Source organism: Pseudophryne corroboree, chromosome 9, assembly GCF_028390025.1.
Source record: "Pseudophryne corroboree isolate aPseCor3 chromosome 9, aPseCor3.hap2, whole genome shotgun sequence".
Taxonomy (NCBI): domain Eukaryota; kingdom Metazoa; phylum Chordata; class Amphibia; order Anura; family Myobatrachidae; genus Pseudophryne; species Pseudophryne corroboree.
Window position 1 is genome coordinate 9,469,855 of NC_086452.1, and position 63,755 is coordinate 9,533,609.

General features: G+C 50.3%; 1 protein-coding gene across 1 annotated transcript; it reads left to right on the forward strand.

Annotated features, from left to right (window-relative positions):
• The first annotated feature begins 11,506 nt into the window (after positions 1–11,506).
• BCL10 (BCL10 immune signaling adaptor) lies at positions 11,507–53,674 on the forward strand. The gene is made up of 3 exons (XM_063938940.1): positions 11,507–11,828; positions 46,464–46,752; positions 49,196–53,674. Exons 1-3 carry the CDS (start codon positions 11,778–11,780, stop codon positions 49,579–49,581), a joined length of 726 nt encoding a protein of 241 aa, XP_063795010.1. The 5' UTR covers positions 11,507–11,777; the 3' UTR covers positions 49,582–53,674.
• Positions 53,675–63,755: the final 10,081 nt, after the last annotated feature.

Genomic DNA, 63,755 nt, shown 5'->3' on the forward strand with positions numbered 1-63,755 from the left:
CATATTAATATATACAGCAGCTATATTAGGGAAAAACACTTATATAAGGTTATCCCTGTATATATATAGCGCTCTGGTGTGTGCTGGCAAACTCTCCCTCTGTCTCCCCAAAGGGCTAGTGGGGTCCTGTCCTCTATCAGAGCATTCCCTGTGTGTGTGTGCTGTGTGTCGGTACGCTGTGTCGACATGTATGAGGAGGAAAATGGTGTGGAGGCGGAGCAATTGCCTGTGTTAGTGATGTCACCCCCTAGGGAGTCGACACCTGACTGGATGGTCTTATGGAAAGAATTACGTGATAGTGTCGGCACTTTACAAAAGACTGTTGACGACATGAGACAGCCGGCAAATCAGTTAATACCTGTACAGGCGTCTCAAACACCGTCAGGGGCTATAAAACGCCCGTTACCTCAGGTCGATACGGACACTGACTCCAGTGTCGACGGTGAGGAAACAAACGTATTTTCCAGTAGGGCCACACGTTACATTATCACGGCAATGAAGGAGGTTTTGAACATTTCTGATACTACAAGTACCACAAAAAAGGGTATTATGTGGGGTGTGAAAAAACTACCCGTAGTTTTTCCTGAATCAGATGAATTAAATGAGGTGTGTGATGAAGCGTGGGTTTCCCCCGATAAAAAACTGATAATTCCTAAAAAATTATTGGCATTATACCCTTTCCCGCCAGAGGTTAGGGCGCGTTGGGAAACACCCCCTAGAGTGGATAAGGCGCTCACACGCTTATCAAAACAAGTGGCGTTACCGTCTCCTGATACGGCCACCCTCAAGGAACCAGCTGATAGGAAGCTGTAAAATATCCTAAAAAGTATATACACACATACTGGTATTATACTGCGACCAGCAATCGCCTCAGACTGGATGTGCAGTGCTGGGGTGGCTTGGTCGGATTCCCTGACTGAAAATATTGATACCCTGGAAAGGGACAATATATTATTGACTATAGAGCATTTAAAGGATGCATTTCTATATATGCGAGATGCACAGAGGGATATTTGCACTCTGGCATCAAGAGTAAGTGCGATGTCCATTTCTGCCAGAAGAGGGTTATGGACGCGACAGTGGTCAGGTGATGCGGATTCCAAACGGCATATGGAAGTATTGCCGTATAAAGAGGAGGAGTTATTTGGGGTCGGTCTATCGGACCTGGTGGCCACGGCAACGGCTGGGAAATCCACCTTTTTACCCCAAGTCACCTCACAGCAGAAAAAGATACCGTCTTTTCAGGCTCAGTCCTTTCGTCCCCATAAGGGCAAGCGGGCAAAAGGCCACTCATATCTGCCCCGGGGCAGAGGAAGGGGAAAAAGACTGCAACAGACAGCCTTTTCCCACGAACAGAAGCCCTCCCCCGCTTCTGCCAAGTCTTCAGCATGACGCTGGGGCCTTACAAGCGGACTCAGGCAAGACGGTGGGGGCCCGTCTCAAGAATTTCAGCGCGCAGTGGGCTCACTCGCAAGTGGACCCCTGGATCCTGCAGGTAGTATCTCAGGGGTACAAATTGGAATTCGAGACGTCACCCCCTCGCCGGTTCCTGAAGTCTGCTTTATCAACGTCTCCCCCCGACAGGGAGGCGGTATTGGAAGCCATTCACAAGCTGTATTCCCAGCAAGTGATAATCAAGGTACCCTTCCTACAACAGGGAAAGGGGTATTATTCCACGCTGTTTGTGGTACCGAAGCCGGACGGCTCGGTGAGACCCATTTTAAATCTGAAATCCTTGAACACTTACATAAAAAGGTTCAAGTTCAAGATGGAGTCACTCAGAGCAGTGATAGCGAACCTGGAAGAAGGGGACTATATGGTGTCTCTGGACATCAAGGATGCTTACCTCCATGTCCCAATTTGCCCTTCTCACCAAGGGTACCTCAGGTTTGTGGTACAGAACTGTCACTATCAGTTTCAGACGCTGCCATTTGGATTGTCCACGGCACCCCGGGTCTTTACCAAGGTAATGGCCGAAATGATGATTCTTCTTCGAAGAAAAGGCGTCTTAATTATCCCTTACTTGGACGATCTCCTGATAAGGGCAAGGTCCAGAGAACAGTTAGAGGTCGGAGTAGCACTATCTCAAGTAGTACTACGACAGCACGGATGGATTCTAAATATTCCAAAATCGCAGCTGATTCCGACGACACGTCTGCTGTTCCTAGGAATGATTCTGGACACAGTACAGAAAAAGGTGTTTCTCCCGGAAGAGAAAGCCAGGGAGTTATCCGACCTAGTCAGGAACCTCCTAAGACCAGACCAAGTGTCAGTACATCAATGCACAAGGGTCCTGGGAAAGATGGTGGCTTCTTACGAAGCGATTCCATTCGGCAGATTCCACGCAAGAACTTTTCAGTGGGATCTGCTGGACAAATGGTCCGGATCGCATCTTCAAATGCATCAGCGGATAACCCTGTCTCCAAGGACAAGGGTGTCTCTCCTGTGGTGGTTACAGAGTGCTCATCTCCTAGAGGGCCGCAGATTCGGCATTCAGGATTGGGTCCTGGTGACCACGGATGCCAGCCTGAGGGGCTGGGAAGCAGTCACACAGGGAAGAAATTTCCAGGGCTTGTGGTCAAGCATGGAAACGTCACTTCACATAAATATCCTGGAACTCAAGGCCATTTACAATGCCCTAAGTCAGGCAAGACCTCTGCTTCAGGATCAGCCGGTGTTGATCCAGTCGGACAACATCACGGCAGTCCCCACGTAAACAGACAGGGCGGCACAAGAAGCAGGAGGGCAATGACGGAAGTGGCAAGGATTCTTCGCTGGGCGGAAAATCATGTGATAGCACTGTCAGCAGTGTTCATTCCGGGAGTGGACAACTGGGAAGCAGACTTCCTCAGCAGACACGATCTTCACCCGGGGGAGTGGGGACTTCACCCAGAAGTCTTCCACATGATTGTGAACCGTTGGGAAAAACCAAAGGTGGACATGATGGCGTCCCGCCTCAACAAAAAACTGGACAGATATTGCGCCAGGTCAAGGGACCCTCAGGCAATAGCTGTGGACGCTCTGGTAACACCGTGGGTGTACCAGTCAGTGTATGTGTTCCCTCCTCTTCCTCTCATGCCAAAAGTACTGAGAATCATAAGAAGGAGAGGAGTAAAGACTATACTCGTGGCTCCGGATTGGCCAAGAAGGACTTGGTACCCGGAAATTCAAGAGATGCTCACGGAAGACCCGTGGCCTCTACCTCTAAGAAAGGACCTGCTCCAGCAGGGACCATGTCTGTTCCAAGACTTACCGCGGCTGCGTTTGACGGCATGTCGGTTGAACGCCGAATCCTGAAGGAAAAAGGCATTCCGGATGAAGTCATCCCTACCCTGATCAAAGCCAGGAAGGATGTGACCGTACAAAATTAACACCGTATTTGGCGAAAATATGTTGCGTGGTGCGAGGCCAGGAAGGCCCCTACAGAGGAATTTCAACTGGGTCGATTCCTGCATTTCCTGCAAACAGGACTGTCTATGGGCCTAAAATTAGGGTCTATTAAGGTTCAAATTTCGGCCCTGTCAATATTCTTCCAAAAAGAACTAGCTTCTGTTCCTGAAGTTCAGACGTTTGTCAAGGGAGTACTGCATATACAGCCTCCTTTTGTGCCTCCAGTGGCACCTTGGGATCTCAATGTAGTTTTGGGGTTCCTAAAATCACATTGGTTTGAACCACTCACCACTGTGGACTTAAAATATCTCACATGGAAAGTGGTAATGCTATTGGCCCTGGCTTCAGCCAGGCGTGTTTCAGAATTGGCGGCTTTATCCTATAAAAGCCCTTACCTAATTTTTGATACGGACAGGGCAGAATTGAGGACTCGTCCTCAATTTCTCCCTAAGGTGGTTTCAGCGTTTCACTTGAGCCAGCCTATTGTGGTGCCTGCGGCTACTAGGGACTTGGAGGATTCCAAGTTACTGGACGTAGTCAGGGCCCTGAAAATATATGTTTCCAGGACGGCTGGAGTCAGAAAATCTGACTCGCTGTTTATCCTGTATGCACCCAACAAGTTGGGTGCTCCTGCTTCTAAGCAGACTATTGCTCGTTGGATTTGTGGTACAATTCAGCTTGCACATTCTGTGGCAGGCCTGCCACAGCCAAAATCTGTAAAAGCCCATTCCACAAGGAAAGTGGGCTTATCTTGGGCGGCTGCCCGAGGGGTCTCGGCTTTACAACTTTGCCGAGCAGCTACTTGGTCAGGGGCAAACACGTTTGCTAAATTCTACAAATTTGATACCCTGGCTGAGGAGGACCTGGAGTTCTCTCATTCGGTGCTGCAGAGTCATCCGCACTCTCCCGCCCGTTTGGGAGCTTTGGTATAATCCCCATGGTCCTTTCGGAGTCCCCAGCATCCACTAGGACGTTAGAGAAAATAAGAATTTACTTACCGATAATTCTATTTCTCATAGTCCGTAGTGGATGCTGGGCGCCCATCCCAAGTGCGGATTGTCTGCATTACTTGTACATAGTTATTGTTACAGAAATCGGGTTATTGCTGTAGTGAGCCATCTTTTCAGAGGCTCCTCTGTTATCATGCTGTTAACTGGGCTCAGATCACAAGTTGTACGGTGTGATTGGTGTGGCTGGTATGAGTCTTACCCGGGATTCAAAATCCTTCCTTATTGTGTACGCTCGTCCGGGCACAGTATCCTAACTGAGGCTTGGAGGAGGGTCATAGGGGGAGGAGCCAGTGCACACCAGGTAGTCCTAAAGCTTTTTACTTTTGGGCCCAGTCTCCTGCGGAGCCGCTATTCCCCATGGTCCTTTCGGAGTCCCCAGCATCCACTACGGACTATGAGAAATAGAATTATCGGTAAGTAAATTCTTATTTTTAACAAAGTTTTTATTACAGCGCAGGGGTCCCGAGACCGCAGGACGGGGGTGGGGTGGGGTGGGGTGGGGTGGGGATAGGCACTAATTGCTCAGATCTGCAGACGTATGACGCAGGTGGTATAAAGCTCTGCAGCAGCCTGTCAGATCTGCAGACGTATGACGCAGGTGGAATAAAGCTCTGCAGTAGTCAGTTAGATCTGCAAACGTATGACGCTGGTATAAAGCTCTGCAGCAGCCAGTCAGATCTGCAAACGTATGACGCTGGTATAAAGCTCTGCGGCACCCAGTCAGATCTGCAGACGTACGACGCAGGTGGTATAAAGCTCTGCAGCAGCCTGTCAGCTCTGCAGATGTATGACGCTGGTGATATAAAGCTCTGCAGCAGCCAATCAGATCTGCAGACTTATGACGCTGGTGGTATAAGGCTCTGCAGCAGTCAGATCTGCAGACGTACGACGCAGGCGGTATAAGGCTCTGCAGCAGCCAGTCAGATCTGCAGACGTACGACACAGGTGGTATAAAGCTCTGCAGCAGCCTGTCAGCTCTGCAGATGTATGACGCTGGTGATATACAGCTCTGCAGCAGCCAATCAGATCTGCAGATGTATGACGCTGGTGGTATAAAGCTCTGCAGCAGCCAGTCAGATCTACAGACATATGACGCAGGTGGTATAAAGCTCTGCAGCAGCCAGTCAGATCTGCAGACATATGGCGCAGGTGGTATAAGGCTCTGCAGCAGCCAGTCAGATCTGCAGACGTATGGTGCAGGTGGTATAAAGCTCTGCATCAGCCTGTCAGATCTGCAGATGTATGACGCTGGTGGTATAAGGCTCTGCAGCAGTCAGTCAGATCTGCAGACATACGACGCAGGTGGTTTAAGGCTCTGCAGCAGTCAGCCAGATCTGCAGACGTACGACGCAGGCGGTATAAGGCTCTGCAGCAGCCAGTCAGATCTGCAGACGTACGACACAGGTGGTATAAAGCTCTGCAGCAGCCTGTCAGCTCTGCAGATGTATGACGCTGGTGATATAAAGCTCTGCAGCAGCCAGTCAGATCTACTGACATATGACGCAGGTGGTATAAAGCTCTGCAGCAGTCAGATCTGTAGACGTATGATGCTGGTATAAAGCTCTGCGGCACCCAGTCAGATCTGCAGACGTATGGCGCAGGTGGTATAAGGCTCTGCAGCAGCCAGTCAGATCTGCAGACGTATGGTGCAGGTGGTATAAAGCTCTGCACCAGCCTGTCAGATCTGCAGATGTATGACGCTGGTGGTATAAGGCTCTGCAGCAGCCTGTCAGCTCTGCAGATGTATGCCGCTGGTGGTATAAAGCTCTGCAGCAGTCAGTCAGATCTGCAGACGTACGACGCAGGCGGTATAAGGCTCTGCAGCAGCCAGTCAGATCTGCAGACGTACGACGCAAGCGGTATAAGGCTCTGCAGCAGCCAGTCAGATCTGCAGACGTATGACGCTGGTGGTATAAGGCTCTGCAGCAGTCAGTCAGATCTGCAGACGTACGACGCAGGCGGTATAAGGCTCTGCAGCAGCCAGTCAGATCTGCAGACGTACGACACAGGTGGTATAAAGCTCTGCAGCGGTCAGTTACATCTGTAGATGTATGACGCTGGTATGAAGCTCTGCAGCAGCCAATCAGATCTCCAGATGTATGACGCAGGCGGTATAAGGCTCTGCAGCAGCCAGTCAGATCTGCAGACGTATGGCGCAGGTGGTATAAGGCTCTGCAGCAGCCTGTCAGATCTACAGACATACGACGCAGGCGGTATAAGGCTCTGCAGCAGCCAGTCAGATCTGCAGACGTACGACGCAGGTGGCATAAGGCTCTGCAGCAGCCAGTCAGATCTGCAGACATATGACGCAGGTGGTATAAAGCTCTGCAGCAGTCAGATCTGCAAACGTATGACGCTGGTATAAAGCTCTGCAGCAGCCAGTCAGATCTGCAGACGTATGGCGCAGGTGGTATAAGGCTCTGCAGCAGCCAGTCAGATCTACAGACATACGACGCAGGCGGTATAAGGCTCTGCAGCAGCCAGTCAGATCTGCAGACGTATGGCGCAGGTGGTATAAGGCTCTGCAGCAGCCAGTCAGATCTGCAGATGTATGACGCTGGTGGTATAAGGCTCTGCAGCAGCCAGTCAGATCTGCAGATGTATGACGCTGGTGGTATAAGGCTCTGCAGCAGCCAGTCAGATCTGTAGACGTATGACGCAGGTGGTATAAGGCTCTGCAGCAGCCAGTCAGATCTGCAGACGTATGGCGCAGGTGGTATAAGGCTCTGCAGCAGCCAGTCAGATCTGCAGATGTATGACGCTGGTGGTATAAGGCTCTGCAGCAGCCAGTCAGATCTGCAGACGTATGGCGCAGGTGGTATAAGGCTCTGCAGCAGCCAGTCAGATCTGCAGACATATGGCGCAGGTGGTATAAGGCTCTGCAGCAGCCAGTCAGATCTGCAGACGTATGACGCTGGTGGTATAAAGCTCTACAGCAGCCTGTCAGATCTGCAGATGTATGACGCTGGTGGTTTAAGGCTCTGCAGCAGTCAGTCAGATCTGCAGACGTATGACGCAGGCGGTATAAGGCTCTGCAGCAGCCAGTCAGATCTGCAGCCGTACGACGCAGGCGGTATAAGGCTCTGCAGCAGCCAGTCAGATCTGCAGACATACGACGCAGGCGGTATAAGGCTCTGCAGCAGCCAGTCAGATCTTCAGACGTATGGCGCAGGTGGTATAAGGCTCTGCAGCAGCCAGTCAGATCTGCAGACGTATGGCGCAGGTGGTATAAGGCTCTGCAGCAGCCAGTCAGATCTGCAGACATATGGCGCAGGTGGTATAAGGCTCTGCAGCAGCCAGTCAGATCTGCAGACGTATGGCGCAGGTGGTATAAAGCTCTGCAGCAGCCTGTCAGATCTGCAGATGTATGACGCTGGTGGTATAAGGCTCTGCAGCAGTCAGATCTGCAGACGTACGACGCAGGCGGTATAAGGCTCTGCAGCAGCCAGTCAGATCTGCAGCCGTACGACGCAGGCGGTATAAGGCTCTGCAGCAGCCAGTCAGATCTGCAGACGTATGACACAGGTAGTATAAAGCTCTGCAGCAGCCTGTCAGATCTGCAAACGTATGACGCTGGTATAAAGCTCTGCAGCAGCCAGTCAGATCTGCAGACATATGACGCAGGTGGTATAAGGCTCTGCAGCAGCCAGTCAGATCTACAGACATACGACACAGGCGGTATAAGGCTCTGCAGCAGCCAGTCAGATCTGCAGACGTACGACGCAGGTGGCATAAGGCTCTGCAGCAGCCAGTCAGATCTGCAGACATATGACGCAGGTGGTATAAAGCTCTGTAGCAGTCAGATCTGTTGACGTATGACGCTGGTATAAAGCTCTGCGGCACCCAGTCAGATCTGCAGACGTATGGCGCAGGTGGTATAAGGCTCTGCAGCAGCCAGTCAGATCTGCAGACGTATGGTGCAGGTGGTATAAAGCTCTGCACCAGCCTGTCAGCTCTGCAGATGTATGCCGCTGGTGGTATAAAGCTCTGCAGCAGTCAGTCAGATCTGCAGACGTACGACGCAGGCGGTATAAGGCTCTGCAGCAGCCAGTCAGATCTGCAGACGTACGACGCAGGCGGTATAAGGCTCTGCAGCAGCCAGTCAGATCTGCAGACGTATGACGCTGGTGGTATAAGGCTCTGCAGCAGTCAATCAGATCTCCAGATGTATGACGCAGGCGGTATAAGGCTCTGCAGCAGCCTGTCAGCTCTGCAGATGTATGACGCTGGTGATATAAAGCTCTGCAGCAGCCAATCAGATCTGCAGACGTATGACGCTGGTGGTATAAGGCTCTGCAGCAGCCAGTCAGATCTGCAGACGTATGACGCTGGTGGTATAAGGCTCTGCAGCAGTCAATCAGATCTCCAGATGTATGACGCAGGCGGTATAAGGCTCTGCAGCAGCCTGTCAGCTCTGCAGATGTATGACGCTGGTGATATAAAGCTCTGCAGCAGCCAATCAGATCTGCAGACATATGACGCAGGTGGTATAAGGCTCTGCAGCAGCCAGTCAGATCTGCAGATGTACGACACAGGTGGTATAAAGCTCTGCAGCAGCCTGTCAGCTCTTCAGATATATGCCGCTGGTGGTATAAAGCTCTGCAGCAGTCAGTCAGATCTGCAGACATACGACGCAGGCGGTATAAGGCTCTGCAGCAGCCAGTCAGATCTGCAGACGTATGACGCTGGTGGTATAAGGCTCTGCAGCAGTCAGTCAGATCTGCAGACATACGATGCAGGCGGTATAAGGCTCTGCAGCAGCCAGTCAGATCTGCAGACGTACGACGCAAGCGGTATAAAGCTCTGCAGCAGCCAGTCAGATCTGCAGACATATGACCCAGGTGGTATAAAGCTCTGCAGCAGTCAGATCTGCAAACGTATGACGCTGGTATAAAGCTCTGCAGCAGCCAGTCAGATCTGCAAACGTATGACGCTGGTATAAAGCTCTGCGGCACCCAGTCAGATCTGCAGACGTATGGCGCAGGTGGTATAAGGCTCTGCAGCAGCCAGTCAGATCTGCAGACGTATGGCGCAGGTGGTATAAAGCTCTGCAGCAGCCTGTCAGATCTGCAGACGTATGACGCTGGTGGTATAAGGCTCTGCAGCAGTCAGTCAGATCTGCAGACGTACGACACAGGCGGTATAAGGCTCTGCAGCAGCCAGTCAGATCTGCAGACGTACGACACAGGTGGTATAAAGCTCTGCAGCAGCCTGTCAGCTCTGCAGATGTATGACGCTGGTGATATAAAGCTCTGCAGCAGCCAATCAGATCTGCAGATGTATGACGCTGGTGGTATAAAGCTCTGCAGCAGTCAGTCAGATCTGTAGACGTATGATGCTGGTATAAAGCTCTGCGGCACCCAGTCAGATCTGCAGACGTATGGCGCAGGTGGTATAAGGCTCTGCAGCAGCCAGTCAGATCTGCAGATGTATGACGCTGGTGGTATAAGGCTCTGCAGCAGCCAGTCAGATCTGCAGACGTATGACACAGGTGGTATAAGGCTCTGCAGCAGTCAGTCAGATCTGCAGACGTATGACGCTGGTGGTATAAAGCTCTGCACCAGCCAGTTAGATCTGCAGACGTATGACGCAGGTGGTATAAAGCTCTGCAGCAGCCACTCAGCTCTGCAGACGTATGATCCTGGTAGTATAAGGCTCTGCAGCAGTCAGTCAGATCTGCAGACGTATGACGCTGGTGGTATAAGGCTCTGCAGCAGCCAGTCAGATCTGTAGACGTATGACGCAGGTGGTATAAGGCTCTGCAGCAGCCAGTCAGATCTGCAGATGTATGACGCGGGTGGTATAAAGCTCTGCAGCAGCCAGTCAGCTCTGCACACGTATGACGCTGGTGGTATAAGGCTCTGCAGCAGCCAGTCAGATCTGCAGATGTATGACGCAGGTGGTATAAAGCTCTGCAGCAGCCAGTCAGCTCTGCACACGTATGACGCTGGTGGTATAAGACTCTGCAGCAGTCAGTCAGATCTGCAGATGTATGATGCTGGTATAAAGCTCTGCAGCAACCAGTCAGATCTGCAGACGTATGACGCTGGTGGTATAAAGCTCTGCAGCAGCCAGCCAGATCTGCAGACGTATGATGCTGATGGTATAAGGCTCTGCAGCAGCCTGTCAGCTCTGCAGACGTATGACGTAGGAGGTATAAGGCTCTGCAGCAGCCAGTCAGCTCTGCAGACGTATGACGCAGGAGGTATAAGGCTGTGCAGCAGCCAGTCAGCTCTGCAGACGTATGACGCAGGCGGTATAAGGCTCTGCAGCAGCCAGTCAGATCTGCAGACGTATGACGCAGGTGGTATAAGGCTCTGCAGCAGCCTGTCAGATCTGCAGACGTATGACGCAGGTGGTATAAGGCTCTGCAGCAGCCAGTCAGATCTGCAGACGTATGACGCAGGTGGTATAAGGCTCTGCAGCAGCCAGTCAGCTCTGCAGACGTATGACGCAGGTGGTATAAGGCTCTGCATCAGCCAGTCAGCTCTGCAGACGTATGACGCAGGCGGTATAAGGCTCTGCAGCAGCCAGTCAGATCTGCAGACGTATGACGCAGGCGGTATAAGGCTCTGCAGCAGCCAGTCAGATCTGCAGACATATGACGCAGGTGGTATAAGGCTCTGCAGCAGCCAGTCAGATCTGCAGACGTATGACGCAGGTGGTATAAGGCTCTGCAGCAGCCTGTCAGATCTGCAGACGTATGACGCTGGTGGTATAAGGCTCTGCAGCAGCCAGTCAGATCTGCAGACGTATGACACAGGTAGTATAAAGCTCTGCAGCAGCCAGTCAGATCTGCAGACGTATGACGTAGGTGGTATAAGGCTCTGCAGCAGCCAGTCAGATCTGCAGACGTATGACGTAGGTGGTATAAGGCTCTGCAGCAGCCAGTCAGATCTGCAGACGTATGACACAGGTAGTATAAAGCTCTGCAGCAGCCAGTCAGATCTGCAGACGTATGACGTAGGTGGTATAAGGCTCTGCAGCAGCCAGTCAGATCTGCAGACGTATGACGTAGGTGGTATAAGGCTCTGCAGCAGCCAGTCAGATCTGCAGACGTATGACGCAGGTGGTATAAGGCTCTGCAGCAGCCAGTCAGCTCTGTGCATGGCAGGAATGCAGGAAATGTGCCTGGACAAGTCAGGAGGGAAGCTATGAGGAAGCAATGTGGCAGTGTAACAGTGACAGCGCTGACAGGAAGCGCAGAGTGTGAGTGTGTCGCTGTGTGACAGGAAGCTCTGTGTGAGTGTGTGTCATTTGCAGAGGAAGCCCAGAGAGTTTGTTAATGAAACGTCAGGCCAGCAGTGACAATCTGTCCTTCCGGCACCCTCTGCCCACCTCAGCACTGTGACACCCTGAGGGGGAGGCCCGGGCGCGATGACTCCCCTCAAACTGAATGAAGAGGAAATGGCAGATGTTAAGAGAGATGTAAGTAGCAGAACATTGCACTGCAGGCGGGTGGTGATTGGGCTTTGCTGGATGAAGCGTTGTGATGTTACTGATATACCAGGCGATGATGTCACTGCGCCACAGACAGGGCAATAAACGCACGTCACAACCTATGTGAGCGCCATCTATGCAGAGCCTCCCCCAGGTGCTTTAATAGCGGGGCCAGCGCTACCATTGGGGGAACTGTATGGCGGAGATCTGGAAGTGCGCAACACTGAGGGGCTTATGCACATCCCTCTGCGGAGCGGACTGTCCATGTGCAGGTATGAAGAGCACAGAAGTGCGGGCGATGCAGGGTGATACATAAACCAGGGCTGTCTTTCTGTATGGGCTCAATGGACAGTTACCCAAGGGCCCCAGGAGTATAAGGGTCCTAGGCTGATAGCTGAGGGTCCCCTTTTTCCAGGGGTACCAGATTATTGAAAATCGCCCCTGGGGAACCGGAGATATCGGACTTCAAAGCAGTGGTCCCCATCCGAGCCTGTTACTTGCTCCTCCCTGCCATATATCTCGGGTTCTGTCTGACCTCTCCCATCTCCTCCTCTGCCGGGTCCTGTACGGGGTGTCAGTCTCGGGCCTGTGACGCTGTCAGCGATAGGCTGGGATTGCGGTGCTGCCCTGATATCACTGACACGAGACTCACATACGCCTCCTGTCTGCTACTCTCCTCCATTGGTGGTGGTGGGGGGGGGGGATTAATTACAGGTAGGTTCAGTAAGGTATAAATGATATGGTGGGTGATGGAGGGTTAATGACTGTTGTAAGGGGGGAATAAATTCCCAGGTGATAAATTACTGTGTCGTGTGTAAGGGGGAAATAAATCCCCAGGTGGGAGTGTAAGAGGATAATAAATTACTGTGTCGTGTGTAAGGGGGGGAATAAATGGGGATGTAGATGATTTGCCAGCAGTCAGGACACCGACGTCGGGAATGCTGGCTAGTAGGGGATACTCTCATTCGTGACCCTATGGCGAGCGCAGTGAGCCCGCAAAGAGCTCCGATGCCGGCATTACAGCCCCAACCCAATAAATGGCCGCGTGGGGGTGTATGAGGGGGAAATTATTTACAGTGAGGGTGGAATGAATTACAGGGGGGCAGGTATAGGAAAGGGAATGAATTACAGGGGGGGTAGGTATAGGAAGGGGAATGAATTACAGGGGGGCAGGCATAGGAAGGGGAGTAAATTACAGGGGGCAGGTATAGGAAGGGGAATGAATTACAGGGGGCAGGTATAGGAAGGGGAATGAATTACAGGGGGCAGGTATAGGAAGGGGAAGGAATTACAGGGGAGCAGGTATAGGAAGGGGAAGGAATTACAGGGGGGCAGGTATAGGAAGGGGAAGGAATTACAGGGGGGCAGGTATAGGAAGGGGAAGGAATTACAGGGGGCAGGTATAGGAAGGGAAATGAATTACAGGGGGGCAGGTATAGGAAGGGGAATTAATTACAGGGGGCAGGCATAGGAAGAGGAATGAATGACGGGGGCAGGCATAGGAAGGGGAATGAATTACAAGGGGGCAGGTATAGGAAGGGGAATGAATTACAGGGGGCAGGCATAGGAAGGGGAATGAATGACAGGGGGGCAGGCATAGGAAGGGGAATGAATGACGGGGGCAGGTATAGGAAGGGGAATGAATTACAGGGGGGCAGGCATAGGAAGGGGAATGAATTACAGGGGGGCAGGCATAGGAAGAGGAATGAATTACAGGGGGCAGGGCAGGCATAGGAAGGGGAATGAATTACAGGGGGCAGGTATAGGAAGGGGAATGAATGACAGGGGGCAGGCATAGGAAGGGGAATGAATGACAGGGGGGCAGGCATAGGAAGGGGAATGAATTACAAGGGGGCAGGCATAGGAAGGGGAATGAATGACAGGGGGGCAGGTATAGGAAGGGGAATGAATGACAGGGGGGCAGGTATAGGAAGGGGAATGAATGACAGGGGGGCAGGCATAGGAAGGGGAATGAATGACGGGGGCAGGCATAGGAAGTGGAATGAATGACGGGGGCAGGCATAGGAAGGGGAATGAATTACAGGGGGGCAGGGCAGGCATAGGAAGGGGAATGAATTACAGGGGGGCAGGCATAGGAAGGGGAATGAATGACAGGGGGGCAGGCATAGGAAGGGGAATGAATTACAGGGGGGCAGGCATAGGAAGGGGAATGAATTACAGGGGGGCAGGCATAGGAAGAGGAATGAATTACAGGGGGGCAGGCATAGGAAGGGGAATGAATTACAGGGGGCAGGTATAGGAAGGGGAATGAATGACAGGGGGCAGGGCAGGCATAGGAAGGGTAGTAAATTACAAAGTCAAATCGACCAGATGACCTCGCTCCAGCAGGTATTCCCAGATTTTGACACAGATAGAATAGAGCATGGGTCTTCAACCTGCGGCCCTCCAGCTGCTGTGGAACTACACATCCCAGCATGCCCTTTCTCAGTTTCAGCATACCTTAATAGCAAGTCTGTGGCAGGGCATGCTGGGATGTATAGTTTCACAGCAGCTGGCGAGCTACAGGTTGAAGACCCATGGGATAGAGGATGGTTACTCGTCCATTAGTAACCAGAGGGGCTTATTCCACCACTCCTAGGGATGTCCTCTCATGGTCAGCAACCGCCTGTTACTGACTCCTCCCACTGCGTAGTGGACGGGTAACTCGCTGCCACCACAGGCCCCTGCACTGGCACCTAGAACCACTTATTCTACACAGACTTCTATAAGCGACACCTGTACGGTGGTGGAGGGTTTCACCTGGAGACTTTGGGCCAGGGAACAGCACAGCGTCTCCAGCTGATCTGGTGGTCACAGGATACAAGCAGATGCAGACGTCTTGGAACAAGTATATTGCTTAATGGATACAAAAACAGTTACTCCATAGCATACACATATTCTTCAGAAGTCCACGCCTCTCCAGGTGGTCAGAGGCTACACACATTCAGGGCTTACAGGACCTCCTTTTATCCAGGTGTAACACACAATACCACCGGAGGTAAGCCTACACCTGGGCCCCTTAGCCAATCAAGCGGTTGTGCTGGGCATTGTCCGTAACACACGGTGGGGAGAGGTCTCTCCTCTGTACCTGAGGCCACCTGGAGTGATAGTCACCGCCCGGGTGCCAGCACGTCTGGAGACTGTACTCCCAGGTTTCTGCCGGGGGACGTTATCACCTTCTCTGGCTAAATTTGGCTTCCAGAGGCAGGGAACCAAGATCCCCAGCTAGCAGACTCCTGGCCACCACGCTTCTAAAGATCCTATTCACCAAACGGAGTCTCAAACAGAATCAAGGGGTAAGGGGCAATTAGGAAGGGGAATTAATTACAGGGTGGGGGTATACGAAGGTGAATGAGTTACAGGGTGGGGGGTATAGAACTGGGGATGAATAACAGGGTGGGGGAAAAGGAAGGGGAATGAATTACAGGGTGTGGGTATAGGAAGGGGAATGAATTACAGGGTGGGGTATAGGAAGGGGAATGAATTACAGGGTGGGGGTAAAGTAAGGGAATGAATTACAGGGTGGGGGTATAGGAAGGGGAATGAATTACAGGGTGGGGGGTATAGAAATGGGGATGAATAACAGGGTGGGGGTAAAGGAAGGGGAATGAATTACAGAGTGGGGGTAAAGTAAGGGGATGAATTACAGGGTGGGGGTATAGGAAGGGGAATGAATTACATGGTGGGGGTATAGGAAGGGGAATGAATCACAGGGTGGGGATATAGAAAGGGGAATGAATCACAGGGTGGTTGTATAGGAAGGGGAATGAATTACAGGGTGGGGGCATAGGAAGGGGAATGAATTACAGGGTGGGGGTATGGGAAGGGGAATGAATTATAGGGTGTGGGTAAAGGAAGGGGAATGAATTACAGGGTGGGGGTAAAGGATGGTGAATTAATTACATGGTGGGGGTATAGGAAGGGGAATGAATTGCAGGGTGGGGTATAGAAAGGGGAATGAATTACAGGGTGGTTGTATAGGAAGGGGAATGAATTACAGGGTGCGGTATAGGAAGGAATGGCTTACATGGTGGGGGTATAGGAAAAGGAATTAATTTCAGGGTGGGGGTATAGGAAGGGGAATGAAATACAGGGTGGGGGTATAGGAAGGGGAATGAAATACAGGGTGGGGGTATAGGATGGGGAATGAATCACAGGGTGGGGGTATAGGAAGGGGAATGAATCACAGGGTGGGGGTATAGGAAGGGGAATGAATTGCAAGGTGGGGGTATACGAAGGGGAATGAGTTACAGGGTGGGGGTATAGAAAGGGGAATGAATTACAGAGTAGGGGCAAAGGAAGGGGAATAAATTACAGGGTGGGTGTAAAGGAAGGGGAATGAATTACAGGGTGGGGGTAAAGTAAGGGGAATTAATTAAAGGGTGGGGTATAGGAAGGGGAATGAATCACAGGGTGGGGGTATAGGAAGGGGAAAGAATTACAGGGTGGGGGTATAGGAAGGGGAATTAATTGCAGGGTGGGGGTATACGAAGGGGAATGAGTTACAGGGTGGGGGTATGGAAAGGGGAATGAATAACAGAGTAGGGGCAAAGGAAGGGGAATGAATTGGGTGGGGGTATAGGAAGGAGAATTAATTGCAGGGTGGGGGTATAGGAATGGGGATAAAGTACAGGGTGGGGGTAAAGGAAGGGGAATTAATTACAGGTTGAGGGAAAAGTAAGGGGAATGAATTAAAGGGTGGGGTATAGGAAGGGGAATGAATCACAGGGTGGGGGTATAGGAAGGGGAATGAATCACAGGGTGGGGGTATAGAAAGGGGAGTGAATCCCAGGTTGGTTGTATAGGAAGGGGAATGAATTACAGGGTGGGGGTATAGAAAGGGGAATGAATCACAGGGTGGTTGTATAGGAAGGGGAATTAATTACAGGGTGGGGGTACAGGAAGGTGAATTAATTACAGGGTGGGGGTATAGAAAGGGGAATGAATTACAGGGTGGGGGTATAGGAAGGGGAATAAATTACAGGGTGGGGGTATAGGAAGGGGAATGAATTGCAGGGTGGGGGTATAGGAAGGGTAATGAATCACAGGGTGGGGGTATAGAAAGGGGAGTGAATCCCAGGTTGGTTGTATCGGAAGGGGAATGAATTACATGGTGGGGGTATAGGAAGGGGAATGAATCATAGGGTGGGGGTATAGAAAGGGGAATGAATCACAGAGTGGTTGTATAGGAAGGGGAATGAATTGCAGGGTGGGGTATAGGAATGGGGATGAATTACAGGGTGGGGGTAAAGAAAGGGGAATGAATTACAGGGTGGGGTAAAGTAAGGGGAATTAATTTAAGGGTGGGGTATAGGAAGGGAATGAATCACAGGGTGGGAGTATAGGAAGGGGAATGAATTGCAGGGTGGGGGTTTAGGAATGGGGATGAATTACAGGGTGGGGGTAAGGAAAGGGGAATGAATTACAGCGTGGGGGTATATGAAGGGGAATGAATTGCATGGTGGGGGTATGGGAAGGGGAATGCATTTCATGGTGGGGTATAGGAAGGGGGATGAATTGCAGGGTGGGGTATAGGAAGGGGGATTAATTGCAGGGTGGGGGTATAGGAAGGGGGATGAATTGCAGGGTGGGGGTATAGGAAGGTGACTGAATCACAGGGTGGGGGTATAGAAAGGGGAATTAATCACAGGGTGGTTGTATAGGAAGGGGAATGAATTGCAGGGTGGGGGTATAGGAATGGGGATGAATTACAGGGTGGGGGTAAAGAAAGGGGAATGAATTACAGGGTGTGGGGTAAAGTAAGGGGAATTAATTAAAGGGTGGGGTATAGGAAGGGAATGAATCACAGGGTAGGGGTATAGAAATGGGGATGAATTACAGGGTGGGGGTAAAGAAAGGGGAATGAATTACAGGGTGGGGGTAAAGTAAGGGGAATGAATTAAAGGGTGGGGGTATAGGAAGGATAATGAATTGCAGGGTGGGGTTATAGGAATGGGGATGAATTACAGGGTGGGGGTAAAGGAAGGGGAATGAATTACAGGGTGGGGGTATAGGAAGGGGAATGAGTCACAGGGTGGGGGTATAGAAGGGGGAATGAATCACAGGGTGGTTGTATAGGAAGGGGAATGAATTACAGGGTGGGGTATAGGAAGGGAATGAATCACAGGGTGAGAGTATAGGAAGGGGAATGGATTACAGGGTTGGGGTATAGAAAGGGGAGTGAATCACAGGTTGGTTGTATAGGAAGGGGAATGAATCACAGGGTGGGGGGTATAGGAAGGGGAATGAGTTACAGCGTGGGGGTATATGAAGGGGAATTAATTGCATGGTGGGGGTATGGTAAAGGGAATGCATTACATGGTGGGGTATAGGAAGGGGGATGAATTGCAGGGTGGGGTATAGGAAGGGGGATTAATTGCAGGGTGGGGGTATAGGAAGGGGGATGAATTGCAGGGTGGGGGTATAGGAAGGGGAATGAATCACAGGGTGGGGGTATGGAAAGTGGAATGAATGACAGGGTGGTTGTATAGGAAGGGGAATGAATTACAGGGTGGGGGTATAGGAAGGGGAATGAATTGCAGGGTGGGGGTATAGGAAGGGGAATGCATTACAGGGTGGGGGTATAGGAAGGGGAATGAATTACAGGGTGGGGATATAGGAAGGATAATGAATTGCAGGGTGGGGTTATAGGAATGGGGATGAATTACAGGGTGGGGGTAAAGGAAGGGGAATGAATTACAGGGTGGGGGTATAGGAAGGGGAATGAGTCACAGGGTGAGGGTATAGAAGAGGGAATGAATCACAGGGTGGTTGTATAGGAAGGGGAATGAATTACAGGGTGGGGGTAAAGGGAGGGGAATGATTCACAGGGTGGGTATGGAAAGTGGAATTAATTACAGGGTGAGGTATAGGAAGGGGGATAAATTGCAGGGTGGTGTATAGGAAGGGGGATGAATTACAGGGTGGGGGTATAAGAAGGGGAATGAATCACAGGGTGGTGGTATAGGAAGGGGAATGAATTACAGGGTGGGGGCATAGGAAGGGGAATAAATTACAGGGTGGGGGTGTAGGAAGGGGAATGAATAGAAGGGTGGGGGTATAGGAAGGGGAATGAATTACAGGGTGGGGGGTATAGGAAGGGGAATGAATCACAGGGCGGGGGTATAAGAAGGGGAATGAATTACAGGGGGCAGGTATAGGAAGGGGAATGAATTACAGGGTGGGGGTATAAGAAGGGGAATGAATTACAGGGATGGGGTATAGGAAGGGGAATGAATCACGGTGGGGGTATACGAAGGTGAATTAATTGCAGGGAGGGGGTATAGGAAGGTGAATGAATTACAGGGTGGGGGTATAAGAAGGAATGAATCACAAGCTGGGGGTATAGGAAGGGGAATGAATTACAGGGTGGGGGCATAGGAAGGGGAATAAATTAAAGGGTGGGGGCATAGGAAGGGGAATGAATTACAGGTGAGGGAATAGGAATGGTAATGAATAACAGGGTGGTGGTATAGGATTGGGAATGAATTACAGGGTGGGGGTATAGGAAGGGGAATGAATTACAGGTGAGGGTATAGGAAGGGTAATGAATAACAGGGTGGGGGTAAAGGAAGGTAAATGAATTACAGGGTGGGGGTATAAGAAGGGGAATGATCACAGGGTGGGGGTATAGGATTGGGAATGAATTACAGGGTGGGGGTATAGGAAGGGGAATGAATAACAGGGTGGGGGTGTTAGAAGGGGAATGAATAGAAGGGTGGGGGTATAAGAAGGGGAATGAATCACAGGGCGGGGGTATAAGAAGGGGAATGAATTACGGGGCAGGTATAGGAAGGGGAATGAATTACAGGGTGGGGGTATAAGAAGGGGAATGAATTACAGGGAGGGGGTATAGGAAGGGGAATGAATCACAGGGTGGGGGTATACGAAGGTGAATGAATTGCAGGGAGGGGGTATAGGAAGGTGAATGAATTACAGGGTGGGGGTATAAGAAGGAATGAATCACAAGCTGGGGGTATAGGAAGGGGAATGAATTACAGGGTGGGGGCATAGGAAGGGGAATAAATTAAAGGGTGGGGGCATAGGAAGGGGATTGAATTACAGGTGAGGGTATAGGAATGGTAATGAATAACAGGGTGGTAGTATAGGATTGGGAATGAATTACAGGGTGGGGGTATAGGAAGGGGAATGAATTACAGGTGAGGGTATAGGAAGGGTAATGAATCACAGGGTGAGAGTATAGGAAGGGGAATGGATTACAGGGTTGGGGTATAGAAAGGGGAGTGAATCACAGGTTGGTTGTATAGGAAGTGGAATGAATTACAGGGTGGGGGGTATAGGAAGGGGAATGAATTACAGGGTGGGGGTATAGGAAGGGGAATGAATTACAGCGTGGGGGTATATGAAGGGGAATTAATTGCATGGTGGGGGTATGGGAAAGGGAATGCATTACATGGTGGGGTATAGGAAGGGGAATGCATTACAGGGTGGGGGTATAGGAAGGGGAATGAATTACAGGGTGGGGGTATAGGAAGGATAATGAATTGCAGGGTGGGGTTATAGGAATGGGGATGAATTACAGGGTGGGGGTAAAGGAAGGGGAATGAATTACAGGGTGGGGTATAGGAAGGGGGATTAATTGCAGGGTGGGGGTATAGGAAGGGGGATGAATTGCAGGGTGGGGGTATAGGAAGGGGAATGAATCACAGGGTGGGGGTATGGAAAGTGGAATGAATTACAGGGTGGTTGTATAGGAAGGGGAATGAATTACAGGGTGGGGGTATAGGAAGGGGAATGAATTGCAGGGTGGGGGTATAGGAAGGGGAATGCATTACAGGGTGGGGGTATAGGAAGGGGAATGAATTACAGGGTGGGGGTATAGGAAGGATAATGAATTGCAGGGTGGGGTTATAGGAATGGGGATGAATTACAGGGTGGGGGTAAAGGAAGGGGAATGAATTACAGGGTGGGGGTATAGGAAGGGGAATGAGTCACAGGGTGGGGGTATAGAAGGGGGAATGAATCACGGTGGTTGTATAGGAAGGGGAATGAATTACAGGGTGGGGGTAAAGGAAGGGGAATGAATTACAGGGTGGGAGTATAGGAAGGGGAATGAGTTACAGGGTGAGGGTATAGAAGAGGGAATGAATCACAGGGTGGTTGTATAGGAAGGGGAATGAATTACAGGGTGGGGGTAAAGGGAGGGGAATGATTCACAGGGTGGGGTATGGAAAGTGGAATTAATTACAGGGTGAGGTATAGGAAGGGGGATAAATTGCAGGGTGGTGTATAGGAAGGGGGATGAATTACAGGGTGGGGGTATAAGAAGGGGAATGAATCACAGGGTGGTGGTATAGGAAGGGGAATGAATTACAGGGTGGGGGCATAGGACGGGGAATAAATTACAGGGTGGGGGTGTAGGAAGGGGAATGAATAGAAGGGTGGGGGTATAGGAAGGGGAATGAATTACAGGGTGGGGGGTATAGGAAGGGGAATGAATCACAGGGCGGGGGTATAAGAAGGGGAATGAATTATAGGGGGCAGGTATAGGAAGGGGAATGAATTACAGGGTGGGGGTATAAGAAGGGGAATGAATTACAGGGAGGGGGTATAGGAAGGGGAATGAATCACAGGGTGGGGGTATACGAAGGTGAATGAATTGCAGGGAGGGGGTATAGGAAGGTGAATGAATTACAGGGTGGGGGTATAAGTAGGAATGAATCACAAGCTGGGGGTATAGGAAGGGGAATGAATTACAGGGTGGGGGCATAGGAAGGGGAATAAATTAAAGGGTGGGGGCATAGGAAGGGGAATGAATTACAGGTGAGGGTATAGGAATGGTAATGAATAACAGGGTGGTGGTATAGGATTGGGAATGAATTACAGGGTGGGGGTATAGGAAGGGGAATGAATTACAGGTGAGGGTATAGGAAGGGTAATGAATAACAGGGTGGGGGTAAAGGAAGGTAAATGAATTACAGGGTGGGGGTATAAGAAGGGGAATGATCACAGGGTGGGGGTATAGGATTGGGAATGAATTACAGGGTGGGGGTATAGGAAGGGGAATGAATAACAGGGTGGGGGTGTTAGAAGGGGAATGAATAGAAGGGTGGGGGTATAAGAAGGGAATGAATCACAGGGCGGGGGTATAAGAAGGGGAATGAATTACAGGGGGCAGGTATAGGAAGGGGAATGAATTACAGGGTGGGGGTATAAGAAGGGGAATGAATTACAGGGAGGGGGTATAGGAAGGGGAATGAATCACAGGGTGGGGGTATACGAAGGTGAATGAATTGCAGGGAGGGGGTATAGGAAGGGGAATGAATTACAGGGTGGGGGCATAGGAAGGGGAATAAATTAAAGGGTGGGGGCATAGGAAGGGGAATGAATTACAGGTGAGGGTATAGGAATGGTAATGAATAACAGGGTGGTGGTATAGGATTGGGAATGAATTACAGGGTGGGGGTATAGGAAGGGGAATGAATTACAGGTGAGGGTATAGGAAGGCTAATGAATAACAGGGTGGGGGTAAAGGAAGGTAAATGAATTACAGGGTGGGGGTATAAGAAGGGGAATGATCACAGGGTGGGGGTATAGGATTGGGAATGAATTACAGGGTGGGGGTATAGGAATGGTAATGAAGTACAGGGTGGGGGTAAAGAAAGGTGAAATTGCAGGGAGGGGGTATAGGAAGGTGAATGAATTACAGGGTGGGGGTATAAGAAGGAATGAATCACAAGCTGGGGGTATAGGAAGGGGAATGAATTACAGGGTGGGGGCATAGGAAGGGGAATAAATTAAAGGGTGGGGGCATAGGAAGGGGAATGAATTACAGGTGAGGGTATAGGAATGGTAATGAATAACAGGGTGGTGGTATAGGCTTAGGAATGAATTACAGGGTGGGGGTATAGGAAGGGGAATGAATTACAGGTGAGGGTATAGGAATGGTAATGAATAACAGGGTGGGGGTATAGGAAGGGGAATGAATTACAGGGTGGGGGTATAAGAAGGGGAATGAATTACAGGTGAGGGTATAGGAAGGGTAATGAATAACAGGGTGGGGGTAAAGGAAGGTAAATGAATAACAGGGTGGGGGTAAAGGAAGGTAAATGAATTACAGGGTGGGGGTATAAGAAGGGGAATGATCACAGGGTGGGGGTATAGGATTGGGAATGAATTACAGGTGGGGGTATAGGAAGGGGAATGAATAACAGGGTGGGGGTGTTAGAAGGGGAATGAATAGAAGGGTGGGGGTATAGGAAGGTGAATGAATTACAGGGTGGGGGTAAAGGAAGGGGAATGAATCACAGGCTGGGGGTATAAGAAGGGGAATGTTCACAGGGTGGGGGTATAGGAATGGTAATGAAGTACAGGGTGGGGGTAAAGGAAGGGGAATGAATCACAGGCTGGGGGTATAGGATGGGGAATGGATGGGGGTTGTGATGACATGAGGGACATCCAGACCATATTTGTGACTGTGCCTCATTGCTCCCAGATATTCTTAGCCCTTGGTCCTCCAGGTCACCAGTTACAAGTTTCCCAATGGAGGTATTTTGTGTAATGTTTGTCTTAAACCCATGACTCTAGCACATATTTTACCTATGCTCCAAGTTGGTACTTGTATTGGGTATCCACAAGCACATAGCATCCCTCTGAAGGATCACAGACCATTATGGACCGTAGTCTGCCTCCAGCAAGCGCAGGATGCTCCAGAGCGTGCCAGTCACCGGTACAAGCCACTGCCGCTGGCCGGGGAATTATGGAGAACGTGCTGGCCTTCCAGAGGGGTGGTCTTCAGTATGCGGACTGACGGGATCCCGGCGCACAGTATACCGGCGCCGGTATCCCGACAGCTGGCATACCGACACTTATTCTCCCTCGTGGGGGTCCACGACCCCCCTGGAGGGAGAATAAAATAGCGTGGTAGCGCGCCACCGTGCCCGTAGCGTGGCGAGCACAGCGAGCCCGCAAGGGGCTCATTTGCGCTCGCCACACTGTCGGTAAGCCGGCGGTCTGGGCTCCCGGCGCTGGCATGCTGGTCGCCGGGAGCCCGACCGCCGGCATACCGTAGTGAACCCTTCCAGAGAATGGTACTCTGTGTCTACAAAGTAATAATCCAGAGAACACATTCCCAGACCCTCCAACATGACCCGCCCCACTAGGTACAAAATGCTCTGTTCCTGGACTTCCCTCTTAATTTATGATTTCCATCACCTGTGTTGAACTAGTTACATGATAAGAAAGCTGTTTCTTCACAGGTGATGGAAATCATACATTAAGAGGGAAGTCCAGAAACAGAGCATTTTGTACCTAGTGGGGCGGGTCATGTTGGAGGGTATGCATTCCTGGCTGACCACATGAACTACAGGAAGGACTATAGTGCGAGCCTGGGCAGCCCAGACATCATGGAGCCACTGCCGCAGGGTCCGGAATGCAGTGATTGATGATTGGTCCAGCCACAGGATATAATGTTTTCCAATGAGATCTCTAGAGAAAGATGTGGATTCAGCTCAGAAGTTCAAGATGTGCACGTCGGGAAGCAAGGAAGGGTAAGCCCACCTTGGAGTCTGGCAGATGAGACATCTTAGGAACCATTGCTGAAGACCATGTCTCTCTCTGCTGTTGGAAGATGTAGCACCAGGGCTGGTGTGGGCTAAATGCTCCCACTGGACTTTCCCAATATCAGGCACCCGCACCATAGAAGTTCAGTAACCACCAGCAAGTCTGCCCCTTTACTGTTTAGGGTTTTGTTGATCTGTCTCTGTCAAGAGCAAAGTAACAATGAAGTGGAACCATTACCTCATCAGCAGCACTTTGAGGAAAGCCTCAGCAGCCAGGACATCCCGGGGTTGGCCAACCTGGAACTGTTATGGCTTGTTTCCCCTTGTATGTTTTGTACGAGCTACTATTTGCAATGCATGTTCCTGTGCCCGAGGAACCCTTACCTCAGAGTGCTACAACCTCAGCTGTGTGCTTGTCCGCCATTTGGCCTGGGTGAATTTGCTTACTGGTAGTCTGATATTTAGTGGCAGTGGTGGCATCATCCAGTCCCGGAGGATCCAGGTGAGTCGGGAAGAGCTGCAGTAAGCACGATGCAGGGTTGGTGCAGAACTTTTGGGCAATAACCTCCACGGGTTATATATTCCACCCATGAAAGGTACCTGGTGAGGGGGCCATCTTGGGCACACTGCGTAGGATTACCCTGGGTGGAGTAGGTTCTGGCCAGATGAGATGACACAAAATGGGAGGTTGCAGCGTTCTAACGCTCAGAGTAGGGTCCCAACATAACCGTCAGGTCCATGTATTTTTCATCCCGTCCACGAGCGTACCAGGTGAGGCAGCCATGTTGGGCGCGGTACGAAGGTTACGCTGGGGGGGGATACAAGGACCCAAGCATATATGGGATCACCTGACACGTGTGTGGCAGTATGAATACATCCACGTGAGGGGCATCTACCCATAGAGAATGTACTTCAGTGGAGGTATAGCATACAGGTGCACATTGAGCCAAGTACCACCAGCAGGTACCGGGCAGGGCAACCCTGGCACTATGGCAGTATAAAGGCCCGCCTAGGTATGTGTGATGGGGGTGGGGGGGCAGACTAATCTGTAGGGATGGCAATAAGAGGCTGTGCAGCAAGCATGACCTTCTGGCGTTACCTCGGTTACCTAGCGCCATTGTCAGATGGCATCAGATCACTTACCTCAGTGGAGCAGCGCTGCCAAGACGCGATCATCTGATCTTACGCCGGCGGACTAGAGCTGATTGCGCTGCACATGCGCAGCCCGATCAGATCCTCAAATTAAAGCGATCCTATAAGCGTAGTCATCGCCAGGATAGGAAACATACCATGGTAACATGTACATTACTGTGGTGATAATGTGACGTCACACTGTATAATACGTCATGTGCTGTACGCCTCCGGTTCTCATGTGTCTCTGTTATGTCCCTTTACTTCCTACCACTCTCACACCTGCACTCCATGCATTCAGGATAACCCTACCACTCTCACACCTGCACTCCATGCATTCAGGATAACCCTACCACTCTCACACCTGCACTCCATGCATTCAGGATAACCCTACCACTCTCACACCTGCACTCCATGCATTCAGGATAACCCTACCACTCTCACACCTGCACTCCATGCATTCAGGATAACCCTACCACTCTCACACCTGCACTCCATGCATTCAGGATAACCCTACCACTCTCACACCTGCACTCCATGCGTTCAGGATAACCCTACCACTCTCACACCTGCACTCCATGCGTTCAGGATAACCCTACCACTCTCACACCTGCACTCCATGCATTCAGGATAACCCTACCACTCTCACACCTGCACTCCATGCATTCAGGATAATCCTACCACTCTCACACCTGCACTCCATGCATTCGGGATAATCTTACCACTCTCATACCTGCACTCCATGCATTCAGGATAACCCTACCACTCTCACACCTGCGCTCCATGCATTCAGGATAACCCTACCACTCTCACACCTGCACTCCATGCATTCAGGATAACCCTACCACTCTCACACCTGCACTCCATGCGTTCAGGATAACCCTACCACTCTCACACCTGCACTCCATGCATTCAGGATAACCCTACCACTCTCACACCTGCACTCCATGCATTCAGGATAACCCTACCACTCTCACACCTGCACTCCATGCATTCAGGATAACCCTACCACTCTCACACCTGCACTCCATGCATTCAGGATAATCCTACCACTCTCACACCTGCACTCCATGCATTCGGGATAATCTTACCACTCTCATACCTGCACTCCATGCATTCAGGATAACCCTACCACTCTCACACCTGCGCTCCATGCATTCAGGATAACCCTACCACTCTCACACCTGCACTCCATTCATTCGGGATAATCTTACCATTCTCATACCTGCACTCCATGCATTCAGGATAACCCTACCACTCTCACACCTGCGCTCCATGCATTCAGGATAACCCTACCACTCTCACACCTGCACTCCATTCATTCGGGATAATCTTACCATTCTCATACCTGCACTCCATGCATTCAGGATAATCCTACCACTTTCACACCTGCACTCCGTGCATTCAGGATAACCCTACCACTCTCACACCTGCACTCCATGCATTCAGGATAATCCTACCACTCTCACACCTACACTCCATGCATTCAGGATAACCCTACCACTCTCACCCCTGCACTCCATGCATTCAGGATAACCCTAGCACTCTCACACCTGCACTCCTCACATTACAGATAACCCTACCACTTTCACACCTGCACTCCATGCATTCAGGATAACCCTACCACTCTCACACCTGCACTCCATGCATTCAGGATAATCCTACCACTCTCACACCTGCACTGCATGCATTCGGGATAACCCTACCACTCTCACACCTGCACTCCTCACATTACAGATAACCCTACTACTCTCACACCTGCACTACATGCATTCGGGATAGCCCTACCACTCTCACGCCTGCACTCCATGCATTCGGGATAACCCTACCACTCTCACACCTGCGCTCCTCACATTACAGATAACCCTACCACTCTCACGCCTGCACTCCATGCATTCAGGATAACCCTACCACTCTCACACCTGCACTACATGCATTCAGGATAACCCTACCACTCTCACACCTGCACTCCATGCATTCAGGATAACCCTACCACTCTTACACCTGCACTCCTCTCATTACGGATAACCCTACCACTCTCACACCTGCACTCCATGCATTCAGGATAACCCTACCACTCTCACACCTGCACTCCTCTCATTACGGATAACCCTACCACTCTCACACCTGCACTCCATGCATTCAGGATAACCCTACCACTCTCACACCTGCACTCCATGCATTCAGGATAACCCTACCACTCTCATACCTGCACTCCATGCATTCAGGATAACCCTACCACTCTTACACCTGCACTCCTCTCATTACGGATAACCCTACCACTCTCACACCTGCACTCCATGCATTCAGGATAACCCTACCACTCTCACACCTGCACTCCTCTCATTACGGATAACCCTACCACTCTCACACCTGCACTCCATGCATTCAGGATAACCCTACCACTCTCACACCTGCACTCCATGCATTCAGGATAACCCTACCACTCTCATACCTGCACTCCATGCATTCAGGATAACCCTACCACTCTTACACCTGCACTCCTCTCATTACGGATAACCCTACCACTCTCACACCTGCACTTCATGCATTCAGGATAACCCTACCACTCTCACACCTGCACTCTATGCATTCAGGATAACCCTACCACTCTCACACCTGCACTCCATGCATTCAGGATAACCCTACCACTCTTACACCTGCACTCCTCTCATTACGGATAACCCTATCACTCTCATGCCTGCACTCCATACATTCAGGATAACCCTACCACTCTCATACCTGCACTCCATGCATTCAGGATAACCCTACCACTCATACACCTGCACTCCTCTCATTACGGATAACCCTACCACTCTCACACCTGCACTCCATGCATTCAGAATAATCCTACCACTCTCACACCTGCACTCCATGCATTCAGGATAACCATACCGCTCTCACACCTGCACTCCATGCATTCAGGATAATCCTACCACTTTCACACCTGCACTCCATGCATTCAGGATAATCCTACCACTCTCACACCTGCACTCCATGCATTCAGGATAACCCTACCACTCTCACACCTGAACTTCGAGTGATGATCTTTCTGTCGGTACTGTAGTCTCAGAATATCCCTGAGGCACCATATAGAGGGATCAGTATGATTTACAGGTTGCTGGGATGCTGGCTGTCAATGTACCAGCAGCGACATCCTGGCAGCGGAGGGAGCACAAAGAGTCCCCTTGCGGGCAAGCTGCGCTCGCCACAGGATCTATTCCCACTCTATGGGTGACACAGAATAGTCCTGTAGCGCCGGGATCCTGACAGCCGGAAAATTAAATGTATACTGTGCGAGTTACTATATATTTGGGAAGAATGTAGCCATAATATACGGGATCCGGTCTCTAGGTCGACTGTGTCTAGGTCGACAATGTTTAGGTTGACCACTATTGGTCGACAGTACGTAGGTCGACCGTTTTTCAAGGTTGTCAGGGTGTCTAGGTCGACATGTTCTAGGTCGACAGGTCAAAAGGTCGACATGAGTTTTTCACTATTTTTTTCTTTGTTAGAACTTTTTCATACTTTACGATCCACGCGGACAGTTGCGATAGCCGGGCAGGGCCAGATCCGTCAGTGATTTTGAAAAGCATTGTCATGCCAGGCCATCTCATCACATAAGCAAGCAGATTATTCACAGTTCAGACAGGGTTATCACGACAATAACATTTAATTTCTTGTTCTCTCTCCAGCGTAAGAGTCATATGGGTTACATCAGGTTACATTTCTTTTAATTCGCTTCAATGGCAATAACAGTATAAACAATTGATTATATTACATACCAGCGCAGTCTCTGGGAATCAGTAGTGCGGCGACCGCAAACTGAGATTAATTTCGGTGTGCTCTCCCCCATTCATTAGGGGCTCTATCTAAACCGGATCTCTCATGGACACGTTACTGGGGGCCTTCCGCCAAACGTGGTTTCCTACCACTCACCCAGATCGTCCTCTCCCGCAGACTCACACCTCCTGTCCTGCTTCTTGTGTACCCCTGAAGTTGAGGATCCCCTTTATTTATCTGACGTCCTAGTGGATGCTGGGGACTCCGTAAGGACCATGGGGAATAGCGGCTCCGCAGGAGACTGGGCACAAAAGTAAAGCTTTAGAACTACCTGGTGTGCACTGGCTCCTCCCCCTATGACCCTCCTCCAAGCCTCAGTTAGATTTTTGTGCCCGAACGAGAAGGGTGCACACTAGGTGGCTCTCCTGAGCTGCTTAGTGAAAAGTTTAGTTTTAGGTTTTTTATGTTCAGTGAGACCTGCTGGCAACAGGCTCACTGCATCGAGGGACTAAGGGGAGAAGAAGCGAACTCACCTGCGTGCAGAGTGGATTGGGCTTCTTAGGCTACTGGACATTAGCTCCAGAGGGACCGATCACAGGCCCAGCCATGGATAGGTCCCAGAGCCGCGCCGCCGGCCCCCTTACAGAGCCAGAAGACAGAAGAGGTCCGGAAAATCGGCGGCAGAAGACGTCCTGTCTTCAACAAGGTAGCGCACAGCACTGCAGCTGTGCGCCATTGCTCTCAGCACACTTCACACTCCGGTCACTGAGGGTGCAGGGCGCTGGGGGGGGGGGGGGTGCCCTGAGACGCAATAAAAACACCTTGGATGGCAAAAAATGCATCACATATAGCTCCTGGGCTATATGGATGAATTTAACCCCTGCCAGAATACACAGAAAAACGGGAGATAAGGCCGCCGAGAAGGGGGCGGAGCCTATCTCCTCAGCACACTGGCGCCATTTTCCCTCACAGCTCCGTTGGAGGGAAGCTCCCTGGCTCTCCCCTGCAGTCACTACACTACAGAAAGGGTTAAAAAAGAGAGGGGGGCACTAATTACGCGCAGTATTAAAAATACAGCAGCTATAAGGGGAAAAACACTTATATAAGGTTATCCCTGTATATATATAGCGCTCTGGTGTGTGCTGGCAAACTCTCCCTCTGTCTCCCCAAAGGGCTAGTGGGGTCCTGTAATTTGTAGGTTAGGACTGCTGTATCAGAGAAGCCGTGAAGTGGCCAGCAGCTAAACATGTGTTTTCAAACATTTGTGACGAATTCTCTGAATTTTATTACCAGATAGGTTCAGGGATTGTTACAGGTAATTCTCAGTGTGCGGAAGGGAATTTGGGGGTTGGGGATTTGCACCCCCCTTCCTCTTTGTCTGTTGTTTGTCTGTGACCCCTCCCCCTTCCAGCACCTGATATATAATTACCTCCAGGTATGATTGAGCAGCTTCCTAATTGTTTGTCTGCTTGTTTGCATGAGGCATTGAATGGGAGCAGCATTTGGAAGGCATGCTGTTCCTTGTAGTGCCAATGGGAGATCCTGGGGGTGGCTCCCGGGTAAGTTAGCTCTCTGTATGGAAGTGTTTTAGTAAAAGCCTTTATCATGAGGCGTACTGTGACAAATTACATGGCCCTATGTGGGCACTGCTATTATGTAGGTTAGGACTGCTGTATCAGAGAAGCCGTGAAGTGGCCAGCAGCTAAACATGTGTTTTCAAACATTTGTGACGAATTCTCTGAATTTTATTACCAGATAGGTTCAGGGATTGTTACAGGTAATTCTCAGTGTGCGGAAGGGAATTTGGGGGTTGGGGATTTGCACCCCCCTTCCTCTTTGTCTGTTGTTTGTCTGTGACCCCTCCCCCTTCCAGCACCTGATATATAATTACCTCCAGGTATGATTGAGCAGCTTCCTAATTGTTTGTCTGCTTGTTTGCATGAGGCATTGAATGGGAGCAGCATTTGGAAGGCATGCTGTTCCTTGTAGTGCCAATGGGAGATCCTGGGGGTGGCTCCCGGGTAAGTTAGCTCTCTGTATGGAAGTGTTTTAGTAAAAGCCTTTATCATGAGGCGTACTGTGACAAATTACATGGCCCTATGTGGGCACTGCTATTATGTAGGTTAGGACTGCTGTATCAGAGAAGCCGTGAAGTGGCCAGCAGCTAAACATGTGTTTTCAAACATTTGTGACGAATTCTCTGAATTTTATTACCAGATAGGTTCAGGGATTGTTACAGGTAATTCTCAGTGTGCGGAAGGGAATTTGGGGGTTGGGGATTTGCACCCCCCTTCCTCTTTGTCTGTTGTTTGTCTGTGACCCCTCCCCCTTCCAGCACCTGATATATAATTACCTCCAGGTATGATTGAGCAGCTTCCTAATTGTTTGTCTGCTTGTTTGCATGAGGCATTGAATGGGAGCAGCATTTGGAAGGCATGCTGTTCCTTGTAGTGCCAATGGGAGATCCTGGGGGTGGCTCCCGGGTAAGTTAGCTCTCTGTATGGAAGTGTTTTAGTAAAAGCCTTTATCATGAGGCGTACTGTGACAAATTACATGGCCCTATGTGGGCACTGCTATTATGTAGGTTAGGACTGCTGTATCAGAGAAGCCGTGAAGTGGCCAGCAGCTAAACATGTGTTTTCAAACATTTGTGACGAATTCTCTGAATTTTATTACCAGATAGGTTCAGGGATTGTTACAGGTAATTCTCAGTGTGCGGAAGGGAATTTGGGGGTTGGGGATTTGCACCCCCCTTCCTCTTTGTCTGTTGTTTGTCTGTGACCCCTCCCCCTTCCAGCACCTGATATATAATTACCTCCAGGTATGATTGAGCAGCTTCCTAATTGTTTGTCTGCTTGTTGTCAGGCCCGGGTGTTTTTGTGAATCCGTTAACCCGGAACCAACCACAGGTGTAGGTGCTGGGCTATGAAGAAAGCAGGGAGGACGAAGAAAGTTCCGATTCATATATTTATTCAAAATAATAATTCAGTAAAGGGTTAACTGACAAGTTGGTAATCATCATATTATACTGAAGTATTGCAGGAATAATATGCAAGAGAAAACCCAAAAATAAATAAAAGAAATGTTCATGGAAACATATGCAAAACAAGCTGATGAATAAATGTTGGATTGTCCAAATATAAACAAGCTTTGATGCAGAACTGCAGAATGTGATTAACTGGATAATGCAGACATGAAGAGATAACTGTAAGGATTTGCAATGGAGTTTTGAGAGTTAACTGAGAGACTGTGAAGAATTATCCTTGTTATGACAACATAGCAAATATAAACAAACTTTGATGCTGAACTGTAGAATGTTATTAACTGGATAATGCAGACATGAAGAGATAACTGTAAGGATTTGCAATGGAGTTTTGAGAGTTAACTGAGAGACTGTGAAGAATTATCCTTGTTATGACAACATAGCAAATATAAACAAACTTTGATGCTGAACTGTAGAATGTTATTAACTGGATAATGCAGACATGAAGAGATAACTGTAAGGATTAGCAATGAAGCTTTGAGAGTTAACTGAGAGACTGTGATGAATTATCCTTGTAATGACAACATAGCAAAAAGTACTGAATTGGGTTACTTGCGGGTTCCGGAGATCACTGTGAAACTGTAGTAGAAGACAAGGTGATGAATGGGTTAAATGCAGAGTTGAACAAACGAACAGCTGAGAGAAATGAGATCCTGCAGACTTTGTAGGATAGGCAGACTGACAAGGTAACCTCATGCAGGACACTGGGAATCCAAGTATTTCCAATAGGTGTGCAATTGACTGATAGCACAATGGAGAGCCGGTAGATCTTTGGCAGTGAAGGCTGCAAACGGACCTCTGGGAACGGAGGCGATATCTGGACCACGGGAATCACACAGGAATGCACGGAGAGAGTTCAGAGCTAGAGCACAGCTTTGATACAACAAAGCACTGGCCCAGAGTAACATAATCCCAGCCTACTTAAAGGCAGCACAAGCACGGGATTGGCTTACACCTGCCCACAGGTGTTTTCACAAGTGCTCTGTATTAGCTATTTGGTCTCCAACATGGCCACCTCCTATACAGCAGACACACCGCAGTGCCTTAGGCCATTTGGTCCCCGCACTCACAGTTCCCAGACTCTGCATCACCTGTGCCATTGATCACGCCGTGTCCCCACACGGGCGCACAGCACCGCAAGCAACCACACTGACAATGGATGAACCCCAGAACCCGCAGAGGTGAGAGACCGGTTCGTGACAGTACCCCCTCTTCTACGGGTGGTCTCCGAACACCTTTGAACCTTGTCAGGATTTTTGGAGAAGTATTTCTGTACCAGTCTTGGAGCATGAACATCTTCAGAGAAAACCCAGGATCTCTCCTCCGGACCGTAACCCTTCCAGTCGACCAGAAACTGTAAACGACCATATCGGGAACGTGAGTCCACAATCTCTTTAACTTCAAATTCCTCATTCTGCAAAGAGTGAACTTTAGGAGATTTGGACTGGGTAGTACGGAACTTATTGAGAATCAAAGGCTTCAGTAAAGATGTATGAAAGGCGTTAGGAATTCTCAAAGACGGTGGCAATTTGACTTTGTATGACACAAGGTTGAGTACCTTTACAATGGGAAATGGACCAATAAACCTGAGAGCAAATTTCTTAGAAGGAACTTTGAACTTGAGATTGCGCGTAGAAATCCAAACTTGGTCTCCCACTTAGAAAACGTAAAGCTGTACCGACTTACTATCTGCAAAAGATTTATAACGAGTGGAAGTTTTGACCAAGGACTTACGTACACAACTCCAGATGCTAGATAGACGTTGAAGCTCTTGATCTGCTGCTGGAACCTCTAGGGCTGGCAAAGGATGAAACTCTGGTGGAGAACTTCTTGGACTCTTATGTTGGGCACATTTAGGACATGCTGCTATAAACTCTTGGACATCGGCTTTGAGACGTGGCCACCAATAAGACTGTTGAATAAATTCGAGAGTCTTTAGAACCCCATGATGACCCATGAAGGAAGAGGAGTGAGCCCAGGTAAGCAGCCGTTTTCGGAGACTTGTGGCAACAAAGGTCTTGCCAGGCGGAGGAACTGGAGAGGTTCGAGTCATTAAAAAGGACGTAGGATTCACAATGGCTTGATTCGTGGTAGCATCATTTAATTCAGAAGAAGCAAAGGACCGGGAAAGGGCATCTGCCTTTTTGTTCTGAGACCCTGGACGATAGGGGAGTTTGAAATCAAATCGTGAGAAGAAAAGCGCCCATCGAGCTTGTCGTGGATTCAAACACTGAGCTGACTGCAGATATAGAAGATTCTTATGATCAGTATAAACTGTAATGCGATGTTGAGCTCCTTCTAGAAGGTATCTCCACTCCTCAAATGCCAACTTGATGGCAAGTAACTCTTGGTCACCGATTGCATAATTACGTTCTGCCGGGAGGAACTTACGGGAGAAATATCCGCAGGGATGGACCTTTTTATCTTCAAAGACTTGTGACAACACAGCTCCTACTGCTTCTGTAGATGCATGCACCTCTAATAGAAAGGGACGATTCAACTCAGGCTGTCGAAGAATGGGGGCTGACACAAAGGCTTGCTTTAAATCAGAGAAGGCTTTGATTGCTTCAGAAGACCAGTTCGTAGGATTTGCTCCCTTGCGAGTTAGGGCTGTGATAGGAGCAGCTAACGTAGAATAATTCTTAATGAATCTCCTATAGAAATTAGCAAAGCCAAGAAATCGCTGAATCCCCTTGAGAGTTGTAGGAGTGGACCAATCCCGGATAGCTCGCGTCTCTGGGATGGATAGCGGATGAATTTGTCCCCTAGGAGGGGTCTTGCCCGGAACCAGGACGACTGGGCAGTCCCATTCACGATGAGGAGGTAGAGAGTCTGCTGCTTGCTTACTGGAAACATCCGCAAGGGATTGATACACCGGAGGTAGATCGGAAAGGCTAATTGACCGAAGAGGTACAATTGCAGCTACACAGTCCTTGGTACAAGATTTACCCCATGAAAGGACTTCCATGGTTTGCCAATTGAGTTGAGGATTATGTTTCTGCAGCCAAGGTAAACCAAGTATCACATCTTGAGAGGCTTTGGGAATCACGTAGAAGGAGAGGTATTCGGAATGGAGCTCACCAACTTTCATCTTGAGACATACGGTTCGATGAGTAATTATACCATCTGGAATTCGACTTCCATCCACTGCTGTAACGGCAACTGCTGCTTCCAGAGGCATGGTTCGAACTTTAGACCGCATGACAAAGGCTGAGGAGATGAAGTTCTCGGCTGCCCCGGAATCTAGGAGAGCTGAAACTTTCACTGTAGAACTTGGAACTTCTAATTGAATAGACAAGGTCGGCTCTTTCCCAGAACGTGATTCTAGAGTAACTCCTAGCTTAACCTCTCTTGAATAAGCTAGGAGGCGAGAGTTTCCCGGTCGGAGTTTGCAGAATTTAACTAAATGTTCGGAGGACCCACAGTACATGCAGAGGTTACCCTGTCGACGACGAAGTCGTTCCTCCTCTGTGAGGCGAGAGCGCCCAATCTGCATAGGTTCTTCAGTCATTACTGGAGACTGTGATGAAGAATCTTGTCGAGGTCTAGGATGATCACGTGGACTGGATCGCTCTGCCCTGGATTTCTCTAAACATCGCTCCCTGTGACGTAGGTCAAATTTGTTACAGAGAGAAATCAATTCATCCAGTTTAATTGGCACATCCCGGATAGTTAAATCATCCTTGATTCTCTCTGAAAGTCCATTCCAAAACGCGGCGATCAGGGCCTCCTCATTCCAGTTTAACTCTGAAGACAACGTGCGAAACTGAATAATATATTGACTGACAGGACGTAAACCTTGACGTAGACGGAGAATCTCCAAGGATGCTGAGGTGGTCCTGCCTGGTTCGTCAAAGATTCTCCGGAAGGAAGATACGAACTCTTTGTAATTAGAGAGTATAGGATCACCTCTCTCCCATAATGGTGATGCCCACTCCAGAGCCTGACCGGAGAGGAGGGCAATAATATATGCAACTTTAGAACGAGCTGATGGGAAACTGGAGGACAACAGTTCGAACTGGATCTCGCATTGATTCAGGAATCCTCTGCAAAGTTTTGGGGTTCCGTCAAACTTACTCGGAGAGGGTAACTGCAAGCGGGACGTAGGTAGCGTCACAGGAGAAGCTGTAGTGGTAACTGGGACATCCAGGGTTGGAATCTGGACTTGAAACGTTTTAATAGCCGTATGAAGAGTCTCTAAACGGTCTGCCATAGTTTGCATAAACTGCACTATTTGTGTCTGTATAGACTCCTGATTTTCCAGACGGGAAAGGATATCTGACGTAGCACCGCCTCCTGCGAATTGGTCACTTGACGGATCCATGTGGCCAGTGCTTACTGTCAGGCCCGGGTGTTTTTGTGAATCCGTTAACCCGGAACCAACCACAGGTGTAGGTGCTGGGCTATGAAGAAAGCAGGGAGGACGAAGAAAGTTCCGATTCATATATTTATTCAAAATAATAATTCAGTAAAGGGTTAACTGACAAGTTGGTAATCATCATATTATACTGAAGTATTGCAGGAATAATATGCAAGAGAAAACCCAAAAATAAATAAAAGAAATGTTCATGGAAACATATGCAAAACAAGCTGATGAATAAATGTTGGATTGTCCAAATATAAACAAGCTTTGATGCAGAACTGCAGAATGTGATTAACTGGATAATGCAGACATGAAGAGATAACTGTAAGGATTTGCAATGGAGTTTTGAGAGTTAACTGAGAGACTGTGAAGAATTATCCTTGTTATGACAACATAGCAAATATAAACAAACTTTGATGCTGAACTGTAGAATGTTATTAACTGGATAATGCAGACATGAAGAGATAACTGTAAGGATTTGCAATGGAGTTTTGAGAGTTAACTGAGAGACTGTGAAGAATTATCCTTGTTATGACAACATAGCAAATATAAACAAACTTTGATGCTGAACTGTAGAATGTTATTAACTGGATAATGCAGACATGAAGAGATAACTGTAAGGATTAGCAATGAAGCTTTGAGAGTTAACTGAGAGACTGTGATGAATTATCCTTGTAATGACAACATAGCAAAAAGTACTGAATTGGGTTACTTGCGGGTTCCGGAGATCACTGTGAAACTGTAGTAGAAGACAAGGTGATGAATGGGTTAAATGCAGAGTTGAACAAACGAACAGCTGAGAGAAATGAGATCCTGCAGACTTTGTAGGATAGGCAGACTGACAAGGTAACCTCATGCAGGACACTGGGAATCCAAGTATTTCCAATAGGTGTGCAATTGACTGATAGCACAATGGAGAGCCGGTAGATCTTTGGCAGTGAAGGCTGCAAACGGACCTCTGGGAACGGAGGCGATATCTGGACCACGGGAATCACACAGGAATGCACGGAGAGAGTTCAGAGCTAGAGCACAGCTTTGATACAACAAAGCACTGGCCCAGAGTAACATAATCCCAGCCTACTTAAAGGCAGCACAAGCACGGGATTGGCTTACACCTGCCCACAGGTGTTTTCACAAGTGCTCTGTATTAGCTATTTGGTCTCCAACATGGCCACCTCCTATACAGCAGACACACCGCAGTGCCTTAGGCCATTTGGTCCCCGCACTCACAGTTCCCAGACTCTGCATCACCTGTGCCATTGATCACGCCGTGTCCCCACACGGGCGCACAGCACCGCAAGCAACCGCACTGACAATGGATGAACCCCAGAACCCGCAGAGGTGAGAGACCGGTTCGTGACACTTGTTTGCATGAGGCATTGAATGGGAGCAGCATTTGGAAGGCATGCTGTTCCTTGTAGTGCCAATGGGAGATCCTGGGGGTGGCTCCCGGGTAAGTTAGCTCTCTGTATGGAAGTGTTTTAGTAAAAGCCTTTATCATGAGGCGTACTGTGACAAATTACATGGCCCTATGTGGGCACTGCTATTATGTAGGTTAGGACTGCTGTATCAGAGAAGCCGTGAAGTGGCCAGCAGCTAAACATGTGTTTTCAAACATTTGTGACGAATTCTCTGAATTTTATTACCAGATAGGTTCAGGGATTGTTACAGGTAATTCTCAGTGTGCGGAAGGGAATTTGGGGGTTGGGGATTTGCACCCCCCTTCCTCTTTGTCTGTTGTTTGTCTGTGACCCCTCCCCCTTCCAGCACCTGATATATAATTACCTCCAGGTATGATTGAGCAGCTTCCTAATTGTTTGTCTCCTTGTTTGCATGAGGCATTGAATGGGAGCAGCATTTGGAAGGCATGCTGTTCCTTGTAGTGCCAATGGGAGATCCTGGGGGTGGCTCCCGGGTAAGTTAGCTCTCTGTATGGAAGTGTTTTAGTAAAAGCCTTTATCATGAGGCGTACTGTGACAAATTACATGGCCCTATGTGGGCACTGCTATTATGTAGGTTAGGACTGCTGTATCAGAGAAGCCGTGAAGTGGCCAGCAGCTAAACATGTGTTTTCAAACATTTGTGACGAATTCTCTGAATTTTATTACCAGATAGGTTCAGGGATTGTTACAGGTAATTCTCAGTGTGCGGAAGGGAATTTGGGGGTTGGGGATTTGCACCCCCCTTCCTCTTTGTCTGTTGTTTGTCTGTGACCCCTCCCCCTTCCAGCACCTGATATATAATTACCTCCAGGTATGATTGAGCAGCTTCCTAATTGTTTGTCTGCTTGTTTGCATGAGGCATTGAATGGGAGCAGCATTTGGAAGGCATGCTGTTCCTTGTAGTGCCAATGGGAGATCCTGGGGGTGGCTCCCGGGTAAGTTAGCTCTCTGTATGGAAGTGTTTTAGTAAAAGCCTTTATCATGAGGCGTACTGTGACAAATTACATGGCCCTATGTGGGCACTGCTATTATGTAGGTTAGGACTGCTGTATCAGAGAAGCCGTGAAGTGGCCAGCAGCTAAACATGTGTTTTCAAACATTTGTGACGAATTCTCTGAATTTTATTACCAGATAGGTTCAGGGATTGTTACAGGTAATTCTCAGTGTGCGGAAGGGAATTTGGGGGTTGGGGATTTGCACCCCCCTTCCTCTGTCTGTTGTTTGTCTGTGACCCCTCCCCCTTCAGCACCTGATATATAATTACCTCCAGGTATGATTGAGCAGCTTCCTAATTGTTTGTCTGCTTGTTTGCATGAGGCATTGAATGGGAGCAGCATTTGGAAGGCATGCTGTTCCTTGTAGTGCCAATGGGAGATCCTGGGGGTGGCTCCCGGGTAAGTTAGCTCTCTGTATGGAAGTGTTTTAGTAAAAGCCTTTATCATGAGGCGTACTGTGACAAATTACATGGCCCTATGTGGGCACTGCTATTATGTAGGTTAGGACTGCTGTATCAGAGAAGCCGTGAAGTGGCCAGCAGCTAAACATGTGTTTTCAAACATTTGCGACGAATTCTCTGAATTTTATTACCAGATAGGTTCAGGGATTGTTACAGGTAATTCTCAGTGTGCGGAAGGGAATTTGGGGGTTGGGGATTTGCACCCCCCTTCCTCTTTGTCTGTTGTTTGTCTGTGACCCCTCCCCCTTCCAGCACCTGATATATAATTACCTCCAGGTATGATTGAGCAGCTTCCTAATTGTTTGTCTGCTTGTTTACATGAGGCATTGAATGGGAGCAGCATTTGGAAGGCATGCTGTTCCTTGTAGTGCCAATGGGAGATCCTGGGGGTGGCTCCCGGGTAAGTTAGCTCTCTGTATGGAAGTGTTTTAGTAAAAGCCTTTATCATGAGGCGTACTGTGACAAATTACATGGCCCTATGTGGGCACTGCTATTATGTAGGTTAGGACTGCTGTATCAGAGAAGCCGTGAAGTGGCCAGCAGCTAAACATGTGTTTTCAAACATTTGTGACGAATTCTCTGAATTTTATTACCAGATAGGTTCAGGGATTGTTACAGGTAATTCTCAGTGTGCGGAAGGGAATTTGGGGGTTGGGGATTTGCACCCCCCTTCCTCTTTGTCTGTTGTTTGTCTGTGACCCCTCCCCCTTCCAGCACCTGATATATAATTACCTCCAGGTATGATTGAGCAGCTTCCTAATTGTTTGTCTGCTTGTTTGCATGAGGCATTGAATGGGAGCAGCATTTGGAAGGCATGCTGTTCCTTGTAGTGCCAATGGGAGATCCTGGGGGTGGCTCCCGGGTAAGTTAGCTCTCTGTATGGAAGTGTTTTAGTAAAAGCCTTTATCATGAGGCGTACTGTGACAAATTACATGGCCCTATGTGGGCACTGCTATTATGTAGGTTAGGACTGCTGTATCAGAGAAGCCGTGAAGTGGCCAGCAGCTAAACATGTGTTTTCAAACATTTGTGACGAATTCTCTGAATTTTATTACCAGATAGGTTCAGGGATTGTTACAGGTAATTCTCAGTGTGCGGAAGGGAATTTGGGGGTTGGGGATTTGCACCCCCCTTCCTCTTTGTCTGTTGTGGGTCCTGTAATCTATCAGAGCATTCCCTGTGTGTGTGCTGTGTGTCGGTACGTTTGTGTCGACATGTATGTGGAGAAAAATGATGTGGAGACGGAGCAGATTGCCTGTAATAGTGATGTCACCCCCTAGGGGGTCGACACCTGAGTGGATGAACTGTTGGAAGGAATTACGTGACAGTGTCAGCTCTGTATAAAAGACAGTGGTTGACATGAGACAGCCGGCTACTCAGCTTGTGCCTGTCCAGACGTCTCATAGGCCGTCAGGGGCTCTAAAGCGCCCGTTACCTCAGATGGCAGATATAGACGCCGACACGGATACTGACTCCAGTGTCGACGGTGAAGAGACAAATGTGACTTCCAGTAGGGCCACACGTTACATGATGGAGGCAATGAAAAATGTTTTACACATTTCTGATAATACGAGTACCACCAAAAAGGGGTATTATGTTCGGTGAGGAAAAACTACCTGTAGTTTTCCTGAATCTGAGAAATTAAATGAGGTGTGTGATGATGCGTGGGTTTCCCCCGATAACAACTGATAATTTCTAAAATGTTATTGGCATTATATCCTTTCCCGCAGAGGTTAGGGTGCGTTGGGAAACACCCCCTAGGGTGGATAAAGCGCTCACACGCTTGTAAGAACAAGGGCTCTACCCTCTCCTGAGATGGCCGCCCTTAAGGATCCTGCTGATAGAAAGCAGGAGGGTATCCTAAAATGTATTTACACACATACTGGTGTTATACTGCGACCAGCAATCGCCTCAGCCTGGATGTGCAGTGCTGGGTTGGCGTGGTCGGATTCCCTGACTGAAAATATTGATACCCTAGATAGGGACAGTATATTATTGCCTATAGAGCATTTAAAAGATGCATTTCTATATATGCGTGATGCACAGCGGAATATTTGCCGACTGGCATCAAGTCTAAGTGCGTTGTCCATTTCTGCCAGTAGAGGGTTATGGACACGACAGTGGTCAGGTGATGCGGATTCCAAACGGCATTTGGAAGTATTGCCTTATTAAGGGGAGGAGTTATTTGGGGTCGGTCTTTCAGACCTGGTGGCCACGGCAACAGCTGGGAAATCCACGTTTGTACCCCAGGTCGCCTCTCAACATAAGAAGACACCGTATTATCAGGCGCAGTCTTTTCGTGGGCAAGCGGGCAAAAGGTTCCTCATTTCTGCCCCGTGACAGAGGGAGAGAAAAAAGGCTGCAGAAATCAGCCAGTTCCCAGGAACAGTAGCCCTCTCCCGCCTCTGCCAAGCCCTCAGTATGACGCTGGGGCTTTACAAGCAGAATCAGGCACGGTGGGGGCCCGTCTCAATGAATTTCAGCGCGCAGTGGGCTCACTCGCAAGTAGACCCCTGGATCCTTCAGGTGATATCTCAGGGGTACAAATTGGAATTTGAGACGTCTCCCCCTCGCCGTTTCCTAAAGTCGGCTTTACCGATGTCTCCTTCTGACAGGGAGGCAGTTTTGGAAGCCATTCACAAGCTGTATTCCCAGCAGGTGATAATCAAGGTACCCCTCCTGCAACAGGGAACGGGGTATTATTCCACACTGTTGTGGTACCGAAGCCGGACGGCTCGGTGAGACCGATTCTAAATCTAAAATCTTGAACACTTACATACGGAGGTTCAAATTCAAGATTGAGTCACTCAGAGCAGTGATTGCGAACCTGGAAGAAGGGGACTACATGATGTCTCGGGACATCAAGGATGCTTACCTTCATGTCCCAATTTACCCTTCTCACCAAGGGTACCTCAGGTTTATGGTACAGAACTGTCACTATCAGTTTCAGACGCTGCCGTATGGATGGTCCACGGCACCCCGGGTCTTTACCAAGGTAATGGCCGAAATGATGATACTCCTTCGAAGGAAGGGAATTTTAGTTATCCCTTACTTGGACGATTCCCTGATAAGGGTAAGATCCAGGGAACAGTTGGAGGTCGGTGTAGCACTATCTCAGGTAGTGTTGCGGCAGCACGATTGGATTCTCAATATTCCAAAATCGCAGCTGATTCCGACGACTCGTCGTCTGTTCCTAGGGATGATCCTGGACACAGTCCAGAAAAAGGTGTTTCTCCCGGAGGAGAAAGTCAGGGAGTTATCCGAGCTAGTCGGGAACCTCCTATAACCGAGCCAAGTCTCAGTACATCAATGAAAGGGTTCTGGGAAAAATGGTGGCTTCCTACGAAGCAATCCCATTCGGCAGATTCCACGCAAGAACTTTCCAGTGGGACCTGCTGGACAAATGGTCCGGGTCGCATCTTCAGATGCATCAGCGGATAACCCTGTCACCAAGCACAAGGGTGTCTCTTCTGTGGTGGTTGCAGAGTGCTCATCTTCTAGAGGGCCGCAGATTCGACATTCAGGACTGGGTCCTGGTGACCACGGATGCCAGCCTGCGAGGCTGGGGAGCAGTCACACAGGGAAGGAATTTCCAGAGCTTATGGTCAAGCCTGGAGACATCACTTCACATAAATATCCTGAAGCTAAGGGCCATTTACAATGCTCTAAGCTCAGCAAGACCTCTGCTTCAAGGTCACCCGGAGTTGATCCATTCGGACAACATCACGGCAGTCACCCACGTAAACAGACAGGGTGACACAAGAAGCAGGAGGGCAATGGCAGAAGCTGCAAGGATTCTTCGCTGGGCGGAAAATCATGTGATAGCACTGTCAGCAAGTGGGGACTTCACCCAGAAGTCTTCCACGTGTTTATAAAACTCGACAAGTATTGCGCCGGGTCAAGGGACCCTCCGGCAATAGCTGTAGACGCTCTGGTAACACAGTGGGTGTACCAGTCAGTGTATGTGTTCCCTCCTCTGCCTCTCATACCCAAGGTACTGAGAATTATAAGATGGAGAGGAGTAAGCACTATATTCGGGCTCCGGATTGGCCAAGAAGGACTTGGTAACCGGAACTTCAAGAGATGCTCACGGAGGATCCGTGGCCTCTACCTCTAAGAAGGGACCTGCTCCAGCAAGGACCCTGTCTGTTCCAAGACTTACCGCGACTGCGTTTGACGGCATGGCGGTTGAACGCCGGATCCTGAAGGAGAAAGGCATTCCGGATGAAGTCATTCCTATCCTGATCAAAGCCAGGAAATATATAACCGCAAAACATTATCACCGCATTTGGCGAAAATATGTTGCGTGGTGCGAGGCCAGTAAGGCCCCGACGGAGGAATTTTCAACTAGGTCGATTCCTACATTTCCTGCAAACAGGAGTGTCTATGGGCCTGAAATGGGGGTCCATTAAGGTTCAAATTTCGGCCCTGTCAATTTTCTTCCAGAAAGAACTAGCTTCAGTCCCTGAAGTTCAGACGTTTGTGAAAGGGGTACTGTATATACAGCCTCCTTTTGTGCCTCCAGTGGCACCTTGGGATCTAAATGTAGTTTTTGGGTTCCAAAAGTCACATTGGTTTGAACCACTTAAATATGTGGAGTTAAAATATCTCACATGGAAAGTGGTCATGCTGTTGGCCCTGGCCTGGGCCAGGTGCGTGTCAGAATTGGCGGCTTTATCCTGTAAAAGCCCTCATCTGATTTTCCATTCGGACAGGGCGGAATTGAGGACTTGTCCTCAGTTTCTCCCTAAGGTGGTTTTCAGCGTTTCACCTGAATCAACCTATTGTGGTGCCTGCGGCTACTAGGGACTTGGAGGACTCCAAGTTGCTAGACGTTGTCAGGGCCCTGGAAATATAGGTTTCCAGGACGGCTGGAGTCAGAAAATCTGACTCGTTGTTTATTCTGTATGCACCCAACAAGCTGGGTGCTCCTGCTTCTAAGCAGACTATTGCTCGTTGGATTTGTAGTACAATTCAGCTTGCACATTCTGTGGCAGGCCTGCCGCAGACAAAATCTGTAAAAGCCCATTCCACAAGGAAGGTGGGCTCATCTTGGGCGGCTGCCCGAGGGGTCTCGGCTTTACAACTTTGCCGAGCAGCTACTTGGTCAGGAGCAAATACGTTTGTAAAATTCTACAAATTTGATACCCTGGCTGAGGAGGACCTGGAGTTCTCTCAATTGGTGCTGCAGAGTCATCCGCACTCTCCCGCCCGTTTGGGAGCTTTGGTATAATCCCCATGGTCCTTACGGAGTCCCCAGCATCCACTAGGACGTCAGAGAAAATAAGAATTTACTTACCGATAATTCTATTTCTCGTAGTCCGTAGTGGATGCTGGGCGCCCATCCCAAGTGCGGATTGTCTGCAATACTGGTACATAGTTATTGTTACCAAAAAAATCGGGTTATTGCTGTAGTGAGCCATCTTTTCTAGAGGCTCCTCTGTTATCATGCTGTTAACTGGGTTTAGATCACAAGTTATATGGTGTGATTGGTGTGGCTGGTATGAGTCTTACCCGGGATTCAAAATCCTTCCTTATTGTGTACGCTCGTCCGGGCACAGTATCCTAACTGAGGCTTGGAGGAGGGTCATAGGGGGAGGAGCCAGTGCACACCGGGTAGTTCTAAAGCTTTACTTTTGTGCCCAGTCTCCTGCGGAGCCGCTATTCCCCATGGTCCTTACGGAGTCCCCAGCATCCACTACGGACTACGAGAAATAGAATTATCGGTAAGTAAATTCTTATTTTCTTCCACTGATTGTTCATGCTGTAGCTGCTCTCACACTGCAAATCTGGATATCTCTTGCTCTTCCTAGCATCACCTACATGCTGTTCCATAATGCCAGGGACTGTGGAGTACCATGCTTGTTCCACAGTCCCCAGACTGCGTTTCTCCTGGACACTAGCCTGTGCCCTCCATCTCAGTCCTCAGCTCACACTGAATTCTAGCCTGTGTCTTTTCCTTGTCCTAAAAACCCCCTACACTTCCTGTCGTAACCTCCTACATGTGGCATTCAGGGCTGGTTCCGGGGCTTCTGGCGCCCCGGGCGGCATTAGGGGGCGTGGCTTCATACAGGGGGCGTGGTCATTTACGCCCCCTGTACAGACTGAAATGATGTGCGGTGCGCGATGACGTCATCGCGCACCGCACAGCAAAGGTCCTCTCCACGATGGGAAACTAGAGAGGACCTTTGCTGTGCGGTGCGCGATGACGTCATCGCACACCGCACTGTAAAGGACCTCTCCACGAAGGGAAACTAGACGCGTACGCGTCTAGTTTCCCTTCCCAGCGGCAGCGGGGGGGCAGCAGCCAGCGGCAGCAGGGGGGCAGCGGGGGGCACACAGCAGCAGCGGATCTTGCCCTGGTGCGGCGCCCTGCGCACTCCGGATAGGCGGCGCCCCGGGCAAAAGTCCTGCTTGCCCGTGGCAAGATCCGCTACTGGTGGCATTGTTTGCCAGAACTGGTTTTGGGGCCATAAACTCCCCCACTCACTGATAAGAATGAAATGGCCTTTGGAACTTTCCAGTATCTGCTAACATTCCAGTATGCCACACTATGATTGGGAATAGTAACCTGTGCCGAAGCATGGCGAGTGCAGCAAGCCATGCGAGGGGACAAGGTGCACTAATTGGGGTTCACGGTCACTGTACAGAGAAAACGTCACAAAAAAACCCTTAAAAACTCATGTCGACCTTTTGCCCTGTCGGCCCAGAACATGTCGACCTAGACACCCTGTCGATCTTGAAAACCTGTCGACCAATAGTGGTCGACCTAGACACAGTCGACTATATGATCCACACCCATACTATACACATTGATAAAAGGCAGATGTGTAAAACTAACGTTTCCCCTGCAACGTGCTGGCTCTCTCCTGGCTCTTTTGTAGACCATCGAATGCCTGCGGCCCTATTTGTGTGAGAAACTTATGGCAGAAAGACACTTCGATTACCTACGCTGCAAAACCATACTAAACAAAGACGACACCGAGGAAATTTTGAGCCAGACAACAAGTCGGAAGAGAGCCGGAGAGCTGTTAGATCGACTGTCCAAAAATCCTAAGGGCCTCGATGCTCTGATTGAATCAATCAGGCTCCAGAAAACCCAGGATTTCCTCATAGAGAAGATCACAGATGAGGTCCTGCGCGTGAAAAACGAAAAGCTGGAATTCTCCAAAGGTAATCTGGTTCCAGGGGGGAAGCCTATAAGGTGCTCTAGGGTCCACGTACTCCTTACACCGCTTCTCAGACGTGTCAGGTCTACCGTACGCAGCCTTTATTGTGGGAGATAAGCCGGCTTACCACACTATCCCCTTATACCGGGACAGTAATGAGTTACACAGGGTCCAGGGCTGGCTGACTTCAAGCTGCATCTCACCTGGTTATACTCAGCCATAGAACCTGTGTAATCCATGAGCACCCGGTAAAAAGGCTCAGTATGGCAACCCTATACATACAGAGCTCAGATATACCAGATACCGGCTATTACATGTTACATACAGAGCTCAGATATACCAGATACCGGCTATTACACGTTACATACAAAGCTCAGATTTACCAGATACTGGCTAGTACATGTTACATACAGAGCTCAGATATACCGGGTACCGGCTAGTACATGTTACATACAGAGCTCAGATATACCAGATACCGGCTATTACATGTTACATACAGAGCTCAGATATACCAGATACCGGCTATTACACGTTACATACAAAGCTCAGATTTACCAGATACTGGCTAGTACATGTTACATACAGAGCTCAGATATACCAGATACCGGCTATTACACGTTACATACAGAGCTCAGATATACCAGATACCGGCTATTACACGTTACATACAGAGCTCAGATATACCAGATACCGGCTATTACACGTTACATACAGAGATCAGATATACCAGATACCGGCTATTACACGTTACATACAGAGCTCAGATATACCAGCTACCAGCTATTACATGTTACATACAGAGCTCAGATATACCAGATACCGGCTATTACACGTTACATACAGAGCTCAGAAATACCAGATACCGGCTATTACATGTTACATACAGAGCTCAGATATACCAGGTACCGGCTATTACACGTTACATACAGAACTCAGATATACCAGGTACCGGCTATTACATGTTACATACAGAGCTCAGATATACCGGGTACCAGCTATTACATGTTACATACAGAGCTCAGAAATACCAGATACCAGCTATTACATGTTACATACAGAGCTCAGAGATACCAGGTACCGGCTAGTACATGTTACATACAGAGCTCAGATATACCAGGTACCAGCTAGTACATGTTACATACAGAGCTCAGATATACCAGGTACCAGCTAGTACATGTTACATACAGAGCTCAGATTTACCGGGTACCAGCTAGTACATGTTACATACAGAGCTCAGATATACCAGGTACCGTCTATTACATGTTACATACAGAGCTCAGATATACCAGGTACCAGCTATTACATGTTACATACAGAGCTCAGATATACCAGGAACCGGCTACTACATTTACATACAGAGCTCAGATATACTGGATACCGGTTATTACATGTTACATACAGAGCTCAGATATACCGGGTACCGGCTATTACATGTTACATACAGAGCTCAGATTTACCAGGTACCGGCTAGTACATGTTTCATACAGAGATCAGATATACCAGGTACCGGCTATTACATGTTACATACAGTGCTCAGATATACCGTGTACCAGCTATTACATGTTACATACAGAGCTCAGAAATACCAGATACCGGCTAGTACATGTTACATACAGAGCTCAGATATACCAGATACCGGCTATTACACGTTACATACAAAGCTCAGATATACCAGATACCGGCTATTACATGTTACATACAGAGCTCAGATATACCAGGTACCGGCTATTACATGTTACATACAGAGCTCAGATATACCAGGTACCGGCTATTACACGTTAAGTACAGAGCTCAGATATACCGGATACCGGTTATTACATGTTACATACAGAGCTCAGATATACCGGGTACCGGCTATTACACGTTACATACAGAGCTCAGATATACCGGATACCGGTTATTACATGTTACATACAGAGCTCAGATATACCGGGTACCGGCTATTACATGTTACATACAGAGCTCAGATATACCGGGTACCGGCTATTACATGTTACATACAGAGCTCAGATATACCGGGTACCGGCTATTACATGTTACATACAGAGCTCAGATATACCGGGTACCGGCTAGGGATTTCAATATGATATGCCGGCGGTCAGGAAACCTCAGTTCTGTTAGGCAGAAATGCTAACCACTACCCCAGCTGTGCTGAATTCAACTGATCAAATACTTGTAGCAACCGTCACAGCTATACAGAGGTGTTTTTCAGACCTGGGGACAGCCAGTAACGGGACTCCCCATGCCAGAAAGATGGCACCCGTGGATGGGTGTTGGGAGGGGGGCACTGTACAGGGAGTCCCAGTGGTAAACTGAGTGGGCGCGGGGACCCCCTGGACTCACGGACCCGTGTGCATAGCATAGCCTACACGATAGTTACGCAGCTGCACCTATATACTGCTACACACAAGCGTCTTTATAACCTTGATGTAACTTGTGTATTGCAGGGGACTACTTACACCCTTCACCGACCGCACCAAATGGACTAACTACTGACCTGTACAAGCAGTGTTCCGACAACAGGCTGCCGACACCGGAGTCCACCGTTCTCTATCACCCCGAAGGGGAGTCCAGTCTTCCCCTTTATTTTAACAGATCTCTGACAATTGCAAATCCATCAATGGCGGACAACAGAACAAGGAGCAGCCGACAAAGTACGCCGTACTCTACCAGGCTCCCCAAACCAGGGGAGATAGGAGCCCCCCCTCTTCCAGTCATCCTTCCGCAGGCGCCCGAGGAATCCCGCGCAAGCTCCCCCATCGACAACCAGTTCCTTCCTCTCAGGTCCAGTTCACCCTCTAACCCGTCACCGTTATACCGCGCTGCGTTCTGACAATCTCATGCGACAATGGAGATATTTATAAAAGAAGACAAAAAAAAGGACATTTAAGGACGCAGAATTTGTTATTGATTCATCACACGGTGCTCAGGTATATCTCACCTGTAAAGTAACAGGTTTCATACATCGTTTATTTTTCACTTCTATGTTTATAATAGCCGGTATAACGAAATACCTAATATTCACTTACTCCCCATTTGTCCAAGCAGTAAAATAAAAAGATAGATAGATAGATAGATAGATAGATAGATAGATAGATAGATAGATAGATAGATAGATAGATAGATAGATAGATAGATAGATAGATAGATAGATAGATAGATAGATAGAGTGGTAGTGTGTGTAATAACTCACACGGTAACATTCATCTGTCATACATAGAATGGTATTGGACTTTTTACAACAGGGGAGAACAACCTCTTTGTTCCACGGGCCACATTGGGAGATAACACACGACTGATTGCAATAACACATAACTTTCTTACACGTGTAAAATACATAGAAGTGATTACAGGAATATGATATTCTCCCCTATGTAGCAACACACTCTCCTGTGCAACGTCTAGCTAAACTCCGCAGTTGTACAGGATGTGTGTGATGGAGGCCGGACACCGGTCAGCCAGGGTGGTCCCTCGTGGGACGGACACAGTGACAGTGAGATGCAATATAGATAAAGGGGGACCCCCAATAGAAATACTGCAGTAGTGTTTCTGTCCTGGGTCTCTCTGTATCTGCATCATACAGAGGATTTACAGGCCGCATATGCACCGCTAGTACAGAAATCCGCTGCTTTAACACAGGGCACTGATATCTATCTATCTATCTATCTATCTATCTATCTATCTATCTATCTATCATCTATCTATTATCTATCTATCTATCTATCTATCTATCTATCTATCTCATATCTATCTATCATCTATCTATCTATTATCTATCTATCTACTATCTATCTATCATCTATCTATCTATCTATCTATCTATCTATCTATCTATCTATCTATCTATCTATCTATCTATCTATCCAGTATATATAATTTTGTTTTTTAAATTGTGTTTCTGATTTCTTACCGGTGTATATCGTCTGCAGCCATCTTTGGGCCTCATTCAGCATCAGTTGTAAATGCGAATGATCGCGCAATAAGTGATTATCGGCACACTGCAAATGCGTACACAAGTGCGTGTGCGCATGGTGTCCGTGTTCCTAACTAGGTGTCTGCGAACACAGTAGCAATCGTAGCAATGATAAAGTGGTGGAGGTGTGTCAGTGGGATGGGTCCGCAATTTCCGCGATGCGGGGTGAGTAGCGGGTGTATCGTGGGCGTTGCAATCGCAACATATGAGAAACTAATTCCAGGAATTGCGAACGCTTCAACAGCACAGGCTGAGTAACCAGAGAGCTGCGCAGACTGCGGAAGTAGCGATGGTGGCAGCAAACGTTCCGATGTTCAGCACAGTCACAGGCAGCAGGTGTCACAGTGGTGCAGGGGACGCTGTTAGCACGCTGCAGGCTTAATTACACACATGAGCTTTTTACAATCGACAAAATAACACTTTTCCTTAGGTACAGTGTGATGTTATGTGTGTGAGCGTTGTAGCACAGTGTTGTGCGGAACTTATTACTATTGTAAGCAACGCTTAAACATTTACATGTACGTTTTGTATTTACACCATGACCCTTAGTGCCGGCCTAACATTACTCTGACAAGCTGCCACCCATCCCAGTACATTACTGCAATATGATTTCTGTACGCCATATTGTAACATAGCTACATTATTAATATACACGTCAGTTATAAATGAATATACCTGGTTTTGAGCTGACATTGATGTATAAGAGATGCGTTTAGTGTCGTAACTTTGAGAGAATGTACGCAGTGTTGCGTTTGTAGCTGCGCGTGCAATGGGAGTGTGTTAGATTTGCGATGGGGTTGTAGTATACGCAGATGCATTTGTGGGTTTGACTCGAGGTCTTTGCAGATTTGCGACTGCGATCGCAATCTGTGTACGTTCAATCACAACTGCAATCCGAGCTGAATGAGGCCCTTTCTTCTTAAATTGTCAGATTGCTGCTAAATCTGTCTCCCCCTCTGCTTTGCAGTTCGGGCCCAGTGGCAGGAACTGAGAGGAGAAAAGGGGCGACCTCTACTTTGCAGTGCGGGCCCAGTGTCAGAAACTGAGGGGAGAAAAGGGGCGGACTCTACTTTGCAGTGCGGGCCCAGTGTCAGGAACTGAGGGGAGAAAAGGGGCGGACTCTACTTTGCAGTGCGGGCCCAGTGTCAGGAACTGAGGGGAGAAAAGGGGCGGGCCCAGTGTCAGGAACTGAGGGGAGAAAAGGGGCGGCCTCTACTTTGCAGTGCGGGCCCAGTGTCAGAAACTGAGGGGAGAAAAGGGGCGGCCTCTACTTTGCAGTGCCGGCCCAGTGTCAGGAACTGAGGGGAGAAAAGGGGCGGGCCCAGTGTCAGGAACTGAGAGGAGAAAAGGGGCGACCTCTACTTTGCAGTGCGGGCCCAGTGTCAGAAACTGAGGGGAGAAAAGGGGCGGACTCTACTTTGCAGTGCGGGCCCAGTGTCAGGAACTGAGGGGAGAAAAGGGGCGGGCCCAGTGTCAGGAACTGAGGGGAGAAAAGGGGCGGCCTCTACTTTGCAGTGCGGGCCCAGTGTCAGAAACTGAGGGGAGAAAAGGGGCGGCCTCTACTTTGCAGTGCCGGCCCAGTGTCAGGAACTGAGGAGAGAAAAGGGGTGGCCTCTACTTTGCAATGCGAGCCCAGTTTAAGGAACTGAGGGGAGAAAAGGGGCGGCCTCTACTTTGCAGTGCGGGCCCAGTGTCAGGAACTGAGGGGAGAAAAGGGGCGGCCTCTACTTTGCAGTGCGGGCCCAGTGTCAGGAACTAAGGGGAGAAAAGGGGCGGCCTCTACTTTGCAATGCGAGCCCAGTGTCAGGAACTGAGGGGAGAAAAGGGGCGGCCTCTACTTTGCAGTGCGGGCCCAGTGTCAGGAACTAAGGGGAGAAAAGGGGCGGCCTCTACTTTGCAGTGCCGGCCCAGTGTCAGGAACTGAGGAGAGAAAAGGGGTGGCCTCTACTTTGCAATGCGAGCCCAGTTTAAGGAACTGAGGGGAGAAAAGGGGCGGCCTCTACTTTGCAGTGCGGGCCCAGTGTCAGGAACTGAGGGGAGAAAAGGGGCGGCCTCTACTTTGCAGTGCGGGCCCAGTGTCAGGAACTAAGGGGAGAAAAGGGGCGGCCTCTACTTTGCAATGCGAGCCCAGTGTCAGGAACTGAGGGGAGAAAAGGGGCGGCCTCTACTTTGCAGTGCGGGCCCAGTGTCAGGAACTAAGGGGAGAAAAGGGGCGGCCTCTACTTTGCAGTGCCGGCCCAGTGTCAGGAACTGAGGAGAGAAAAGGGGTGGCCTCTACTTTGCAGTGCCGGCCCAGTGTCAGGAACTGAGGGGAGAAAAGGGGCGGCCTCTACTTTGCAGTGCGGGCCCAGTGGCAGGAACTGAGAGGAGAAAAGGGGCGGCCACTACTTTGCAATGAGAGCCCAGTGGCAGGAACTGAGAGGAGAAAAGGGCAGAGCAGATTAGAAAAGATAAAACTGGAATAAAATATAAACCAAACACAAAGCATTACCTATAGGTAGTTTCCTTATTAGTAATTATGAAACTGCTAAGTCATGGTGATATGCCCACGTTAGGGTGTGTGTAATCAGGAGGGGCAGGATGTGGTGCTGTGGATGGTAATGTCCCACAACGTTGGCTGGTTACCCTGGGAAACGTCGCTGGTGAAGGTTAATCCTGCCGTACAGTTTACAAGTACCAAGGCTGCAACAATTGTGCCAACGAAAACTGTAATAATGCTAAACATTATACAGGCTGTGTGCAGATACGTGTAAGTAACGCATTGTATCACCTGTATATGCTAGGATTATTACTATGTATGTAATGTAATTGTATGTGCAGTACTCAGAGACACGAGGCACACACTAGAGCACATTGCGGTGTTTGCTGCTGCACGTCATGCTGTATGTGGAGAGTTCAGCATTATAATATGTATACAATGGGAACAGCATTAATAAAGACATTATGCCCAACACACGTCGCTGCCAGTCATTTGGGTATACATAATCACAGTGTGGCACCCTCCTTCTGGGCACAGCGGCCTCCAATAAAGGATCAGCAGTGAGCGCAGCGTGTATTTTATTCCGATGCCTTTCTACAGACATGATTCAGGCCCGGATGCAGGTGTGCTGCATGTCAGCAAGTACCGATGTATGCGCAGGACCCGTACTGTCAGTGATTGACAGTCTGCTGCCGTTTGGGGTCAGGGAAGGGGTGTGTCACCTCCATTTTGGAGGATTACCAAAGCCAGGATATCCGGAGATTTCCTGGCCTCTTGGTCGGAGCTGCGGTGGGTCGCGCAGCCGGCTGATGATGTCACAGGTAATCTGACCCTCTGTCCTGGGACGCGTCACTAATGCAAACAGGAGGCGTCTACTTATATCAGATGCTTCCTGCCGCGTTACCATACCACACGCCTCCTGCCGCGTTACCATACCACACTCCTCCTGCCGTGTTACCATACCACACTCCTCCTGCCGCGTTACCATACCACACTCCTCCTGCCGCGTTACCATACCACACGCCTCCTGCCGCGTTACCATACCACACTCCTCCTGCCGCGTCACCATACCACACGCCTCCTGCCGCGTCACCATACCACACGCCTCCTGCCGCGTCACCATACCACACGCCTCCTGCCGCGTCACCATACCACACTCCTCCTGCCGCGTCACCATACCACACTCCTCCTGCCTCGTTACCAAACCACACTCCTCCTCCCGCGTTACCATACCACACTCCTCCTGCCGCGTTACCATACCACACGCCTCCTGCCGCGTTACCATACCACACTCCTCCTGCCGCGTTACCATACCACACTCCTCCTGCCGCGTTACCATACCACACTCCTCCTGCCGCGTTACCATATCACACGCCTCCTGCCGCGTTACCGTACCACACGCCTCCTGCCGCGTTACCGTACCACACGCCTCCTGCTGCGTTACCGTACCACACGCCTCCTGCCACGTTACCATACTGTCCCCAGTAAATCCTGAAAGGTGTCCCCAGTACCTCCTGACAGGTGTCCCCAGTACCTCCTGAAATGTGTCCCTAGTACCTCCTGACAGGTATCCCCAGTACCTCCTGAAATGTGTCCCCAGTACCTCCTGAAAGGTGTCCCCAGTACCTCCTGAAAAGTGCCCCAGTACCTCCTGAAATGTGTCCCCAGTACCTCCTGAATGGCGTCCCCAGTACCTCCTGACAGGTGTCCCCAGTACCTCCTGAAAAAAGTGTCCCAAGTACCTCCTGACGGGTGTCCCCAGTAAATCCTGAAAGGTGCCCCAGTACCTCCTGACAGGTGTTCCCAGTATCTCCTGAAAGGTGTCTCCAGTATCTCCTGACAGGTGTCTCCAGTATCTCCTGACAGGTGTCCTCATTAAATCATGAAAGGTGCCCCCAGTACCTCCTGAAAGGTGTCCCCAGTACCTCTTGAAGGGTGTCCCCAGTACCTCTTGAAAGGTATCCCCAGTACCTCCTGACAGGTGTCCCCGGTACCTCCTGAAAGGTGTCCCCAGTACCTCCTGAAAGATGTCTTCAGTACCCCCTGAAAGGTGTCCCCAGTATCTCCTGAAAGGTGTCCCCAGTACCTCCTGAAAGGTGTCAACCAGTACCTCCTGAAAGGTGTCTCCAGTATCTCCTGACAGGTGTCCCCAGTAAATCCTGAAAGGTGTCTCCAGTATCTCCTGACAGCTGTCCTCATTAAATCATGAAAGGTGTCCCCAGTACCTCCTGAAAGGTGTCCCCAGTACCTCTTGAAAGGTGTCCCCAGTACCTCCTGACAGGTGTCCCCAGTACCTCCTGAAAGATGTCTCCAGTACCCCCTGAAAGGTGTCCCCAGTATCTCCTGAAAGGTGTCCCCAGTACCTCCTGAAAGGTGTCCCCAGTACCTCCTGAAAGATGTCTCCAGTACCTCCTGAATGGCATCCCCAGTACCTCCTGACAGGTGTCCCCAGTATCTCCTGAAAGGTGTCCCCAGTACCTCCTGAAAGGTGGGACTCTCTAGTGTTTTATCCCATCGTAAGCTAAGAAATCTATTTCCAGGAGCTGGAGATATCTGCAGTCTGGGAAGCTGCTTTCCCACCAGAAAATGATGAATATTAAGCCCACTCCACTATCCACCCCTATCCTGCGTATTAAACACCACCTACCACCCTGGAAGTAATGTACCAGGGCCCATTCATTCAGCCCAATGCCCCCTTCTACAGGTTAGTGTTCTCCCTCCTGCCCCATATGTGCAGTAAAGGAGTAATTAGCAGAAATTACTGCACCAGGTCCTACATGCTGAGTGGAAGGTAGAAAACCCCCTACCGCCCGTGGGACATCAAAGCTGCCGCTGATAGCATCCCCCACCCCTACCGCTGGAGGATGGGTAGGGGCCCCAGTGCATTGCTTTGCCCAGGGATAAACACTGCTGTTTAGATGGCCCTGGGGTGAGGGTGTTGTGGGGCGATGACGTCAGAGGGGCAAGGTTAGGTGGGCTCCCATGTATGTAGTGAGTGGAACGGAGAAGCCACCGCCTGTGAGATGGGTATAAGAGGTGGAAATACTGGGCCTGTTTATGAGTTGCCAGCTGCATTCATATGGCTAGATGTATCCACTCTATGACCTGCGGGCCAGTGTGAGGCTGTTGTGGGGAGAAGGACCAACTCTGAGGTGGGTGTAGGTGATGGTTAGAGTGGGTTGGATACGAAATGTCATCATCATTTATAATGCTGACAGTCATCATGTAGACAGTGGTGAAATGTGCACCACTCCGCAACCTACCCCTAACTCTTCCACTGTCTAGTTTCTAACCCTTATACCCCCCACCCCGCAGCCTACCCCTCACCCTTCCTCTATCTAGTGCCTAACCCCCCTGCAGCCTACCCCTAACTCTTCTACTGTCTAGTGCCTAATCCTTACACCCCCCCACCCCGCAGCCTACCCCTAACTATTCCACTGTCTAGTGCCTAACCCTTACACCCACCCCCCCGCAGCCTACCCCTAACTCTTTTAGTGTCTTGTGCCTAATCCTTACACCCCCCCCCATCCCGCAGCCTACCCCTAACTCTTCCACTGTCTTTTGCCTAACCCTTACACCCCCCCACTCCGCAGCCTACAGCTGACCCTTCCAATATCTCGTGCCTAGCCCTAACCCTCCCTCAACCTAACCCTTCCACTGTCAAGTGCCTAACCCTAACCCCCGCCCGCAGCCTACCCCAACCCTCTCTCTGTCTAGTGCCTAACCCTAACCCTCCCACAGCCTACCCCTGACCCTTCCTCTATCTAATGCCTAACCCTTACACCCCCCACCCCGCAGCCTACCCCTAAGCCTTCCTCTGTCTATTGCCTAGCCCTAACACTCCCGCAACCTAACCCTTCCTCTGTCTAGTGCCTAACCCCCACCCGCAGCCTACCCCAACCCTCTATCTGTCTAGTGCCTATCCCCCACCCGCAGCCTACCCCAACCCTCTCTCTGTCTAGTGCCTAACCATAACCCTCCCACAGCCTACCCCTGACCCTTTCTCTATCTAGTGCCTAACCCTTACACCCGCCACCCCGCAGCCTACCCCTAAGCCTTCCTCTGTCTATTGCCTAGCCCTAACACTCCCGCAACCTAACCCTTCCTCTGTCTAGTGCCTAACCCCCACCCGCAGCCTACCCCAACCCTCTATCTGTCTAGTGCCTATCCCCCACCCGCAGCCTACCCCAACCCTCTCTCTGTCTAGTGCCTAACCATAACCCTCCCACAGCCTACCCCTGACCCTTCCTCTATCTAGTGCCTAACCCTTACACCCGCCACCCCGCAGCTACCCCTAAGCCTCCCTCTGTCTATTGCCTAGCCCTAACACTCCCGCAACCTAACCCTCCCTCTGTCTAGTGCCTAGCCCTAACACTCCCGCAACCTAACCCTCCCTCTGTCTAGTGCCTAGCCCTAACACTCCCGCAACCTAACCCTCCCTCTGTCTAATTCCTAACCCTAACCTCCCCTGCCTGCAGCTTAACCCTGACATCCCTTGAAGGTCAACCTTGATCCCCGCTTCCTCCAGCTTATCCCAGTAGTTCTCAAAGTTTTTTTAATCATGGCGCCCTAGAGTATCAGAATGTTTTTCACTGCACCCCTAGGTCAAGAGTTTCCTATTGAGTAATTTGGAAATTTTATTTTATTTTAAGTATATTGTGTTTATATGTCATCCTTAGGTTTAATTATGTAGTGAGGGACAAGATTGATTTCTGTGTGTCCACATATTTTTGATTAGCAGCCACTGCTCTGGTTTTACCTATTACATTGACCATAAATAACTTGAATTGGTCCTGGACGACCAACCCAGGGCACCCCTGCACGTGTCCCGCAGCACCCCAGGGAGCCACGGCACACAGTTTGAGAACCACTATCTCTGCCTAACCCTCCGGCCCGCAGCCTACCTCTAACCTCCACCCATCCGCAGCCTAATCCTAACCTCCCCCCACCACACAGCCTGACCCTAACCTCCCCCCACCTGCAGCCTAACCCTAACCCTCCGGCCCGCAGCCTAACCCTAACCTCCCCCCACCACACAGCCTGACCCTAACCTCCCCCCACCACACAGCCTGACCCTAACCTCCCCCCACCACACAGCCTGACCCTAACCTCCCCCACCACACAGCCTGACCCTAACCCCCCCCCCCCTCCTGCAGCCTAACCCTAACTTCCACCCACCACACAGCCTGACCCTAACCTCCCCCCACCTGCAGCCTAACCCTAACCTCCCCCCACCACACAGCCTGACCCTAACCTCCCCCCACCTGCAGCCTAACCCTAACCTCCCCCCTCCTGCAGCCTAACCCTAACCTCTCCCCACCACACAGCCTGACCTTAACCTCCCCCCACCTGCAGCCTAACCCTAACCTCCCCCCTCCTGCAGCCTAACCCTAACCTCCTCCCTCCTGCAGCCTAACCTTAACCTCCCCCCACCTACAGTCTAACCCTAACCTCCCCCCTCCTGTGGTGTCGACGTAGGGGAGTGGGTACAGTACGTGTGTGAGGTTGGCGTAGGGGTGGGTACAGTCCATGTGTGAGGTGGGTGTAGGGGTGGGTACAGTCCATGTGTGAAGTGGGTGTAGGGGTGGGTACAGTCCATGTGTGTGGTAGGTGTAGGGGGTGGGTACAGTCCATGTGTGAAGTGGCTGTAGGGGGTGGGTACAGTCCATGTGTGAGGTGGGTGTAGGGGGTGGGTACAGTCCATGTGTGAGGTGGGTGTAGGGGGTGGGTACAGTCCATGTGTGAAGTGGCTGTAGGGGGTGGGTACAGTCCATGTGTGAGGTGGGTGTAGGGGGTGGGTACAGTCCATGTGTGACAGGTGTAGGGAGTGGGTACAGTCCGTGTGTGGTGGGTGTTGGGGTGGGTACAGTCCGTGTGTGTGTGTGGCAGGTGCAGGGAGTGGGTACAGTCAGTGTCTGAGGTGGGTGTAGGGGTGTGTACAGTCAGTGTGTGAGGTGGGGCAGGGGGGTATAGTCCGTATGTGAGGTGGGTGTAGGGGTGGGTACAGCCCATGTGTGAGGTTGGTGTAGGGGTGGGTACAGTCCGTGTGTGAGGCAGGTGTAGGGAGTGGGTACAGTCCGTGTGTGAGGTGGGTGTAAGGGGTGGGTACAGTCAGGGTGTGAGGTGGGTGTAGGGGTGGGTAGTCAGTGTGTGAGGTGGGACAGAGGTGAGTACAGTCCGTGCCTGAGGTGGGTGTAGGGGTGAAAACAGTAAGTTTGAGGTGGGAGTAGAATGGTGGGTGACAATGTGTGAGATGGGTGTAGGGGTTTGGGCACAGTCCGTATGTGAGGTGGATGTAGGGGGTGGGTACAGTCCATGTGTGACAGGTGTAGGGAGTGGGTACAGTCCGTGTGTGGTGGGTGTAGGGGGTGGGTACAGCCCATGTGTGACAGGTGTAGGGAGTGGGTACAGTCCGTGTGTGGTGGGTGTTGGGGGTGGGTACAGTCCGTGTGTGTGTGGCAGGTGCAGGGAGTGGGTACAGTCAGTGTCTGAGGTGGGTGTAGGGGTGTGTACAGTCAGTGTGTGAGGTGGGGCAGGGGGGTATAGTCCGTATGTGAGGTGGGTGTAGGGGTGGGTACAGCCCATGTGTGAGGTTGGTGTAGGGGTGGGTACAGTCCGTGTGTGAGGCAGGTGTAGGGAGTGGGTACAGTCCGTGTGTGAGGTGGGCGTAAGGGGTGGGTACAGTCAGGGTGTGAGGTGGGTGTAGGGGTGGGTAGTCAGTGTGTGAGGTGGGACAGAGGTGAGTACAGTCCGTGCCTGAGGTGGGTGTAGGGGTGAAAACAGTAAGTTTGAGGTGGGAGTAGAATGGTGGGTGACAATGTGTGAGATGGGTGTAGGGGGGTGGGCACAGTCCGTGTGTGAGGTAGATGTAGGGGGTGGGTACAGTCCATGTGTGACAGGTGTAGGGAGTGGGTACAGTCCGTGTGTGAGGTGGGTGTAGGGGTGGGTACAGTCCATGTGTGACAGGTGTAGGGAGTGGGTACAGTCCGTGTGTGGTGGGTGTTGGGGGTGGGTACAGTCCGTGTGTGTGTGGCAGGTGCAGGGAGTGGGTACAGTCAGTGTCTGAGGTGGGTGTAGGGGTGTGTACAGTCAGTGTGTGAGGTGGGGCAGGGGGGTATAGTCCGTATGTGAGGTGGGTCTAGGGGTGGGTACAGCCCATGTGTGAGGTTGGTGTAGGGGGTGGATACAGTCAGTGTGTGAGGCAGGTGTAGGGAGTGGGTACAGTCCATGTGTGAAGTGGCTGTAGGGGGTGGGTACAGTCCATGTGTGAGGTGGGTGTAGGGGGTGGGTACAGTCCATGTGTGACAGGTGTAGGGAGTGGGTACAGTCCGTGTGTGTGGGTGTTGGGGGTGGGTACAGTCCGTGTGTGTGTGGCAGGTGCAGGGAGTGGGTACAGTCAGTGTCTGAGGTGGGTGTAGGGGTGTGTACAGTCAGTGTGTGAGGTGGGGCAGGGGGGTATAGTCCGTATGTGAGGTGGGTGTAGGGGTGGGTACAGCCCATGTGTGAGGTTGGTGTAGGTGGTGGGTACAGTCCGTGTGTGAGGCAGGTGTAGGGAGTGGGTACAGTCCGTGTGTGAGGTGGGTGTAAGGGGTGGGTACAGTCAGGGTGTGAGGTGGGTGTAGGGGTGGGTAGTCAGTGTGTGAGGTGGGACAGAGGTGAGTACAGTCCGTGCCTGAGGTGGGTGTAGGGGTGAAAATAGTAAGTTTGAGGTGGGAGTAGAATGGCGGGTGACAATGTGTGAGATGGGTGTAGGGGGTGGGCACAGTCCGTGTGTGAGGTGGATGTAGGGGGTGGGTACAGTCCATGTGTGACAGGTGTAGGGAGTGGGTACAGTCCGTGTGTGAGGTGGGTGTAGGGGGTGGGTACAGTCCATGTGTGACAGGTGTAGGTAGTGGGTACAGTCCGTGTGTGGTGGGTGTTGGGGGTGAGTACAGTCCGTGTGTGTGTGGCAGGTGCAGGGAGTGGGTACAGTCAGTGTCTGAGGTGGGTGTAGGGGTGTGTACAGTCAGTGTGCGAGGTGGGGCAGGGGGGTATAGTCCGTATGTGAGGTGGGTGTAGGGGTGAGTACAGCCCATGTGTGAGGTGGGTGTAGGGGGTGGGTACAGTCCATGTGTGACAGGTGTAGGGAGTGGGTACAGTCCGTGTGTGGTGGGTGTTGGGGGTGGGTACAGTCCGTGTGTGTGTGGCAGGTGCAGGGAGTGGGTACAGTCAGTGTCTGAGGTGGGTTTAGGGGTGTGTACAGTCAGTGTGTGAGGTGGGGCAGGGGGGTATAGTCCGTATGTGAGGTGGGTGTAGGGGTGGGTACAGCCCATGTGTGAGGTTGGTGTAGGGGGTGGATACAGTCCGTGTGTGAGGCAGGTGTAGGGAGTGGGTACAGTCCATGTGTGAAGTGGCTGTAGGGGGTGGGTACAGTCCATGTGTGAGGTGGGCGTAGGGGGTGGGTACAGTCCATGTGTGACAGGTGTAGGGAGTGGGTACAGTCCGTGTGTGGTGGGTGTTGGGGGTGGGTACAGTCCGTGTGTGTGTGGCAGGTGCAGGGAGTGGGTACAGTCAGTGTCTGAGGTGGGTGTAGGGGTGTGTACAGTCAGTGTGTGAGGTGGGGGAGGGGGGTATAGTCCGTATGTGAGGTGGGTGTAGGGGTGGGTACAGCCCATGTGTGAGGTTGGTGTAGGTGGTGGGTACAGTCCGTGTGTGAGGCAGGTGTAGGGAGTAAGTACAGTCCGTGTGTGAGGTGGGTGTAAGGGGTGGGTACAGTCAGGGTGTGAGGTGGGTGTAGGGGTGGGTAGTCAGTGTGTGAGGTGGGACAGAGGTGAGTACAGTCCGTGCCTGAGGTGGGTGTAGGGGTGAAAATAGTAAGTTTGAGGTGGGAGTAGAATGGCGGGTGACAATGTGTGAGATGGGTGTAGGGGGGTGGGCACAGTCCGTGTGTGAGGTGGATGTAGGGGGTGGGTACAGTCCATGTGTGACAGGTGTAGGGAGTGGGTACAGTCCGTGTGTGAGGTGGGTGTAGGGGGTGGGTACAGTCCATGTGTGACAGGTTTAGGTAGTGGGTACAGTCCGTGGGTGTTGGGGGTGGGTACAGTCCGTGTGTGAGGCAGGTGTAGGGAGTGGGTACAGTCCATGTGTGAGGTGGGTGTAAGGGGTGGGTACAGTCAGGGTGTGAGGTGGGTGTAGGGGGTGGGTACAGTCCATGTGTGACAGGTGTAGGGAGTGGGTACAGTCCGTGTGTGGTGGGTGTTGGGGGTGGGTACAGTCCGTGTGTGTGTGGCAGGTGCAGGGAGTGGGTACAGTCAGTGTCTGAGGTGGGTGTAGGGGTGTGTACAGTCAGTGTGCGAGGTGGGGCAGGGGGGTATAGTCCGTATGTGAGGTGGGTGTAGGGGTGGGTACAGCCCATGTGTGAGGTTGGTGTAGGGGGTGGGTACAGTCCGTGTGTGAGGCAGGTGTAGGGAGTGGGTACAGTCCATGTGTGAGGTGGGTGTAAGGGGTGGGTACAGTCAGGGTGTGAGGTGGGTGTAGGGGTGGGTAGTCAGTGTGTGAGGTGGGACAGAGGTGAGTACAGTCCGTGCCTGAGGTGGGTGTAGGGGTGAAAACAGTAAGTTTGAGGTGGGAGTAGAATGGTGGGTGACAATGTGTGAGATGGGTGTAGGGGGGTGGGCACAGTCCGTGTGTGAGGTGGATGTAGGAGGGGGGGGGGGGGGGGTTGGGTACGCTCTGTGTGTGAGGTGGGTGAGTACAGTAAGTTTGAAGTGGGTGTAGAATAGCAGATACAGGCCCTCATTCCGAGTTGATCGCTCGCTAGCTGCTTTTAGCAGCAGTGCACACGCTAGGCCGCCGCCCTCTGGGAGTGTATCTTAGCTTAGCAGAAGTGCGACCGAAAGGATCGCAGTTCTCCTGTGAAATATTTTCATGCAGTTTCTGAGTAGCTCCAGACCTACTCCTACCTTGCGATCACTTCAGACAGTTTAGTTCCTGGGTTGACGTCACAAACACGCCCTGCGTTCGGCCAGCCACTCCCCCGTTTCCCCAGGCACGCCTGCGTTTTCATCTGACAAGCCTGCGTTTTTTAGCACACTCCCGGAAAACGCTCAGTTACCTCCCAGTAACGCCCCATTCATGTCAATCACTCACCGATCAGCAGTGCGACTGAAAAGAGTCGCTCGACCTTGTGTGAAACTGCATATTTTTTTGTGAAAGTTCGTAGCGCATGCGCAGTGCGGCCCATACGCATGCGCAGAAATGCCCATTTTTTGCCTGATCGATGCGCTGGGTACAGTGAGGACGGGGGGATCCGTGTCTGAGGTGGGTGTAGGGGGATGAGTACAGTACGTTTGAGGTGGGAGTAGAATGGTGGATGACAGTCTGTGAGGTGGGTGTAGGGGTGAGTACACTCCGTGTGTGAGGTGGGTGCAGGGGTGAGTACACTCCATGTGTGAGGTGGGTGCAGGGGTGGGTACAGTTCATGTGTGAGGTGGATGTAGGGAAGGGGGGGGGGGTTGGGTACACTCTGTGTGTGAGGTGGGTGAGAACAGTAAGTTTGAGGTGGGTGTAGAATAGC

What these genes read in the sequence shown, in the direction of transcription:
- BCL10 (XM_063938940.1), top strand. Translation starts at nt 11,778, where the DNA reads ATGACTCCCCTCAAACTGAATGAAGAGGAAATGGCAGATGTTAAGAGA. An exon ending in TGGCAGATGTTAAGAGAGAT is followed by an intron (nt 11,829 to 46,463) that starts GTAAGTAGCAGA and finishes GCTCTTTTGTAG; the next exon opens with ACCATCGAATGCCTGCGGCC. An exon ending in AAAGCTGGAATTCTCCAAAG is followed by an intron (nt 46,753 to 49,195) that starts GTAATCTGGTTC and finishes TGTGTATTGCAG; the next exon opens with GGGACTACTTACACCCTTCA.